This window comes from Canis aureus, chromosome 11 (assembly GCF_053574225.1).
Source record: "Canis aureus isolate CA01 chromosome 11, VMU_Caureus_v.1.0, whole genome shotgun sequence".
Taxonomy (NCBI): domain Eukaryota; kingdom Metazoa; phylum Chordata; class Mammalia; order Carnivora; family Canidae; genus Canis; species Canis aureus.
In genome coordinates, this window is record NC_135621.1 from 43778160 (window position 1) to 43849640 (window position 71481).

Consider the following 71481-nt stretch of genomic DNA (forward strand, 5'->3'; position numbering starts at 1 on the left):
GAGGGAGAAGCAGGCTCCATGCAGGGAGCCTGATGCGGGACTAGATCCCTGGACCCCGGAATCACAACCTGAGCCAAAGGCAGACACTGAGCCACCCAGGTATCCCGAGTTATCTTTAAAAGGAGACTCAACAGCAGAAGTGATAGTTGCAAGGATGTGTACAATGTGTACAAACATTAGACAAGAAGAGAACTGGATGAAAATCCCAGCACGGCCACTGACCATGGGGGTGGCCTGGGCAGACTTCGCCTTCTCAGCCTCTATTCCCTGTGGAGTCAAGAGGATTTGATCAGGTAACATTTGTGAAAGACCCTTTCAGGATGGCTGGAATTTACTAAGGACTCAGAAAAAAGCCCGATTTGCCTTGTAATGGAAGCATGCCTCGGGAAGGGAGCCCCGGTTGGGGATCTTCAACCAGAAAAGATAAAAACCAAGCAAGTGTGTAAAAATAAGACCACCCACCCCAAGACCCTTGAGAAACCAACCAGTGCCCTGTCCCACCTCCAGACAGCCAGCAGTTGGTGGAAAGCACCGCAAGGGCAAGATCTAACAGCAGTGACTGCCGGTAGAAAAAGGACAGCAGCCATCCATGGAAACTTTGAGGCCTTTCTCTTTCCCCCTGCTAGTCCCAACCAACACAGAGGTGTGCATTCAGGAGAAACCAAGAGGGTATAAGATGACAGACCCTACCATATGCACAAGCATACAACACACACACACACACACACACACACACACAGCAATGGGTAAACGGAAGACATAGGTTACGAGATTAGATTTTTTAAGTAAACAGTACTAAGTCTTGGCAATCAGAACTAGACTGTTGCAATAACACGACATTACTGAAAAGTTATGGAAATGGACCAATGAGTCATTAGGGGGATCCCCACCCAGAGGAAAAAGGGTGCGTCAACACACAACTGGCTGTAGTTATCGAAAAAATTTATAAACCATGTCATGTCTTTGCCCCCAAAGAGGTGAGATGCCTGACTAAATTAGTTACACAATTGGTGAAAGATGTCTTTTTTCCAACATACCTATGTGAGTGAGGTCACAAGAAATCGTGATGAGGCTACTTGCAAGGTGAGGAAGGCAGCAGCCTCATCCAAATGGCCAGTCTCCTGGACCTCACTTGTGGCATGGGACACCAGTGCTTCCTGCTGGAATCCCTCCTCGAACCTGGACGTGAACTCAGCACACCAGCTCCTCACCTTCCAAGCACCCAGCTGGTCGCCTCAGACCCCTGGCCTCTTCAGCTGTGGGCATTCCCCCAAATTTTTCTTGTACTTTCAGCTTTACTTTCTCTCAGAAAACTCATCCACAGTCGTTGCTTTACCTGCTAACACCCCTTGGAAACCTCCTTACCATGTGCATCGTTCCTACTGCTTTGTAGGCGGATGTTTACAGATTGCCTGTGAAGATTTAGGCCCTCCACTCAAACTCAATGCTGATACCGGAGTGTGCTTTCTCCTCCTAGGGGCAGATTCTTCAGATGTTTGATCTCAAATCCCAGATGTAGGATCATGGAGAAAAAGAAAGAGGGTCCCAAACTTCTCAATGATTTCTAAATATGTATATATCGGAACCTAGTCGAAACAGCTGCATTTTGGCCTAAATTTAAAGATGGTACGTCACCTTTTCAGTGACTACAGGAAACAGAAAGTAGTGGCTATGTTCCAGTTATCTACTGCTGAGGAACAAATTACTTCAAAACTCAGAAACTTAAAATAACAAGAATATTACTTCATCTTACACTTTTGTAGGTCAAAACTATGGGCGGCGGGGTGATTCATCTGTTCCGTGTGGCATCAACAGAGGTTGGTGGCACTCGGTTGGAAGAGGCCTGGTCTGGTGGGTCTCTGATGCATCTGGCACCTTGACAGGGACCACTGGGAGGCCAGGCTCAGCTGACACTCTCGAGCAGAGGGCTTACCTGGGGCCTCTCCAGCATGGCAGCCTCAGAGAAGAGGGACATCTAATATGGCAGCTCAGGACACCAAAAGCAATGTCCCAGCCAAGACGCCCAGCTGTGAGCTATGAAGATTCCTGTGAGCAAACTTTGAACGGCCCAGAGAGTTGCTTCTGCCTCATTCTATGGGCCATGCCAGTCACTAATACCAGACTGAATTTAGAAGGAAGAGACTTAAATGCCACTTCTGATGAGAGACTTTGCAAAGAATTTTCTGCCATCTTTTTTTTTTTTTTTTGCCAACTATCTTTCATCTACCACAGACCCTGTTGTTATCCCTTTCACTATTTTATACTTGAGTTAGGCCAACTAGTTTGCTCTGTGGCTTGCACAGTGCCATCCCTCACTAGCTCCCAGTGAGGTGACTCCCTTTATGCAGGTGCTGTGGCAGCAGCAGGCTTGGCATCACTTTTAGGTCTGGCATAATCAGTGACTGTCAGAAAAACATCACACCAACGTTCATGCTAACATCCATTTTAGCATAATATGGCAGTAAGTGTCTGAGTTTTTCATGGTTCAAATTCCTACTCTGTAATTTACTGGCAGTAAAAAAAAAATGGGCAAAGGCTAAAATTTTCTGATCCTCATCTTTTAAATGAATATAATACCTGTAGCAGGTGTTTCAGGGGCCCCTCACTCCTGATCTGTGTCCATTCCTTCAAGTAAAATGTTACAGGGGCGTTCTATATGCCTTTCAAGGAGACCCTGGGGACAAGAGCCCCAGTGGCCTCAGCAGGTCATCTCCATAAATCACCCTTTGCATGTTTTTTCCTCACTTCCTGCCTTCCTCTCCTGTCTCCTTCCCTCCTGCTTCCTGGAATCAAGTTCCCCATCAACTATCTGCATCCAAGTCTTCCTCTCAGAATTCATCTTCAGGAGAGCCAAAACTAAGGGAATTCTCACCTTGTAGAGCTGTTCTAGCAACACTTAAGCTCAGAATGTGAGAATTGCCTGTCACAGAGCTGGCAAATAGTGGTCCCAGTCCTTGCTTATTCTCTCCTCTCTTGGATGTCAGGACCACTCACCTTTCCCCAAACCCGGCCAGCCCTTTCCAGATCCACTCAATGCTCAGCCTTCCCTCCGTCCACTTGGTGAGACCCCCTCACCCCTACGCATCCAGCTCTGACCTCCCTGAGCCAGTGGCCCCTTCCAGCAGCACACCCCTCTCCTTCCTGCACCTTCCACAGTCTTGCACTTTATCACACTCATTACGTTATCTCTGTCAGTCTTCTTCATGAGATGAGCTCTCACAGGCAACAGACAAGTCTGTTTCTGCAAGTCTTCTTCTGCTAGGGAAGGAAAACTTAATATTTGTTGGATGAAGGAATAAATCAATGGCTGAACTGAATGTTCTTTCTCCTGTGACACATGCAGTGTCCTTACCCTTTTCCTACCAGCCTTCCACCAACCCGCACACACAACCACCCTACAAGCCATTCTCCTGCTACATTCCATCATGCCTGGGTCTCCCCTGTGTGAGCTCCCAGGGATCACTGCACTGCATGTAGAGGCTGACATCTGGCCTTATGCTAGATCCACCCTCTGGCAAATCAAGGACAACGGGCTGCCCCTCCAAAATAATATTCTCACTGGGGAAAGGAGCTGCCCCAAAGGAAGGGAGGTTGGGTATGGGATCCGGGTGTCGGCATACCTGCTGGGGGCTGACAGCAGAGGGACATGCTGCATTGCCACACCAGCCCTCTTCCAGTCCGACCCACAGAAACATGTTGTCAGGTTCTTAGGAGCCCTGGAAACCGGAGCCATAATCAGTGGGAAAAGAAAACCTGCTCACAGGCTGTCCTATATAGTAGAAAACGGAGTGCACGAGGCTGGGATATGGCTTTTCCAGAATGCCATGGGACAGTTTTGTTCTAGAAGATGAGGCAAAAGCCCACCAGGAGCTCAGGAAAGTTTCCCCGTGAAGGTAAAGACAGAACAGAAGTTCCCCTTCTCCTTCTTCCTGCCTTGAATGTAGGTGCTACTTCTGGCACTGCAGCAGCCATCCGGGACCTTGAGAAGAGGACAGAAATTCAAGAGTCACTGATCCTGACATCTTCAAGCTGTCAAACTTCTATGCTTCCAGTAATATGAGGAAAAAATAAACACCAGTTTTTGTTCAAACCACTTTCTCTTGGTTTTTCTGTTACCTGCAGCCAAATCCATCCCAACAGATACAGATCTAAGACTAGACAAGACTCTTAGGTGCGTCGGTGGCACTCTCACCGGTGGCAGCCACAAGCCGGGGTGGCCCGGAGAAGCAGATACAGTCTATGAAATGCTATGCCCACACTTATTCCATGAGCTTCTGGAAAGCAAGGAAATGCTGCTGAATCCATCGATGTGTCTCCTCCTAGAGCACAGCATCTCACTCATGCTAGTTACTTAAGGGATTTTTTTTTTAAAGATTTTATTTATTTATTCATAGATACAGAGAGAGAGAGAGGCAGAGACACAGGCAGAGGGAGAAGCAGGCATCATACAGAGAGCCTGACGTGGGACTTGATCCAGGGTCTCCAGGATCACGCCCTGGGTTGCAGGCGGCGCTAAACCGCTGCGCCACCGGGGCTGCCCTACTTAAGAGATTTTTGTTTGTCTACTTAATTTGCTCCTAAGCAGGAGAAAACAGAGGATCTGCCTTGAGCTACTGCAGAACAATTGTAATTGAAGAAATACTGGAGTCAGTATGGTCAGTGAGCATGGGGAGGTCAAGAGGCTCATGGTCCCCCCATTTCCCCCCAATCACCCCACTCCACCACCACATGCTCTGGATTGAAGGGTTGGTGGAACAGAGGAAGGGGAACTGGAGGGCAACCTCTTCATAAGCTTTCTCCCCTGGAAGATTGTAATTCAAATGCATCACAGTAATTTATTTTAAAGATGGTGGGAGTTGATGGAGGTGGGGGGGGGGTGGATGGGCAATGCTGTGCTAAAACAAGAAGCTCTGCTCCTGAGATATCACCAGATTCCTTTCCCTCCAAGAGGTTTCTGAAATCAACCTGGGCTTATCACTTTGAAGATAAGTCTGAATTTCCTCAGGATGAACACCGCTGAGTAAAAGCTGACTCAAAAAGACACAGCAGACTCAAGTGTTTACCAAGAAAAGTGTACTCAGCATTTGACAGAATTCTCAAAGGACTTCATCCTAAAATATTTTTATTATAGTCTGAAATAATTCAATCACAGGCTTCTCTTAGTCAGAGTTCAGCAAGCACCCTGTGCCCAGACGCTCAGACATTTAAACAGGAAACTCTAATTCCAAAGAACAAAAAACATTCTGAACCGTGCCAGAGTCGGAAAGTGACCTTCCCTGCTCCCAGCACACTGTCAGCCTCCCCTACTTCACTGTTGGAAGATAACATTAAACCTAAATCTCCAAGCGGAGGTGGGAGGGTTCTCTTCACAGTGGGATAAAGGAGCTCTTGCTCAAGGCTAAAGAGGCAGCAGAGCCAGGCAGCACCAGATCTTCGAGAAGGGAAACTCTGATCTCTGACTGTAGGAGGGAGTGATTCCTGGAACAGGACTCCAATCTCCTCCTTTGGTTACAGAGAAAATCCTCCTTGTTCACCTGAGAACATCCCACCTCCCATGAATGCCAAGCAGCCAGCACACTTTGTTCATTCATTCATCTGCTATCTTTGACATTGGGGAAGCTGTAGACCTCTGCTTTCCAAATAATATTTGTAAGGATGGATTCCTTTGAGGCAACCAGGTACACACCTGGGTAGATCAATGGCCCCTTGGGAGAAAGCCAGTATAGACCCTCCAGGCGTAGTGGTGAGCTTTCTGGATGGACGTGGAGGTGGGGGCCAGGGACTCCATTTTCCTTGTCTGTATGTGCTCAGAACCTTAACACTGTCCTTTGTACATTCATTCACCAAGTATCTATGGGGTGCTTCATGTGTGCTAAGTCAGGTCATCCGTGCTAAGCACAAGTCACCAGACAAAGCCATAGTGTATAGGGTAGAGACCCTACCTCAAGGAGCCTATAATCTACTAGAAAAGATAGACAAGGACACAGGCAACTTCAATGACCTAGAAGAGCAAGTTCAGAGATAAGAATGTGGCTTCCAGAGCTAGATAATAGGGTTCAAACCCTGCCTCTACTCCTTTGTGACTTAGGAAAGTTATTGAAGGTGCTCAAGCCTCAGTTTCCCCATATGTTGAGTATGAGTATTATTTGGGACAACAAATGAGATACTGTCTGAAAAATTAATGTAGATAAAGCCTGGCCTGTCTGCTTAATAAATGACAACTATTCCAACTGCGATAGCTTCCCCCTGGGGACACAGAGAGGTGTCCTTGCCAGGTTTGAGGGGTGGGGAAAGGTGTCCCAGGAAGGACCCAAACAGTAAGGAATCAGCCACTTGAACACAAGGGGACAGAATCTTCCAGATCCGGGAAACAGCACGTGCCACGTCCCCAGAAACAGAGAGAACAGACCTGAGCAGAAATGCGAGTGGTTCGGTATGGCCAGCCCTGGGCAGGGAGATGGGAGGGCCTGGCAGGAGGTGAGGCGTCCATCCATTCACTCAGCTAATTCGCTGGGCACCAGAAGCTGCAAACACAGTAGTGAACACGTACAAACCACAGCCCTTGCGGCGCTTACATTCTAGTAAAGGAAGACAGAAGCTGACAAAATAAATGAGATAAGCAGGGGGACTGGGAAAGGCCTCTCAGTTTAGACTCCAGCATGTGGCCAGTAGGCAGCCATTATGAAGTTTGAAGCAGACCAGAGACATCATTGCATTCGGACTTCAGAAAAATGATTCTAGGGGCAAGGGGTGGGGTAGGGAGAGCTCAGTCAGTGAAGAGTCTAGTCTGCCTTTGGTGCAGGTCATGATCTCAGGGTCCTGGGATCCAGCCCCACGTGGGACTCCCTGGTCAGTGGGGAGTCTGCTTCTTGCTCTGCCCCTCCCCCTGCTTATGTTCGCTCTCTCTCTCAAATAAATAAATAAAATCTGAGAAAGAAGAAAGAAAGAAAAAAGAAAGAGAAAGAAGAAAGAAAGAAAGAAAGAAAGAAAGAAAGAAAGAAAGAAAGAAAGAAAGAAAGAAAGAAAGAAAAGAAAGAAAGAAAGAGAGAGAGAGAGAAAGAGAGAGAGAGAGATGGAGGGAGGGAGGGAGGGAGGAAGGAAGGAAGGAAGGAAGGAAGGAAGGAAGGAAGGAAGGAAGGAAAGAAGTGACTCTGGCTGCCATGTGGGAGTTGGGGGGCAGCCGGAGGCCAGCCTGGAGGCAGGAGGTCACCTCCCACCTTGAGACTCTGAAGCAGATCAAAGTGATGCCCAAGATGAGACGGTGGCCCGGGTGAGAGGCCCAGGTGCGCCGCGCAGCCCGGGCTCCCTCACCCCACCCACACCCCTTGGGCGCCCCCTAGCGGCGGGCTCCCCCCCCACCCAGCGGCAGGTGCGAGTCACGCCACCCCCCCCCCTCAAGCAGGCCTTCTCAGAGCCTTTATCGCGTCTACCGCGTGCTTTCCGCTCTGTGACCCTGTGCGGACTGCTTTGGGGAGGCAAAGAGAAAGTCAGACCCTGACCCTGCTCTCCAATTACTCACAGTCTCCTAGGGAAGAAAAGAGAAAAATGTGATTAAGGGCACAGGAAGCCGAAAGCGCTAAAAGCTCTGATGAAGGCCCACGTGGGATCCAGGACTGGGAGGGATGATGAGTCCGTGTTTGGAAGGGCTTGTGCTGTAGGCGGCCTTGGAACAGAGCCCTGCAGTGAGAGGAGGGTTTGGAGAGGAAGAAGATGCGTGGGCAAAGCCAGCTGCAGGAGAGCCAATGGGAAGTGGGCAGGCTCTTCCCCGGGGCCTGTCCTCTCGGCGCAGAAGCCGGCGGTCCATCCATCCGTCCGTCCATCGGTCCGTCCATCCATCCATCCATCCATCCAACAAGCGCTGATTGATCACCTGTGAGTACCAGGCTGTAAGGACCTCCTCGCTTCTGAATGTCCCCTGAACAGTTGCTGGACACTTTTTTTTCTTTTTTTCTTTTCTTTTCTTTTTTTTTTTTTTTTTTTTGGTACCAGGGTGAAGCCTCCTCATACGGGAAACCAGGGCTCGCACAGCCACTTAGAAAGGCTCTGTGGGGCTCCCTGGGTCTGGCCTTCATGAAGAGGACCCGGCGGCACTCCAACTTTTGCTCACAGCCCAGCAACTCTGCTTGTTCTCTCTTCCAGGGAAGGAATTCTCGATAATGAAGAGTTGGACGGGAACAACCAAAGTCGTGGTACAGTTGCCAGAAATAACCAAGAACTGCTTATTTTTTTAGGAGGCAGTACCAGGTGCCCACTCCTGACGTCTCCCTCCACTCGGGCCCTGTCCCACTGCGGTCCCCTCAATGCCACCCCGAAGCAGGAGGTGTGAGGGGCCCTCCGTGGGTTTCGGAGAGGAGCCCAGCATGCGGTGCTCCGGCACATGCCCCTGTTCCGCCTCATGGGGCCTGGGCTTCCCGAAACTTCTGCAGGGCTCCTCCTGGGAGTGAGTGTCGGATCCCCTCCTGCCCGAACATTCAGAACCAGGAAGCGCCTTTGCCGCACATGTGTGACATCCCTCCAGTGCCACCTCTGTCTAGGACAGCCAGCAGATCCCTGCTGTGTTCTCAAACAATGTCTACGTCTCCAGGGGGATCCCCTCTCCCAGGCTCTGGGTCTTTCTCCATGCGTTTCTTCCACTCTGTTCCCCACTCAGAACTTCTTATGGGGTCTTTCGCGGCAAGTCTTGCATTTCAGGCCCTGCCTGGTGACAGAGGAGGCACATGCAGTTCTGGGCCAGGGATCCAATGGCTGAGAAAAGATGCACAGGTGGAATTTTCTTGATGAAATCACCATGGTGCTGCCACTAAGGCCTATGGGAGTAGTTGGCCCAACAGAGTCAACATTTTTGGGTGGAGGATCCTAGACAAACCACAGTGGATCTCAGGCTGTGATCATGCCTCAACATCACCCCCCAGCCTCTCATCAGGGAGCTCCAGCATTTCCAGCATGTTCCCAGGGAGGCCAGTGCTGCTGGTCTGGGGTCCACACTCTGAGAACCAACGGCCCGCACCGGCACCCTGCGAAATCTGCTCCAGAGGCCAGGCGGTGTGAGTGGAGTCGGGGCTGTGTTAATGTTGTATTAACTCCTGGGGCAAAGACATCTGGGTGACTCAGCAGTTGAGTGTCTGCCTTTGGCTCAGGTCGTGATCCCGGGGTCCTGGAATCCAGTCCCACATCGGGCTCCCCACAGGGAGCCTGCTTCTCCCTCTGCCTATGTCTCTGCCTCTCTCTGTGTCTCATGAATAAATATAAAAAATCTTTAAAAAAAAAAAAAGCCACCTGGGGCTCTTCAAAAGGGACACATGAGAGGCCAACACGATGTCCAAGGCCCTGGAGCCATGACCTTCCCTGCAGAAGACAGACCCCTCCCGGTGGCAGGCCCCTCTCCCTGGACGGAGAAGCCTTCCTGCTGGCACCCAGCAAGGTGCGATTGTGGTGGAGGAAACTCAAGACTGTGATTTCAACATTTTTGAGGTCTGGTTTCTTTACCCTCAAATTTACAAGGCCAAAAACATTTAATCTTTGAACTCTAATGTCTCCTTAGGAACCTGATAGTGGAAAAAAAAAAAAAAAAACTCAAATCAAACTGGGGCTACAGAATACTATTTTACAACCTTTCCCTGCTCAGGCATGCCAGGCGGACGGCTTGGCTCTGCTTAACAAAGGACATTTGATAGTCTCGCAAAAAAGTAAAAATAAAAATAAAATCGGGAGCCTATCTATTTTGTTGGCTCTTTACTTTTGCCCATTTATTTCCTTGCAGAACCTCTGGTGAGCTGCCAGACGAAGCTGGGCATAACCATGTGTCTGCCACCCAGGCTTTGCAGACCCTTCCAGAACTGGTGGGCCCTCCCGGAGCACGCTTTTCAAATGCAAAAACAGTCTGCACACCAACCACCTCCTTTTATCAGTCTCTCACACTCGGGGCCTGGCACCATCCACCTGCCCGACGCTAGGCACCAGTGAATGAAATTAGTCTATGAAATTAGTCAAACTAGCCAATCTGAAGCCTGCTCCCCCCTATGCCCCGTCTTGTCCATTCCTTCCACAGAAACAGTAAAGGCCATGGTTTCCCCTCACTCCCTCTGCCTCCTCACCCACCCTGGTGCTTCCCCGCGTGGCCCTTCTTCCAGGATCTGTAACAAACCATCTCTTCAATGACGGTCAGTTCCCCATCTGTTGGCCTCCCCATACCTGAATCATAATAAAACCAATATTTTAGGGGCACCTGGGTGGTGCAGTCGGTTAAGCATCCGACTCTTGGTTTGGGCTCAGGTCCTGCTCTCAGGGCCATGGGATCAAGCCCCATGTTGAGCTCTGTGTTCAGAGGGTGGTCTACCGAAGATGCTCTCCCTCTCCCTCTGCCCCTCTGCACCTAAAATAAATAAATGATGATGATGATGATGATGATGATGATGATGATGATGATGAAACCTACATTTTTAAAACAGTAATTTGGGACAAGAAATTTAATCCATTAGAAATTTAACTCCTAATTATTTCTGAGCCTTCTGAGGGTTAAATCTACATTACTCACCATCAGACCCAGAAAGATCTGAGAAGTTCACTTCTATTTCCTGGACAAGCCGCCTCCGAAAGGTCAAGTGGAACTGTGTGAGTGGGCTGTTCATCCCCACCCTGTGGGACACAGGCCAGCCGGAGTCCCATAGGACAAGAGAGCTAAAACCTGGGGCATACCGCAGGGGCAAGGGACACTTGGGTCCCATTCCTGGTGCTTCCTTCCTTGTGGAGGACCCCCCTCCCCGCCACTTGGTTGCTCATCCCCCCACGGATTCCAGATGTATCTTTGGCAAGTTTGGAGAGGAACCAAACACATCAATCTCAGCTCCTTTCGATGGCCAGGTTGCCCCCAGGAAAGCAAAGATTTGCTCTGCTCCTTCTTCCTGTGTTCTTGCAAGGGACTCAGCCCAGCCCGGGGCCAGCTGTTCTACAGCTGTGCTGAGTCCTGGGAGTCGGTATTAGGAAACCCTTCGTTGCTGCACATCTATTACATCATCCACCTGATGATGTAATATTGAAACCCAGCCTCCATGTCCTCACCTCCAAAATGTGGCTTACAGGGTTTGCCTTGCTGACTTCTTTGAGGATTATATTGAGTAAGAACCCATAAAGTCTTGTACATTGTAAATTTTCCTCTTCTTCATTTTTGCTTTTTTGCTCCCTCATCTAGAACTTCCTCTGCCTCGGTCCTTGCAGCTGGCAGAGCAGCTCCTGGCCCCACACAGCCCAACTCAGGGGCCTCCCTCAGGGGCCTAGACACTGCGCACGGGCCGTTTCTGAGGAACCAGTGGGCAGCACCTCTGGGAGTTGGCTGGCAGGAGACTTTGTTTTGCTTTGCTTCATTTGAACAAGAAGGAGGAAGTGGTTTCTGTAGGCACACCAGGGAGGAGGAGGGTGGCCTCCAGGGCTGAGCCCTGTGGGAGACGGGCTGCGGGGCCCCCACCACCGCTGTGGTTGGCTGGCCGGCCACGTGAGCCACAAAGGGCGGGGGAGCCTCTGTGATTGTGCAGGGAGGCTCCTGGCACCACGGCGAACAGAGGCTGCTGCCCAGAGTGACAGTTGGACCCCCTGGGACACTGCCCTCTGTGGGCTGACAGCACTCTGTGGGAGGCCAGGCACAGCAATGAGGAGATGACCTCGTGAGATGACCTGGTCCGCAGATGCCCACAGCTGGGACCAAGAACAGGAAAACTACCACAAAAACACGAGGTCCATGTATGTGTCCAAGTGAGCTATTGGCAGGAGTCTTGGAAATAATCAGTGCATATCTGGGAGTAGGGACAGGACCCGGGAGACTCCTGTCCCACCAGAGTCCTGCTGGTAGGATCCCATCTGTTCACACAGGCCAGCAAATCCTGGAAAAACCTAAGTAACACAGGATTTCTCTATCCAGCCAGCACCCACACTCCTTAAGTGGCTGCCAGGTGGTGAGGCACCATGCCAGGTGCCGGGGATGTGTCAGTAAGAGGAATGCTCCTGTCCCTGGGAGGTCTTACAGGTAGATATATGACCCTACCCACTCCGTAAAGCCTCTCTGGATCCCCCCAACACATGAAATATTTGAGACATGCAATTTTAGTGCATTGATTATGGTTGGTGCCTGTTACTGGTGTCCCCTGTCATCCTCAGTTCTTGGGGAAGTGGTATTTGATTACATAGGGCTTGTTTTCCTACAGGCAGCGCCTAGAAGTGTGGGACAGGCAAATGCTCCCCCTGATTCTGTAGGGGGAGGTGAAAAAGTTCCATTTCAGAAAGTTCGACCAACAGAATGAACATGACATAGGTGAAAACATCAAGAAAACACCTTGTTTTTTTGTTTGTTTGTTTCATTTGGACTCAGATGTGCAGAATTAAGCAGAATCCTTACTTCAAGACACGTGCTCTGCATTAGTCCGTGAGTGGTCTGTTTCTTAATCTGTTTGGTAGTATCAGCAGTGATAATCCGTCACTCAATATGAGATCTAGAACTTGATGAACCTAACTTCTTTCTAACCCGTCCCAGCCCTGGTCCCCCACCCGTCACCTGAGGTGTTCACTATCCCCTGAACCTTGGGTTGCTCATTCTCTTGCTTTCTTAAAACACAGACAATTGTAAACCTTTAAAGTCATAGATGTGCTCTTTACGTACTGATACATACATATCCAAATATAGTTAAAATACAGTTTTATCACATATGTGCTCTCAAATATAAATATGTATAAAGAGGTAGGTATGCATGCATGCAGAGGGAGAGAGCGAGATTTTAGTTTCAGTTGTTTTTCACTTTCACTAAAAAGGGATCATGTTATAAATAAATGTTTCTGGGACTTATTTTTTTACTCAGTAATATATTTCTAAGGTTCATTCATTCTGTTGCATGGAACTATATGATATTCATTCTCACCACTGTAGAAGATGCCACTGTGATATTATACATCAGCTTATGGGCTCATTCTCTTATCTAATGGGTATTTGGTTATTTCTATATTGCTAGTTTTTTCCCTCTGTATTATGGGAATTTCTAGACATACACAAAAAGAGGGAGAATTGTATGAAGAGCCATTACGCACTCATCACGAGCCTTAACAATTGTCAATACACAGCCAATCACATTTCATCCGTATTCCCCCCCAAATACAGGACAATTCTGAAGCAAATCTCAGCTATCACCTGTAACTATTTCTGTAAGTCTGTTAGAAATTCAACAACTCTTCTTTCAAAATGTAACACAATCCCAATATGGCACTTGCAGCGCCTTTTGCTTTGTTTCATTTGAACACTTATGTCATCATAAATCTGGTTTCTGAAATTCCCTGGTTGTCTCCTATTCTTTCTAAGCGCGAGACCCCACCCCACCCCACTTGTGAACTGTGGACAGAGGAAGTGCGTAAGCCGTGCGGTCAAGGTGGAGTCTCAACAGTTGTTGGCAGTCCCCTTCTGGCTGCAGTCAGCTTCTGTTCTGGGTTATTGCTGAAGCTGCCAGAACCTGGAGGTGGGGAATTCCGGAGAGCACTGGAGGAGGAGTCCCAGGGAAGGAAGAGAGACAAAGAGCTGTGCGACGCCCAAACCTGAAGATCCAGAAAGAGCACCAGCACCCTGGGCAGCCCATTGCCTCCATCTCAAACCTTGTTTCCACCTCGTTCACGGTGAAAGTTCCCAATTCGATGCCAAGAGGCCTCCATCTGCTCTTTCTCATTTCCTTCTCCTTCCTTACGTGTTTACAAAACAGGCAAGGAAGGAAGGGGAGATAACAGTCAGGGCAACACAAAAGTCAGGCCCAAAAACCTCCTGTAAATGTCCTTGGTCTAAACCAGCGGTCAGCGAACTTTCTCTGTCTGGTGCCAGATAACCAACAGTTTGAACCTGGTTGTCACAACGACTCTGCCTTCAAAGAGCAAAAGCAGCCACTGGCAGTACATCAACAACATGACTGGCCTCCAACAGGACTTCATTTACAGAAACAAAGCGCGGGCTGCATTCGGCCAGAGGCTGCAGGTTGTTGACCTTCAGTCTACACAGTACCACTGCTTTTATTCCTGTATATTCCTCCTATGTTGTTGATGATTAAATACAGCACCCTAGGAGAGTTCCTGTCGGTATCCCCATTTTCAGATGAGAAGACGGACCTATGGCAGAACCTAAGGCCTTGACTGGAAGCAGAAGCACCATGTGGTGAGCGTGCATTGGACCCAAGAAATCTGTCTTCAGAATCCTTGGGTTTTTTCTCCTTTTTCTAAATGCACATGAACTTTAATATAAATTGCATAAACAATATGCCATTTTTCCTTAACATCACAAATATTTTAGTCTTGCATTCTTGCTAATTATAACTTATCGCTGACACATAATAGCTCATCATCAGGGTAATAAGTTTCACTGAAATTTTTCAAACATCCATTTATATTCTCTTGTTGAATTAGTCTAAGGTTGATTCCCAAGAGCAGCATTCCCAGGGATCTCTAGGGCCCTGCAGCAGCGTGCTGGGGGGTGGAGAGGGGAGCGCTGGCCTGTGGCATTTGCCAGTTCCTATGGTGTCAGTACTCCCACGACAGTGGATTTCAAGCTACCGACATGACATCCTGAACAGAGCTCAGAAGAGATGCCACACTTGGCTCTTGCAAGGAGCAGGCTGTACCCAGCAGCCCCTGGCTTGCTACAAATCGCCTTTCTACTTCCCAGTACGAAGATATAAATGGAATTACAGGATGTGGGAGTTACTATTTGGAAATGACCTTGATGTCGCCTTTTAAAACTTGATAGTGTGTGACTGCGTTGGTACCTCAATACTGCTTTAATTCACATCTCTATTACCAAAACAGATCGTTTTTCCATGGTTCTGTTATGTGTGTTTCTTCCACAAATTCCCTATTTGGGTTTCCCCATGCATGAGGGTTATGATGCCTTTGATGTCTTTCCTTAAACCCTGAATTACTCTATACGTTGTCATTATTAATTCCTTGGACTCGCCTAACATAATTTCCTTTACGTTTTGCCTTCATTCTTTTGTTACGCAGCAATTGTAACACAATCGAGCCTGTCCACTTATACTCTGGCGATTCTTTTATTGGTTGTGAACGCAAGAAAATTCATTCTACTGTCATCTATTCTACAAACATTCATTACATGTTCAGTGTATAGCAGGCATGATTCCAGGTACTAGGGATATAGCTAGCCGTGACCAAAATAACATCTCTGCCCTCATGCAATTCCCGTGGGGAAAACTGAAAATAAACAAGTAAATATGTAATGGAAGCTGTGGTGGTGATAAGATCTATAATAACACAAAGCAGAGGGAGAAACAGAGAGGGATGGAAAGAGGTGCTATTCAGACGTGCCTCTGGGAAGGTTACTTAAACAAAGACTTGAATTCAAGTGAAAGAGTGAGTCATGCAAATTTTTCTGCAATCTGATTTTTTAAATTGAATTTATTAAGTTAACTGGGATTTGGGGGGAGGGGGACGGGTATACGCCATAAAAGAGGCTCCGGTTAATTTTTTTCCAATGTGTATGCAATTATCCCAATACCTTTCCATCCTCCTTATTTTCAGGAGCTTTGTTAGAAAGTTGAGTCTATTTCTCAGTTCACTAAAATGTCCTAACATGTATTTTTCTCATAGTCTATTCTATATTAACTGCTATTTGGGGGCTCATCCTTTTGAAAAAATTCACCAATTCTTGCTGATGCTCCTTCTTCGACATTTCTAAATCACTCCTTCCCGTCTCAAAATGAAATTCCATCTTCCCAAAAAAGGCAACCTACGTCTTAACTATCTCTGTATCTGGAACACCTTCCACGGAGCACAGCCAAAATTGATTTTTATTACATTTGTGTTAAATGAAGAACAAATGAATTATAAAACTTATTTCGATGTTTTTGACTCCTGCTCAGGCCTAGGGGCACCTCACTCTTCTCAACAGGTCACACAAGTGGCCGCAAGCCACTCTGCCACCCACAAGGCACACTTGCTCCTGTCCTTCAGTTTCAGAATAAACGTCACATTCACACTTCAGTCCTTTACCATAAACACAGCAGCTCGTTAAACCAACTGACGGAGACCAGAGTCCTCGCCAAGGCCAAGTCACTTCCATTAAACAGGGTATCACTTGTATTTGAATTCTTTTATTTCATTTTCCTTGGGTACGAGTGGGAAATCTTAGTGGCCGGTCTTGAACATGGTCCAACTGTATGCCTTTCCGCTTCTGTGTTTACACCGTCTATGCATCCATATTATTCCCACCAAAACCAAGATGACCAGGGAGAGGGGGGCCAGCACCATCCCCCAGGAGAACGAGGCAGCTGTAGGAAGAACAGAGCCACATCATGCACGGAAGGAACATTCTCCCGCTGCCAAACGGGACGGTGCAGTGCAGGTTAACAGAGCAGACAGGAACTGGAGTTTGTTTTCTCTAATAATTGTACACTTTTCAGAAAACACGTCCCTCATGTCAGATGATGGATATTTGAGAAGGGCATCTGCGGCATCAGGGAAACAAGCAAGGTAGGACAAAAATCCCCGGGAGAGAAAGAGCACGGCAGGGGGCGAGGCTGTTCTACCCCCGAACAGTGTGCAATAAGGTGTTAGTTACCCGTTTAGGTCTCAACTAGCCAACCGGGACGTGCCCAACGCCCAGCGTGCCCTCTTCCAACGAGCGTGCATGTCAGGAGGATTACATAAAGTGACACAGGACGAGATGACAAACTGAATAAAGGAGCTTTAGGTGTCAAGATGATTGCTTGGACCCAGTGACTTTATATTCTACCACTTGGCATCTTAGTGTCACAAAAGTGCAGAAAGAATACGAATGAAGACGCAACAATCACACACCAGAACATGAGTGTTCTTGGACTCGTTGATAACGAGGCCAGAGTTCACGTTTTAAAGCTTCTATTTCTCATCATCTGTCTGGGCCTCTTGGAATCAACCCAATCTCAGTGTATTTCCCCAGATGCTTCTTCTACCTTAAAATCCCCCAAGGTTTAGAAATGCATCAAACTTGGCGCACCTGGGTGGCTCAGTTGGTTAAGCAGCTGCCTTTGGCTCAGGTCATGATCCCAGGGTCTTGGGATTGAGTCCCGCATCGGGCTCCCTGCTCAGCAGGGAACCTGCCTCTCCCTCTCCCTCTCCCTTGAACCCTTCCCCGTGCTCTCTCTCTCTCTCAAATGAATACATAAAAAAATCTTTAAAAAAAAAAAAAAAGGAAGAAAGAAAAAGAAATGTATCGAGCTTTAATTTTCTGCGCAGCCATCCAGATGCACCTCTCAAAGCTGGTGACAGGCTTTCAGCTGTGCCCTCTGCCATGAATCACGGTCAACCCAGCAATGGATGTGCAGGGAGATGGCTCATGTCATTGAAATGTTTGAAGGTTCTCAGCTTTGGGCCCGGACAAACCACAGGTTCCTTTGAGTCAAAATCTGAACCCTGGGAGTGGATTCTGGTTTTTCTGAGATGCTTCCTTTCCAAGTCTGCACAGCTACTGACTCTTTCATGGAAATGATCCCTTTCATTGTATATAAATCCTAGCACAATGGTTCACAAACCTGAATGTGAGAGGAGCCTGTGTGTCGTCTCTGGCCTTACCCTGGGAGAATCTGGGTAGACCTGGGGTGAGCCCAGAGCTCTGTGTTTTCAACTAGTGGCTCAAGTGGGTGATGCTGGCGGTGCTCAGACCACAACTGGAGAAAAGTGGTCTGTGTTGTCATGCTTGCCCCGAGGCTTAAACAAATCCTCAGTGTATCAATTACAAGTACGTCTGCAGTTGCCTTCCCAGCAAACATAGGGAATGTGGAGCAATTTGATTGCTACAGGCTGCCCAGAAGGCATAATTGAGACTGCAGCTGGAGATCACTTTTTGGCTGGTGCCTCGGTTTCCTCTCTGGCTGTCAACAGTCTCTGCGTTACCTGCGTTTCCCTTCCCGCTTGGTACTTAACACTGGGAAGAAGTCAATGTGGTCAAACTGATAGCACGAGTTTCTCTTTTCTCCTTTTTAAAATGTCCTTAAATGGGCACTGGGCTGATCTGATTAGTCAATCAAGGACTTTGCCTTAAAGCTGCCCTGAGCCCTGTGAATGTCCCAGTCCCCAGCTCTTGGAGAAGGGAGTTCCTCAATTTGGGGATAAAGAGTGCCTCACCATCCTGGAAGTGTCATGAAAAAACAGCTGATCCTGCTGAGCCAAGGGCAGAACCACACAAAGACACAGGGGTTTTTTGTTTATCTTTTTTCCAAAAGTCAACTTGCTGTTTAAATTTTTATTTGAACATAATCTCCCAAAGCTGGCCCCCAACCTACAAAAAATAAATCATAAAAAATGAGAGATCTGCTTTGGGGGCTCCACTAACAGGAAACAGGGGTCTTCCTACGTAATCACCTAGAGAGCTAGCAGCTTTGTCTAGCACCCACAGAACACTGACTGTGCTGGTTTCCCCTTTAATGGTCTCAAAACACATACCTTCCTTGACTGTGGCATGGAGCATCTGAAAACTCAGTGTGTTTCGGACAAAGCATTTAAAATCCGTGTTCAAATCCTCTCTTATGACTGGATCAAAAATCAGTGGCACTTCGATGTAGTTCTCATTGTTTTCTGAGTATTCCCTGAGTGAGAAAACACGTACTTAAACACGACATATCAAATGCAAGCCCAGAGACATCCAAACATTCTCAATGGGAAGGGCCCGCTGTGCTTAAATAGGTCTCAGGATTCATAAAGTCAGGAAAACTTGCCGTGATATTTGCTCCCTATTTGGGAGACTTTCTAAGCCTGTGCCTGAACATGGGGGTGACACTGAAGATGTGGGCCCCTGTAACAGGACATTTGTCACAAGGAGCCAGTTTCGTTTGGATAATGGAAAAATTCTTTTTTTTTTTTTTAATGGCCATTGATGAACAGAGAGGCAGTGGTGGGAAAAGAATGTCTGCCTTGAGGAAACTTGACTGTAAGGCCAATAAATTATTTGCATACTGAGGAGGAGGGAGTTTCCAGGAATCCTGGCCTCCACCATGTTTCCGCCTCTCATCTCCCTTGCCAGCTGTCATTCTGGAAACAAGTTCAGAGTGAAGGACCGCAGACAAGGCCGGGCCAGGGAATGGCTCTAGCCAGCATTACTGCTATTTGTAATGTGATCATAATCCGAAGATGCTTCACTGCCATCCAGGAGCATGAATAAAAATGTCACTGATGTGGATCTGCTAGAACTATTTTTTTAATCCTTGAGGGAAAACTAGACCCCTTTAAGCGAGTGGATGGTATGAGTAAGCTGACATGGGACATGTTAGTGATGCCAAGCTTTTCCCAACAAGGACTTTGCAGGCAGGCAGTTGTGCTAACCACATATAATTCTGATCCACTAGACTGCACCCAGAAACTTGCACAAAAATCAGCAAGCGGAAGTTCAGGCTAATTCATAGTACTGGAACTGTAATCTTTAAAATACTCGATAATTTGCAACATTGAATGGTCTCCCTTGCTCAAACACAAATGGTTCACATTTGCAAGATCTGATTACTCTACATTCGGAGTGAGAAAACATTTTCCAGAGATGAATGCTTATGAGAACAGAATTCTTCCTTTCTTTTAATATTAACCTTCCTCAGTGCCCTTGGCCGGCCTCAGATACTGTGGCTATTTTTCAGACTCCTTTGAAGGGTTTGCAAAAATGTCTGATGCTCAGGTTGCAGGGAGCGAAGTGGAAATGTATTAACTCCAAAGTATTTTTTTTAACTGCAAAAATCAGGAAACAAATGTTTAATGAAACAGCTAGAAAATGCAACATCAATGCCAAGTAGTAGATTACCACTCAGCTCCTAAAGGAAATTTGATCCTCAAGAACAACTGGTAATACTTAGCAAAACTCAATTTTTAAAATTCTAAAAATCTGGGGTGCATAGTTGGCTCAGTTGGTTAAGTGTGTGACCTGATTTCAGCTGGGCTCATGATCTCAGGGTTGTGGGATGGAGCCCCACGCTTGGCTCTACACTCAGCGTGGAGTCTGCCTGAGATTCTCTCTCTCTCCATCTCCCTCTGCCCCTCTCCCCATTTGTACACACTTTCTCTCTCTCTCTCTCTCTCTCTCTAAAATGAATAAATAAATCTTTAAAAAAAAATTTAAAATTCTAGAAATCCAAGAGTTTAGAATCAAAAAAATTATTTTAACTATAGTGCCTGTGTCACATGAGTAGGTTTGGTATGACACGGTCTCTAAAAGGAAGAGTGAAGCCCTCAGAAGTCCCATAAGATGCTTCTCAGCAGACAAAGATCTTCACCCACTTACTGGCGCTGCCCCTGGGCCACACGGCCACCCTGGTAGGCGTTCTCAATTTTGGTGTTGTTGGCCATCCACCAGAGCATGGTGGTCGACTGTGTCCCAGCTCCCAGAAACACCTTACATGGGATTGTCAGTCTTGACCCTGTGTACAGCAAGACACCACACATCAAATGTCAGAACCCAGCCAGGGAACAGGGGTCACACAAATTCATGTGTCCACCAGCAAAACTTCCCCATTTTCTCAAACACCTCTCACCAGACAATTCTTTCCTTAGGAGGGAACCTAGTTCCCTCAAACGATTCAATTCAGATAGAACACTAGTATTTATCAAGTGTCTCCAGTTCCCTCTTGTCTTCTCAAGAGGTGAAAACCCCAGGGGGGGCAAATGGCTTCCTCAAAGCCACTCAGCTCCTATAAGGCCTTCTGTTCATAGATGCCTTCTCCCACACTGTATTCTAGGTACCTCAAAAAGTCAGATTAACATTTGGATTCTTTCTCTCTGCCCATTGCTGGTCTCAGCCCTCATGTTCCCCCCAGGAACTCCCCAATCCCACATCCTGTTCATTTGGGATTAACTCTTTCAAAAGTCACTGTATTGGGGCACCTGGGTGGCCCAGTGGTTGAGCATATGCCTTTGGCTCAGGTCATGATCCTGGAGTCCTGGGATGGGGTCCCATATCAGGCTCCCCTTGCAGAGCCTGCTTCTCCCTCTGCCTGTGTCTCTGCCTCTCTCTGTGTCTCTCATGAATAAATAAATAAAATCTTTTTTAAAAAGTCACTGTCTTTTATATGAATGGTGCCTTCTACAGTTGTTTGGTGTGATGGTACTGGGCCCTCCTTCTCACTCACTCTAAGTTATATATATATAGATTTTAATTGCCAAAGGGGAGGAAAGAAAAAAAATGAACAAATCCTTCCCGTTTGTTTCTTCCTCATGGGTGATAAGCCTCCCTGTGGTGTTTTAATGTACGTAGCTTCACTTCAGACTTGAAATGCTAGCTCTTCTCCCTCCTTCACCACCTCTTACAACCTTCAAGATTTCTTGGCCAAAAGTGATCCATTAAATCTGGCCCCATGTGATTTTGCCACGCACATGAGTCCATTCAAAACAATGGAGTAGAGAACCCAGCTGACTGGGATTCCAAGTGCTAGAACCCAGTCAGCACCGACCACGTCTCCACTCCCCCAGGTTTCCAGGTGGTTGTTCCAAGGGCTTAGGCAGCCATCAGGAGCTGCAACTCATAGGCCAGGCAGCAGTCCCAGGGTTTGCACAAAAGTTCCCCTTTTCGGGGATCCCTGGGTGGCTCAGCGGTTTAGTGCCTGCCTTTGGCCCAGAGCACAATCCTGGAGTCCCGGGATCGAGTCCCGCATCAGGCTCCCAGCATGGAGCCTGCTTCTCCCTCTGCCTGTCCCTCTGCCTGCATCTCTGCCTCTCTCTCTCATAAATAAATAAATAAATAAGTAAATAAATAAATAAGTAAATAAATAAATAAATAAATAAAATCTTAAAAAAAAAAAAAGCTCCCCTTCTCTATGGTCACTAACTAAAATTTAAAATATAAGCCCAACACCGAACAGAAGAGAGAGCTGGATAGGTGGATGGGAAGGAATGAGGGAGGGAGGGTAGGAGGGGTGGAGGGAAGGTGGAAGGATAAGGCCTTCAAAACCATTATATGAAAACAAACACCAAAATGGTACAGGCTTCATGAACACACGGGCCTATCGGGACCCCAGCCTGACTTGCGTGTGGCTTCTGACCTTCAGTGAGCCACAGGGATGCCCTGAGCAGCTTTTCCTTCTGGGAAATGGGAGAAATGGGGCCTCCTGCAGGGTTGATGTTGGCACTAAGTGGCATCCTGTAAGACATAGTGACAGGCAACTGGGAAGGAAGCGCTGGTAGGGACAAGCCAGGCCAAAGGCATAACGGGGTGAAAAATGGAAAACCCTGTCGGTCACTCTCTTTATCCAACCTGACCAGCTGACCAGCTATCTTGGCAACAAGAACTGTCTCGTGGGGCCAGCAGTGGCAGAGTCGGCCTCACTTTACAGATGGACTCTCAAGGAAATGCTATGCATCAGCTGAGTTTTTGTAAAGTGAATTTTTAAAATATACTGCAGATGCTGGCTACACGAGAAGATCATGCTGCTAACCCTCTCACACAGTTGATAACTACCACCAGAACGTTCAGATTTTTACATTTCGATTTTTGTAGGGGGCTTTCACGTAACAAAGGATACCTATTTCCACACAATGCCATGTCTAACATCTGACAGAAGGAAATGTTCCCTCGAATCTGTTATTTCTGCCTCTCACACCGGGGTTCCAGGGTCCACCCAGGCATGCTGCACACCAAATGGGCAGGTGTAGTCAGCGGGCACAAGGGGCTGGGACCCCGGGCTTTGGGGTCTCACAGGGTGGCAGTTCTTGTAGGCCTTACCCAGTGAAGCCAATATGGTCTGGTGGGGGGAGATAATCACAGGAATTGTCTCCTCTTCTTTTTCTGAGAAAGATATGAAGGAAGAGATCCAATGAGGAAAGCTTTTGTTTCAAGCTGAGATTCAAGTTCCATTGTTTAGCTAATTAACAAAGTTATCCTCCCCAGGCCGGCCAGCCATTGTAAGATTCGACCTTTGTCTGGCAAAGGAAACAGGCTCTCCACAAAATTGAGCATCTTTGGCCAATGCCTTTCCCAGAAGAGATATTACTGGAAGAGGCCACAGCTAAATACACATTCCACTAACAGATGTTCTTTGCTCTGTGAAAAATAATTAACCATTCCCTTCCCTGGCTTCCTGGATGAATTCTTAATAGTAATGTTCTCAATGCACAAGATAGGCTTTACCCCAACATCTATTTGCCCTAAAATCTCTCCTTCCTTTCCATTCCTGCTTCCCCAAGTCCGTGCCACCAAATACTGCAGAGTCACTTCAAAAACAAACAGAGACACAGGAATGTGGGAACCACCTGTTTATCCTGCTAATCCCACACTCAGTGATAAAGAGCATAACCCAGCATTGGCTACTGTGTCTTGTTAACTGAGGACATAAACCCTTCGGGAGGCAGACAGAGGTAGACCTCTGAATAGGAACCCAGCTCCCCCAACAGGCAGGCCTCCCAACAGCTTGAAGAAAGTAGGCACCTGAACTGGAGCAAAAAGCATGGCTAGGAGTGGGCCAAGGGCTGGCCATCTCCACACCTGCGCGCTCCATCCTTACGTCTTCCCTGCAGAGCATTTTGAAATCCTAACCTGAGTAAGCATTAGGCAGCAGAGGAACAGATGGCTTCTGGACCAAGACCAGGAGCCTCCCTACAATGGCCCTCACCCCCCAACACTCGCAACCACATGGCTGCCACCAAGGTTGGGACAACAGAGGCAAGGAAACAGCCTAAGAGGCTAAATACCTCTGTGTTTCTCAAACCTGAGGGTGCAATCAGTATCACGGGGCACAGCAGGTAGGGGGGCGATTGCTGTGCTCCCCACACCGTACCCCTGTTTCTAACCCAGTAGGTCTCGGCTGGAGACAGATTTTGCAAGTCTACTGAGCACCCCGGTGCTGGGCCACTCTGGGAGGAGCCCTGAGAAACAGTGTGATCACAAGCCCCTGTAACATGTGGTTTGGTCGCCCCCTGGCGGTCCTGTGCAGTATCACATGAACAGGATAATTCTGAGCTCCTTCAAAGCCACAGGAAGGCTCGATGATTCTCCTGGGGTGGGGGACAAGGAGTTGCTACGAATGAATCCTCACAAGACTGTGTAATCTAGAGATTTCCGTTCATGAGAGACACGATTTTCCCTGTGGTAAAATTGAATATCCGGATTTCTGGAAAAAAAAAGTTAATCTTCTCCCTTCATAGACCAACTATTTAACCTTAACGTATTTCCAAAGCCTTCTGAAATGCCCTAAAGGACTCCAATTGTGTATTCAGTATATAAAATAAGGAAAAGCAGTGGACTCCCTAGGGCAGATTCCAGGACTCAAATACTTTGATGTTCCTTGCACTAAGCTTGATGTCCAGCTTGTAGGCGGTAAGTGCTAAACCATTTTAATTACTCATCAACACTGTTCACGTTATTTTCCAGTAGAACTCATGAGAGCACTCACTATTTGAAATTCTGGTTTCAAGGGCCACGTGCCTTAGGGAAATCCAAGAAAGGGGAATTTCCACTGAATCTGCCAATGCATAGTCTTCTGACTGAAAAATCCAATAAAATCCTAGTGTCCTAGAATTATACACAAAGTTATGGCAACCATGTTCTGATGGCTGGCTCTGGAGGTGCAACCTTCCAAAGGGGGCTTTTCAGAGGGACCTTCAGAGTGAACCATTGTTTGGCCCCCTCTGCTGGTGTGTTTTAGCCACACGTGGAACTCTACCAACTACCCAGTGATGCACCTTTCATCATAAAAACACCCCACTTTCTATCTTTCAGAGCTTCACAACATGTCTTATTAGCCTGCTGCTTTAAGAGAATTGATAGGTCTGTTTTTCTTTCATACCAAAGACATTCAAGGAATTCCATGTGAACCCTAATTTGTTCTTTGCATGTGTATTATTGACAGGGTGGAGAGGTAGGTACCTCAGCAGCAAGTACTCACTGTTGACACGTAGTTCAATATTCCTGGACACGTTGTACAGCATGCCTTCGTGGGTGAATGTCACGGCACAGCTGTAATAACCCGCATCCTCCACAGATACATTATGTATGAGTAAGCGAGAGGTTCCCTTCACATTTAGAAACTTCTCGTTGTCTTGATCCAAAAGGACAGAATCCTTAAAGGAAAATATTTTTCAAAGTTATGCTATATACTAATTTATATCTCAAAAGCTATATAATAACATCTGTATTGTCAATGTTTTTTGTTTTTGTTTTTGTTTTTTTTTGTTTTTTTTTTTGTATTGTCAATGTTGACTATGCGAGCCAAGAATTGCCCTGGTATTTACTTGGCAAACATACTTTGGACATAACACTAACTGTAATTTTTTTTTAAGATTTTATTTATTTATTCATGAGAGACACAAAGAGAGAAGCAGAGACACAAGCAGAGAGAGAAACAGGCTCCATGCAGGGAGCCCGATGTGGGACTCGATCCCAGGATCCCAGGTTCACACCCTGAGCCAAAGGCAGAAGCTCAACAGCTGAGCCACCCAGGCATCCCACTAACTGTATTTTTTAATAGAGGGAATTTAACATGTAAAATGAAATTGTAGGATTTGTTTAACCACAATGTTTACAGCACATCTGTGTGAGAACAACAGGGAAAAAAAGAAACTATCTCTTAGTTGATAAAGTAGGCCATTAACACCCTGGGCAACATGGAGGGAAGAGTAGTAGTATGTAGTCAGGATGACCTGAAAACTAACATTCAGAAGAAATGAAGAAATGATGTTGCAGTAATGACTTTAAAAATCATTTCAATTTTAGGAGCCAGTAAATGATGGAAAAAAATTTGTAAGAAAAAAATAAGTGTGAGAAACCAGGGCACAGTTTCCATATGGACAAAAAATTCTGTGGGCTCTGCACTACAGAACCCTGAAGAGCAGGCCTCCAATAACAGAAAACATTGAATGGGACTCAGGAAAACATCCCACTGAGCACAAAGTGTTCTTTCAAAACCACGATGATCAAAAGCTTGTGGTAGTCAAACATAACCTCGAGTCATCTCAAAATCTTGCTCTGAATACGAGCACACACATAACTAGAATAGTCTGTCAGCTAGTGGCTCATAAAGTATTATTTTACAATATATTTAATTTAAAAGAGAGAGTTGATTGTTCCTAATATGAGTCCCCAAACATGAAAAAAGCCAAATGGGGTTCAGCACCCCAGTTCTCCCAAGGCCCCAAGTCCCCAAGGCTCCCCCACATGGCAGTCGTATGTGCAACCTGGCCTCCCGTGCTGGAGTTCTGGCTTCACCATCTACCAAATGTGTGACCTTGGGCAAGTGCCTTACATTTCTGTCTCTCCATTTTCTAATCTGTAAAATGGAGATATTAACAATCCCTATTTTGTTAGATTATTTGCCAGGGAATCTAGAACAGAATTATACATAGTACATGATCAGTTATGATTAACGTTGATACGGTGTATATATAGCTCATAGCCATATCAGTCAACTGGTTGACCTTTTCTTGATTAAAGAATTAATTTCTATCAAAATTTAAACAAATAGCTGTACTTTTCAGTATCAATCTATGGTCTGTCTATATCAGGAGTCAGTACATTTTTCCTATAAAGCACCAGAAAATAAGTACTTCAGGCCTACAGTCCATATGGCCTCTGTCCTCCGGTAAGTTTGAAGAGCTACTCAACTCAGCCCTTGCAGTATGAGACCACAGAAACAGCGTGGCCACATCCCAGTAAAACTATATTTTTGGACACAGAAATTTGAATTTTATATCTTTTTCACATATCATTAAATCCTAGTCTTTTTTAAAGATTTATTTATTTTAGAGAGAGGGAGAGAGAACACGTGCATACTCAGGGGCAGGGGCAGAGGGAGATAACTTTGAAGCAGACTAGCCCCATGTGGGCTTAACCCTGAGATCATGACTTGGGCCAAAACCAAGAGTCAGACACTCAACCAACTGAGCCACCCTGATGCCCCTCTTTCAATTTTTTTTAATCATTTAAAAAAGTGAAAACTATCCTGAGCCGTCAGGCAGGTGGCAGGTCAATTTGGCCACTGGTTATAGCTAAAGTTTGCCCATACCTGGTCTACACAAATGATGTACAATAGTATTTATTCAACCAGATAAGAAAACAAACTGTTTACATTTACTCCTTTAATCCAAAAACTCTATTATCATGTGCTTTAAAAAAGCTTCATTAATATGTGTACACAGTTGTTAATGAAATCAATAGTCCTCTCTACATTTCTACAAATGACAGCGTAAAAACCTATTTTCTTCAGCTGTCACTTACTCTGCATTCATTTTGCATTCTGGCTTCTCAAAGTTCTACTCTGAAGACCCTTACTCAAACCACACAAAGATGAACAGAACACATTAATCACACCCCCTTTTAAAATAACTAGTTGGAAAAAAAACCCAAAAGTATAAAAGTGAATGTGTTGTCTTGAGAATAGGTATTTTATATCTTTCCTGTGGTTAATAAGACACATTTTAATCAAAGTGTCAATTTTTTTTTAATCAAAGTGTCAATTTTTAAAGATGTACCTTATACCACTGAATCTTCATGTCCATTTTGTTATGGGTAAATTCACTCAGATCAGGACAAACTAAGAACCCAGAGGTTGACAAGGTTAAAATTTGCGGGTACGATATGAAAGGCAGGGAAGCTTCTGTCTTCTCGAAAACCCTGAGCTCCACGGACATTTCATCACAGTAAGAGGCATTTCTGAAGTCAAGGGGAAAAAGCATAATAAGTAAAGGCAAAATAACGGTAAAGCTAAATGAAATTGAGACTAATTTCCCAAATCCCATTAAATTCTGTGTTCTGCATTTTCTTGATTAGTATTGCAATGCTTCTCTTCCTGAACTTTTTGAATCCTTAAGAGACAAAAAAGGTATCACATTATAACTACTCTAAAGAAATGATGACACGGTCTGCATTTTTCCCCAAGGACTCCCTGCAAGCCTGATTTCAATGCCATCGAGGGCCACTAAGAGATCCCCAAGTACCCTTCAAATGGGCCTGAACACTTCCAGGTTCTAGGAAGTCCCTGAGCCCAGCTCCAACATGCTTCAGCTTCCTGGCACAGGATACCATATCCGAAAGGAGGGTTGTTTCCTAAGAGCCACTGTTTACATGGGAAGAAAATTCCCTTTACTTCTCTTGAAAATCATCTATCAACTGAAGTCAAATCTCAGAAAACCGTCAAGAACTTTGTGGAAGATATCTAAAGTATTGTTGCAATACTGCACGGGGGAAATGAACTTGGCAAGTTTGTTTTTAATTTGGGTGTTTTTTTTGGCTGGCCTAAGTCTAATCTCAATATTATAACTGCAGCAAGACCTTAGAACTGGGGAAAGGGCAGAGGCAAACATGGATAGAAACGTGGCGAAAAATAGAGAAAAACATAAAAATATAGTGATCTCAGCTAAGTTCCTGGCTACATAAGAAACAGGACATCTACAGAGACCCTGAGAATGTGCTGTATAAGGAGGGGAGTGAAGGGAAGGGAACCTGCACAGCAAAAGGTAGAAGTCTATATCTAAGGAAGGAACAAAATATGAAAAATGGATATGACAAAAGGAACTGATAAAAGCTTGCCCTTGAAATTAAAAAGAATTAATTCAAAGATAAAATCCAATATCTATATTATATTTCTTGTCTGGTTAAAAAAAGGAAAAAGATGAACATTTTATGCACAAAGAAATGCAGAAAATTAACCATCACCTTGAAAAATACATAATCTCACTGTAAGTCAAAGAGCTTCACATGAGGACTGTCTAAAGGACAGTACACACTTGAAAATCATCATCCCAGCAGCTGGAAGAAGTGCATGCCAGGCCCTGTGTTGGATGCTCTACATGTGTTATTTTATTCATTCTCCAACCCTAAGCAGTAGGAATCATCATTTTTCGATGAGGAAAATTAGGCATACAGAAATTAAGTCATTTCCTAAGGCTGTAGAGCTACTAAGAGGTCAAACCAAGGTTAGAAGGCCAGTAAAGCTCCGGGAAAACCCGTAAATTAGGGCAATATCTCCGGAAACCAAACTTACTACACATATCGAGAGTTACAAACCTATTCACGTTTTCGATCTGGTAATTCCCCATGGGCAAGACAGTCCATGAAAATAACTCAAAAGAATGATGAGGGGGGTATAATTTAATCACCACTCACATTCTCCAAATAGTGTGGCATCCCCACAGCAAAGGATGGTGATCATTAGTGCTGTTCACCAAGTATGTCCAGTTTCCCTATCCTGAGCATACAATTGAATTACACATCGTAGCCCCACTGTGGGTGGGTGCAATTATATGACTCTTTCTAGTCAATGAGATGTATGTGTGTCACTTCCACACCAAAGTTTTAAAAGCCATCCAAGATACTCTAGAGCAAGTCTCCTTCCAGTATGGCACCAACAACATTTGAGATAATGGCGGCTCCTTCAGTTTTGGACCCTGATTGGCCGCCAACACATCATGGGCTTGTAGTCTTGCTGCATGTATGATAAATAAGCCTTTGTGGTTTTAAGTCACTGAGATTTGGGAGCTGTTTGATTTAGTTGCATAACTTGCCCACCCTGGTTGACAGAAAGAAAGGCTAAGTGGTTTCTAGATCAAAAGATTATACAAAAATCACAAGAACAGGGCTGTTTCCTGGCCTATGACTGTAAATGACAAAGAGTATTATGGCAACGACTTGGCAAGTCTCATTCCACTGGAACTCCAATTTTAGACCTGGAATAGAGTTCTAGAGATCAGCCAGGTAGACTCTGTCACATGCTAAGAAAGTTTGACCCACACTGGGATTTCTGCTGCCCTCTCAATCTCAGATTTCTTCATTTCTATAAGAATAGAAAACAAATGGATGCCTGGGTGGCTCAGTCAGTTGAGTCTAACTCTTCATTTCGCTCAGGTCATGATCTCAGTGTCATGAGATGGAGCCCTTCCTTGGGCTTCATGCTCAGCAGCAAGTATGTTCAAGATTCTTTCTCTCCTTCTGCCCCTCCCCTCTAAAATAAATAAATCTTTTTTAAAAAAGAAAATAAGGGTATTAGGTACAATTTTTTTTATTTTTTTAAGATTATTTATTTGAGAGAGCGAGAGAGAATGAACAGAAAAGGGCAGAAGGAGAGAGAATCTCAAGCAGACTCCACATTGAGCATGGAGTCCAACAGGGGCTCAATCTCACAACCCTGAGATCACAACCTGAGCAGAAATCCAGAGTAGAACACTTAGCCAACTGTGCCACCCAGGGGCACCTGTATAGTTATTTAAATCAAATATAAAAACAAACTTTAAATGAACAGGACTCAGCTCATATCTCCTTGATTTTTGCATATTATCACTTCAGTACTCAATACATCTTGCCTTTGGGAAAGAAAAGGCATTCCTATGTATATATGCACCATCTTCTATGGTGCTCCCCATAACTAGATGCTTCACATGCTGCAATTTCACAAGACTCTCCCAACAAATCCCTCTACAGAGGAGAAAGCTGAAACCCATAAATACCAAATCACAAGACAAAGGTTCTACCAGCTAGAAAATGAGAGGGCTAGGATTCATGCTCACACAATTCTAATTCCCAATTCCATTCTTTTTCTACCACACTATGAAGTTTCCTGGTAGCACTCTGCAGGAAAACACATTGGCATTTTCTACACTAGAAAGAAAGAAAAACCATCCATTTATAGCTATTGTAAAATCAGACATCCACATTTCCCTGATACAGAAATAAGAGACTTGTCTATTTCCTAGGCAGGGTTCACTGACAATCAGAGTTCATTGATTGAACACACACACACACACACACACACACCCCATCTGGGACTGGGGCTGATGTTGTTTGAAATTCTCCCATTCTCCAGTAATTCCTTTGTGCTATAAATGTGCTTTCTTTGATTCTCTTCCTAAGTGAAAATAATCACAGGTACAGTGTCTCCTAAATCAAACAGATGGAGAGAGATCCTAAAGCTGGCTGATAAAAGGAGTGGGAAGGACACAGGGGAGAAGACTGTTCCCAACCAATATGCCCTGGTCCTTTCGGGAGAACTTAGCAAGGAAATGTTTAAGAGCACCAAAACTAACCACCCTTACAACTTCCTTCTGCATGAAGCAGTAAGCTTTTCCAAGACCATTCAATGAGGAATGGTCTTTTCAATCAAAGGTGTCAGGAAAAGTGGATAGCCACTTGCAAGAGAATGAAGTTGGGACCATTACCCTCTATATGTATATACCCATATATATATACATATACATATATATATATATATATGTATATGTATATATATTAACTTTAACTCAAAATGGATTAAAGACCTAAACATAAAAGCTAAAACTCGAAAGACTATTAGATTAAAACATGAGGCAAAATATCTAATGATGTATTAGATATAGCAATGATTCTTTGGATAGGACATCAAAGCACAGGCCACCAAAGAAAAAATAAATAAGTGAACTTTATCAAAATTAAAAACCTTTGCACATCAAAGGACATTATCAAAAGAGTAAAATGGCAACCTGTGGCATGGGAGAAAATAGTTGTAAATCATATCTGGAAAGCAATCAGTATATAAAGAATTCCTACAATTCAGAAATAATTCGATTAAAGAATGGGTAAGGAAGTCACACACACACACACACACACACACACACACTGGAATATGACTCAGCCATAAAAAAGAGTGAGATCTTTTACAATGACATGAATGGATAAATCTAGAGGGTATTATACTAAGTGAAACAAGTCAATTTAGAGAAAAACAAAAACCATATGATTTCACTCACAGTTGGAATTTAAGAAATAAAACAGAGAACAAACAAAGAAAAAAAGAGACAAAGAAACAAAAAGATTCTTAAACACAAAGAACAAACTGGTGGTTGCCAGAGGGGAGGTGGGAGAAATAGAGGAAGGGGATTAAGATTGTACTCAGGGATGAGAACTGAGATGTATATAGAACTATCGAATCATTATACTATGTACCTGAAACTAACATAACACTGCATGTTAATTATCCTACAATTTTTAAAAGAAATTAAAAAGATTAAGACAAAAAAATAAAAATTAAAAATTAAAAATAGACAAAGGACTTGAATAGACATTTAGCCATAAAAAGGCATGGAAAGATGCTCAGCATAACTAATCATTAGGGAAATGCAAATCAAAACCATAATAATATATCACTTCATGCTCATTAGCGTGGCTATTATCCCTCTCCATGAAAAACCCAGAAAATAGTAAGTGTTGGTGAAGATACGGAGAAACTGGAACCCATGTACATTGCTGATGAGGATGTAAAATGGAACAGCCACTGTGCCAAACGTTATGATGGTTCCTCAAAAAATTGAACAGAGAATTACCTTATGATCCACCAATCTCTCCTGGGTTTATACCAAAAAGAATTAAGAGCAGAGACTCAGATAGATCCTTGTACACCTATGTTCAGAGCAGCATTACTCACAACAGCCAAAAGGCAGAGATTGTCCATTGACAAATAAATGGATAACCAAAATGCGGTCTGTTTATGCAATGGAATATTATTCAGCCTTAAAAAAGAAAGAAACGCTTTTTTAAAGATTTTATTTATTCATGAGAGACACAGAGAGAGAGGCAAAGACACAGGCAGAAGGAGAAGCAGGCTCCCTGTGGGGACCCCAATGCAGGACTCAATCCCAGGACCTTAGGATCATGACCCAAGCCGAAGGCAGGCGCTCAGTCAACCATTGAGCCACCCAGGCACCCCAAGGAAGGAAATTCTGATACACACCACAATATGCATGACCCTTAAAGACACTGTGCTCAGCCAGTCCCAAAAGGACAAATACTGTCTGACTCCACTCCAATGAGGTATTTAGAGCAGTCAAATTTGCAGAGACAGAAAGCAGATGGGGGCTGCCAGGACCTGGCGGGTGGGGGGATGAGGGGTTTGTGGTTTAATGGGCACAGAGCTATGGTGTGAGAGTATGAAGAGTTCTGGAGATGGACGGTGGTAACAGTTGCACAGCAACGTGAATGGCTTAACGCACTAAATTGCACATTTTCAGAAAAAGGGATAAAATGGTATCTTATATTATGCATATGTTACCACAATTTTTTTTTCGAAAAAAGCAACAGGACAAAGAGGAAGGGGGTCACACCCCACATCAGGAGCTGTGGGTTCGCGTCTCCACACCCACTGCCTAGGAGCCCTTGTAAGTGAGATTGGCCCCCTCACACGCACAATAAGCGGTTGGATGAACTCATTCCTAAAGCCTCATTCAGTTGTTCTACATTGATATCTTCTGTCCACGTGGACACAGACATGAACAAAATGCATCAAGTCCCTGTCATCCTGGAGTTGACATTCTAATGGTTTAGACAAATGTTAACTAGGTAAACACACGGTGTGTCAGGTGAACAAAATTACCAGCAGGGGAAAGAGAGAGCGTGTCAAGAGTCCTGTTTCAGGTAAGGTGGCCAGGGAAGTCCTCTCCAAAGAGGTGACATTTGAGCAAAGGCTTAAATGAAGAGAGAGAAAGAGCCCCAGAGGCATCTGGGGAAGGCTCTCCGGTAGGACGTATTCAGGTAAGGTGAAGAGCACAAAAGGTAGATCCTCACCTCTACACTGGACTTTGAAATCCAGGGCATCACTAAAGAACTGTGTAGAAGCCCCTTCTGGAAGGAGATCCTCTCCCTACCCTAGTCCCCAGGGTGGCGGGGGCTTACCTGGCAGTGCAGATGTAGGTGCCAGAGTCCTCCTGCAAGGCTGGCAAGATCCAGAGAGCACCATCCTGGACCCACATTCTCGTCTCTTCTTTCCCTGGGACCATTCTAGCAGAATCGTTTTTACGCCACGCCAGGCTGGTGTGGGGGCTGACGGATGTCCACAACCAGGGCTGAACCTGGGGGCACCTCAGGACCACAGGCTCCCCTTCCACCCTGAAGTCAGTTTTGAAATACTTGCCACGAAACTGGCAGTTTTCTGCAGCCCCTAAAGGACAGGGAGACCACAGTCAAGGCTTTGAGGCCTAAACCTCTTCGATGGGCGCATCTGAAGAAGCCACGTGCCCCTAACAAGTGGCCTATATCCTGGGGACCCCATTAACCCCTCCTGTTATCATGATTTCAAAACTCTCAAAAACAACTTTAGGGCTTCTATCAATTCCAATTTAAATTTTGTGGGAAAAGTTAAATCCGGTTCACGTGGTGACAAAAAAAAATGATTCAAAAGTTTGGTTGTATTTTTTTACTTGTTGACCATTAACATTAAAAGTAGATCTCGGGCAGCCCAAGTGGCTCAGGAGTTTAGCGCCGCCTTCAGCCCAGGGCGTGATCCTGGAGACCCGGGTTCGAGTCCCACATCGGGCTCCCTGCGTGGAGCCTGCTTCTCCCTCTGCCTGTGTCTCTGCCTCTCTCTGTGTCTCTCATGAATAAATAAATAAAATCTTTTTAAAAAAATAAATAAATAAATAAAAGTAGATTTTGACTGAGTTCAAATAGAAAAAGAGCTTAGTTGTGACAGTACATGTGGTTAAAATCCAGAAGCACCGCTTCCTTGGCCCACTCTTGGGCAGGAATGATTGATGCCCAGAACAAGCACCGTGCAATGGAGGAGATGGGCAGGAGGAAGGCTCTGTCCCACCTCGTTTTTCAAAAACAGCAAACTTCACGGATAAATGACTGCTCTCCCCAGAGACGCTGCAGGCAAGCCCTCTTCAGCTGAAGGACTCAGTTCTTACCTGGGTGTTCCTCAGGCTGAATGGTGAAGGCTGAAACACCCATTATCAACATGTACAAGATAAACATTGTTTCTGGCAACTTCCGGAGGACACGGGAGATGGAGATCTCAGATCCAGCACTCTGTAGCCTATAGGAGGAGACAGAGGGGTCAGCAGGAGCCACACACAGCCAGAGAGTGAACTCCTTGAAGATGGTCCAGCAGCAGGTTCTGGAGGCTTCTCCTGGTGTTAGAAACCTATTTGCCCAGATTTTTTGGACAAGAAAATGCAGAAGTTTTGGAGTTTCTCCAAGAATAGCTATATTCACTGAGCACACCTAATACCAAATCCCCAGAGCACTTACAAGGTGTCTTGGAATAGATTTTCCATATCCTCAGTGTCTCTCTCTCCCGAAGTGTGTCTTAATGTTCCCTGCCCCACAGGAGAATGCCTCAGCCACGGCCACTGCTCAGGTTCTGTCCTCCTTCAGGTCTTTACTCAAGCATCACTGTGGTGAGGTCTTCCCCTGACCTTCCTGTGTAAAACTGCACCACCCTTCTGCCTCCATGCTCCACATTTTCCTTTCCTGCTGTATTGCTCTCTGTGGCATACATCATCCACGGTGTCTCCTCCCTCTGGAATGTCAGCTCATGGGCTCAAAGATCCTACTTTATTTTATTTACAAGCTATAGCCCTAACTTCTATTTGTTGAATGAATGAGTGAATTAATCACTAGAAGTCAAAAGGTCCTCATATTTTACTTGTTGGTGAACTTTTTCCTATTGTCTTTATGGATCAGCTCTTACTTTACATACCACTCCGACATACACGGATGGGTTAGATATACCACCAACTACCCGGTCTAGAGTATCCTGGGGGAAAAGTGAAATAAGGTCCAAATAGTGAATAAATTACACAAGCTCATGAAACACTCCTCCCCATATGCCTCCCCGAGACCGGAGCACCAGACACTTCTGTACCTCCCTGCAATTCTCACACTGTATCGTTATTACCTGTTGTGTTAGCTCACCATTGCCACAACAGTACTGCCAACAATCCACCTCAAAACTGAAATGCGTGAAACAATCGCCAGGCAATCACACCAATGGTGTAAAAGGATTCTGGCTCACAAGTCTGTGGATCAGATGGGGTTGGCTAACCTAGATCGCCCTGGGTTAGGCTTGGCTCCACCCTTTGGGTGGGATCTAAGTCAGCTCCATGTGTCCCTCATCCTCCTTGGACCTACGACTTCCTAGGAGATGATCTTCTGTGATGGCAAAAACACAAGCAATGTGGGCAAGGGCACTCAAGGCCTTGCTCAGAACTAGCTGACGCTTGTCTGCCCCACATTCCATTGGCCTTAACTAGTCACGTGGCCAAAGGTGCCACCAGTGTGGCCTACCACACCTGTTTCTTGTCTGGCTCCCCATGGGTGGGGACAGCCTTGAGAACAGAGGCTTGGTCTTATTCATAGCCCTCAAGGCCTGCAAGATACCCAGTCCCAGAAAGTACCAGGGAATATTTATGATCAGAAACCTAGCAGAGAGTTTAAAGAGATGAGTGAATGCAGATTTAAAAAAAAAAAAAAAATTGCTTACCACCACTCCTCCCCCATTTCCTTAAAGCTTAACTTGTTCCCTGTTCTAGAACATATATCATTCTGAATGTCTCACAGTAAACCCAGATGGCCCTTAAGTGGCCAGGGCAGGGCTGGCAAACCAAGGAAATAACCGTTGCACGCGAGAAACCCTCTCTCATCAGAAGGCGTGCACTCAGAGTTGCAGTCTGAACTCCTCCTCTAGTGATGAGGAGCCAGGACCTGAGATTTTCCCCTTAGCGGGGTATCTGCCCAGGGCTGTTTCCCCTAAACTCTTCCCACTCCTGCATCATCCTAACCTTTACATGTTTCTGAAACACAAACATTTCCTGTCATTTTAACCACTAACCCCAGCCTCAGGTTAATCAGGCCACCTGGTTAGCATAAAGGTCACATCAACATTGGCGAAGCCGCTTTGGGCTCCACACACACATTAGCTTCTCGCCTCCCCAAGCGTACCAGTCCCAGCCAGACTCACTGGTTCTCTAGAAAGGATATGAAAGAAGTTGGAATCAATCACACATGTGTAACCAATACCACATATCCAAATACGTGAATGAAGTTAAAGCTAGTGACACAAGGATGGGTGTAATAGTGACAGCTACTGAGCTGAATCCTGAGCATCTATTCTCTCATTTTACCCCTGTGATGGGAATATCATGCCACTTTGGCAGATCATATAATAGATGAGGGAGGTTATGTAGCTTGACTAAAATCTTACAGCTAGGAAGCAGGAATTGAAGTTCAAACCCAAGACTACTGATTCCGTAGCCCTTACTCTTCAAAAATCGAGTCTCCATGACGGATGCTGTTAAGTGTCCTCTAATATCTGTCCTCCCAGCTTCGCCAATTATAGGACCCGACTCAGGGAGACCCATCACTGGCCCACACAAAGACTATATTTCCCATCCTCCCTTGCTACCAGAAGCTGCCACGTGACAGAATTTAGGCCAATAAAATGTAAGTGGAAATGTGGGGTCCTCCTGGGAAGTCGACTTCAAAGTCTCCTCCAATGGCTTCCGAGTCTCCCCAGGTCTTCCTTCCTGCTGGCTCAGTAGGGGTGTGGTGGTGGGTTGTAGCCACCATGTTGGGCCACAAGGCGCAGACCAGTTGCTGACAGGGCTGGGACAGCAGGACAGGAGCATGAGACCCTGGTGGCTCCACTTCGTGGAGCTGCTCTCCCACCCTAAACTATCTTTTCCTTTTCTTTTCTTTTCTTTTTTTTTCTTTTCTTTTCTTTTCTTTTCTTTTCTTTTCTTTTCTTTTCTTTTTTCTTTCTTCTTCTTTTTTTTTTAACATGTTTAGGCTTCCTGCCATGCACAGCCAAACCTAATCCCAATATGCAAACTTTCCAAAGTTTATAAAAAGGACCCTAAGGGAAGGAGCGACCAGATAGGGCTGTCACTAGTCCTCTTTCTGTTACTCGACAGTTTCAAACAGTTTCTGCAGATTGACATTAAAAGTCATTTCAAGGACAGCCCAGGTGGCTCAGCAGTTTAGCGCCACCTTGGGCCCAGGGCCTGATCCTGGAGACACGGGATCGAGTCCCCCACATTGGGCTCCCTGCGTGGAGCCTGCTTCTCCCTCTGCCTGTGTCTCTGCCTCTCTCTCTCTCTCTCCTGTGTCTCATGAATAAATAAATAAAATCCTAAAAAAAAAAAAAAAGTCACTTCAACTTAAAGGCAGGAGGAACTGAGTAGCCTCCTTTAGGATGACCGCACTCCTCTACCCCCAAGACAGGTGCAGACTTAGCCTTGAATTCTGTGGTTTGTAACCAAGCTTAGCATTACTTTTATAGCACAGAGTCAGGCTGTGTCCATCCAGGAGCAGTTGTGAGCTGAGGATTCACAGAGCTATGGAGCAGGAAGGGTCCTAGAGAAATCTAGTCCACTCACTTTCTCTTTCAGGTGTTGAAAGCGCCTGGGAACCCTCTTCTCAAAATCACACATGTGGTCAGGGTGAGAAGTAGAGATGTTTCAACAAGGACCCCATTCCAGTGGAACGAAATCCTACAATCTTGTCTTCCTCAAGCAAAGGCTATTCCCCAGCTGCCCCACTTGTCCCCCCTCCAACCCCACCCTTTGGGGACCTCTTCAGCCAAGGGAATTGTGTTGGTTTCCTTCTGAGGACTTGGGCAAAACAACTGCTTTACTGTGACCTCTTCAGGAAGTGGCTTCAGGCAATTAAATCACAAACACATAGTAGTGATCATTTTCAATAATCAAAACCTCAGGAAAAGGCTGGAATCAAAATCGCTGGAGTGTGGGAAACAGTAAGTCTCTGGCAGGCCCAAAGGAAAAAGAATTCGTTCTGCAGAGGTTTGCAGCAAAACATTCCTCTCCTGCCCTACTTTCTTTCAATGTGTCTTTAAATGACAGACAATTTGACATTTCTGCTTCAATCTAAGTTGACCTTCTTACTGGCAGAAAGAAATTTTAAAGGCTGCTGGTTCCAAGAATTTGACTGATAATTTTTTTGGGGGAAAGGGGTCACACAACCATACTATACCCAATGTCCAAAAACAGAAGAAAGAGATGAAAAACATGGCCAGACAAAAGAAAATGACCAACAATGTGTGAAGAGTTCAAGGAAGGAAAAAGAATACAGTAAGTGGAAAGAACTAGTGGCACCACACTGAGTCCAGCTCCACAGGGTCAGCCTCCTGGTCGCGGACGGTACACACGGCCTACGAGTATGTAGCTGTTTGCTTCACCTTTTCATTTAATTTTGAAAAGTTTCAATGGACTAAAAAGGTGAAAGAATGGTATTACACCAGCATGTATTTCACTTACATTCATCAATTATTAATATTTGGCTTTATTTCCTTTCTCTCTGTCTCTCTCCATGTATATAATATGTGCACACAGACATATATATACATATACATATTTTTCCCCTGAACACAGAAAAGTTGCAGACATCCTCAAACTTCACCCCAAAAGCTTTTTTTCAGTATTTTTTAAGTTTAAATTCAATTTTCCAGGGATACCTGCTGTGGCGCAGCACTTGAGCATTTGCCTTTGGCTCAAGGCGTGATCCCAGTATCCAGGATCAAGTCCCACATTGGGCTCCCTGCATGGAGCCTACTTCTCTTCCTCTGCCTATATCTCTGCTTCTCTGTGTGTGTTTCTCTCATAAATAAATAAATAAAATCTTAAAAATAAATAAATAAATAAATAAATTCAATTTACCAACATATAGTATAACCCCTGTGCTCATCCCCTCAAGTGCCCTCCTCAGTGCCTGTCACCCAGTCATCACCCCTAAAGACTTTAGAATGCATGTAGGAATACATTTTTTAGCAGACTAAGAAGAAATTACAAGTAAATGATAGCTCCAGAGATAAATCTTCAGGCATTTGAAATGATTCATCTCACTCTATAGTACATTTTAATATATCTCTGAATTCAGTGAGAAGATTAAACTTATCTTTAAGTTGTTCCCAGACGTTTTTAGGCAACTGTCCATCTATGAGTCAGGAGGTACAGTCATCCAAAAAAGCAAAACAAAGGTGACAGATCTTGAATATTAATGAAGCCAAATAGTTATCAGGCCCAACGCATACCATTTAGTCACTCCAGTTTGTAAAATAAATTCCCAAAAACCGACACATGTTGTGGCAGGCATGTGGTACAAAATCTTTTGTCACCCATGGGAAAACAAATATTTGCATCAAAGTTAAGCTTGGAAATTTTTTAAAATTCAAGGCAGAAGTAAAATAAGAAGTATTTTTTAACTAAATCTCTGGAAAACACAGAATGTGAAGAGTTTGGGGAATAAGGAAAAATAAATAAATAGATAGATAGATAGATAGATAGATAGATAGATAGATAGATGATAGAGAAGTCTAAATTTCTCTGCCTCTAGTTTCAGAGGCAGAGAAATATACCTGGTTTGAGGCATTTTTTTTTTTGAAAGCATACTGGCTCAAAGCAAATGGGTTGGCCACAGATTATTTTTGGTTCCACAGAAAAGAGAGAAGCTAGTTTCCCCACCACACACATACACACCCCAGAATTGAGGGAATTCAGTGCAGCAGGGTGGGACTATCTCTGGTCTGCATGGCCAAGTCAAAATGAGAACACCTCAATGGCTTTGGCCTTGGTGGGGCCTAGAGAGACAGAATTGTTTCCTGGAAGCCATACCCCTGGAAGACCCATCTTTGGGCCACAATGAACTGAATCTCAAAGGGAAAACCTAGAGAAGCTAAGACTTGACTCCACTAAGGGCTACAATGCTATTTCACTCTCTGCCAACAGGTATCTCCCTAAAAGCACCCTTTTGCTGTCAAACCTTTTGGCCAACTTCTGCCCCAGTAAATCAACCCAACTCATCTCCTCACTCATTTGAATCCTCTGTTCGTGTTTTGCATTCCCAGTAAGGGTGAACCATTCAGAGCCCCCAACAGGCTGGACCATCAACCAAAGACATTTCATTCACCTTCTTCCTGAATCAGGCCCTCTCACAGGCTAGCTCCTGACAAGACCACTCCTCTAGCTCAGAATAATTGCCATTCTCCTGCAAAATGACTGATATGGCAGCTCCATCCATGACGCCCTCAGCACCCACAGTATGAATCCACTAGGCTTCAAATTCTCTCACCCTGCTATTTTTAGAAGAGGAATTTTTTGCTCTAGGCAATTCTAGAAGGTAAAACTGATGAGTCTGGCAGACTGCATCATCCCCATTATAAACAGGAAGCAATGGAAATAGATTCAGATTTGTTAAGTAATTTACCCAAGGCCACAGAGCTAATGCAATGATGGAGTGGAATGCAAACATGAGTCAACACAATCTTCAGCCTTGGTACTCATTCTCTGCTTTGTAGAAGCACCAGAACCTGGAGCTAGAGGGGGCTCCAGAAGCCATTATGCTTAGCAGCCCACCCTAACAGTCTTCCCAGACCCAACATCCTCCATAGGTAGCCAAGTTTACCCCATTAGATGGACACTTCCAGTCTTGGGAAGTACACTTGATCAGATACCTCTGACAGTTCAAAAGGCAAATTTGCCTTCCCCTAAGCTCCATTCATTGGTCAGATTCCACCCTAGGAGGCAGCTCAGAAGTCTATCTGCATCTCAAAGTAGTCCTGAAAGTTAGGGAGTCTATACAGGAGAACACTGTGGACAACACATGGTCTTGAGAGTCTGATAGAACAAGTGTGAGTCCTGCCTTCCTGGTATGCCAGCTGGATGGTTTGGTGCCAGGGGGTAGATCATACTGCTTCTGAGAGGCTCAGCTTACTAATCTGCGAAATGCCTGTAGCCTGGCATGTTGCACAGAAGGGGCAGATGGCGGGATCCCTGGATGGCTCAGCGGTTTAGTGCCTGCCTTCCACCCAGGGCATGATACTGGAGTCCCTGGATCGAGTCCCACATCAGGCTCCCTGTGTGGAACCTGCTTCTCTCTCTGCCTGTGTCTCTATCTCTCTCTCTCTCTCTCTCTCTCTCTCTCGGTGTGTGTGTCTCTCATGAATAAATAAATAAAATCTTAAAAAAAAAAAAAAGAAGGGGCAGATGGCATGTGATATGTAGAGAGGTCAGCACAGAGCTGGCAAAGAGAAAGCACTCAACAAGTGGTGGCTCTCATCAGCATTTTGCAGAAGCAGACCCCAAAACTCAGGAGTTGATTAACTTTCTCAAGAGCACAGAATTGACACAACTGAGTGAGGAGTCAGAGCTTCCACCTTCTACATTCTTCCTAGCTCCTGCTACAGGTCCATCCCACAGCCTGAGAACGTTTGGTATCATAATCAATAACTCACCTAATACCAATTACTATATTAGAAAGGTGTTCAACTTTACCTAATGGAATCAATAAGCCTGATGCCTAAATCCATATTATAGAAGGGTATGTATCGTGTAAACATACGATCATAAAAACACGAGTACATGCATTCAAGGCCTACCATGGAATTCTGATCCTTTCATTCAGACTGACATCTTAGTGGTAGAGTCTTTAAGCACAGAGAGCAGGAGATTGAAGCTGGATTCCTGGAAGCTGGATTCACTCTACCATTAACTAGCTATGTGATCTTAGGCAAGCCACGAAGCGATTTACCCAATCTGGGTCAGTTTCTTCATCTCTAAAATAAATGCAAAGACTGAGCTGCTTGCTGAGAGCTCCCAGGTTCCTCCCAACAACTGGAAAACCTGAGGGTTTTAAATCAGTCTGGATCCACACTTAGGCTTCAGCCCTGGGCACAGCTTCAATTTCTAAAGCACCAAGTGAGGGCCTTCATCAGATAACAACCAAATCTCATCAACTCGCTTGCATGAGTCCCAAAGCCAGCAAATAACAATGCCAAGACTCAAGACTTCTGAGTTCCCCTAGTAGCTGAGCACTCTGTGCTGGCATGGGACACAAAGCGCATCTTTTAAGCTGACTGTGGCTTTCAACCTCTTGTAATCAGTGTATGTAGTAAATACCTCAGATATTTGAATTCTCAGTCATCCAGAAAACTTGTCCATCTGAAATATAATGTGGACAGAAGAAACAAGGACAAAAAGATCTGAGGATGCCTGGGTGACTCAGTGGTTGAGTGTCTACCTTCAGCTCAGGGTGTGATCCCAAGGTCCTGGGATCGAGTCCTGTATCGGGCTCCCCATGGGGAGCCTGCTTCTCACTCTGCCTGTGTCTCTGCCTCTCTCTGTGTGTCTCTCATGAAAGAAAAAAATAAATAAAATAAATTCCCAAAGTCTTCTACAATCAAAAAAAAAAAAAAAAAAAAGGACAAAAAGAGCTTAACAGTTGAAAGAGAGCCAATAAGATCCTGGCACAAACACATGTATATTTTACTCAGAGAAAAAACTTTGCAGCTCTCTTGCAGCATCTCTTTCTCCATGTATATGAGTGTTGTAGCTTCTTAGAGTGGCAATTATACTTTCTAAGGATGGCCACAACCTTATAACCCAACTTATGTGGTCTTCTATGATGTGACTGTGCTGCTATGTCATCAAAATGTGGAGGCCAACTCACCTCCCTTGAATGTGGGCCAGCTTTTGATTGTGAATGCTTCCACCTGGCATCCTTGGAATGCTTGCTCTGGGAAAAGCCAACCACCATGTAAGCTGTCCAACCACCCGGAGACCACCTCTCAAGGGAGGCCACATGTAGGGAGTCCGATTCACAATTCCAGCTATAGCTGGCCTCACAGGCATCCCCTTAAAGGCATCAGCCATGTAAGTAAAGCCATCTTGGACTCCCCAGAAGAGTCCATTTACTAGCTGAATATCATTGTTTGAACTCAAACCATGTGGAGCAGAAGAATCACCTAGCTGAGCCCCTCCCAAATTCATGCCCTACAGGATATGCGAGTTATAATAAAATGTTTGTTATCAGCTGCTAAATTCTGGGGCACTTTGTTATGCAGCAACATGTGACCAGAAGGCTTAATCAAAAGCAAATTAGAGATAGCAAACTAGAAAGACGTACTGGGCTAGCAGAAGAGAACACGTAGGAAGGGAGAGCCAGTTGATGGCAGCTGATGGCCCATTAACACAGGAGACAGAAGGGCATTAAGATAGATGTGGGGGGGGGGGAGAAAAGAAACACATCAAGACAGTGCAAGAACCAAGGAGTACAGCAATCAGGAGCCATTAAGAACAGACATCAATGGTCCCCTCCACCTCCCCATGCCCAACTGAGGGTATGGGGTGTTACAGCACAAAACAGTTGATGTTCACAATGATTTCCCTGAATCACAAAGAACAATCTAAATTTTGTTCAGGAAAAAAATAAAAAATAAATTTTGTTCAGAATCCTCTTTTCTAGGATGGGACAGTGCATAACATATGCAATGGGAATAACATTTTAATTTACTTTCCAGTGTATTTCTCTTCTTGCTGTCTCCACTTCTGCCACTATGGCCCAAAGAAAAGGGAAGCACAAAGTCCCCCTCAGAAAGGAGGGAAGGAAGTGCGTGCGATGTGTTCCTTCCTGGTAGGAAGGGGAAGTAAAAGAAAGGGCTCCAGGGGTTCCAGGGTAAAAGGAAAGAAACCACAAGAGGAAGTAGGCATATTGGCCCGCTCTCAAACCTGAGTTCAAAACCCAAGTGCAAAGAGACAGAAGACCTGCTAGCCTGAGTTTCTCACTGATGGGCAAGAAATGCAGGTATTTCCCAAGGTTCCAGTGGAGAATGGGAGGTAAACTGAGATCTGGGCTAATCTGGTGCTGCTATGATGAAGGACAAGCTGACCTGGGGCTGGATATTCAGTCCATAAGGAGCAGGGTGGCCAAATATGCAAACATGTCTGTACCAGGGGTAAATCTCACTTACTTAAGCCCTGCACTCTCTGTCCTCTGCTACCATGCCTTTCCTGGGGCTCCTCTGAGATACTGCAGCTTCTGTTCCAAATGGTTGGTGCTCGTCCCCTGCTGGTCATCAAATATTTTGAGTATCACCTGCACAAATGGCCAGTCTAAGCCAAGGGAGAAATGTGGCCAAAGGCAAGACACAGAGGACCTGTGGAACTACTGAGGGGCACAGTGGACCCAAGTTGGCTATTGTGGTGGCTCTGACCCAGCTGCAAGATCAGACCATGGGTCCTCCCAGCTGCAGACCTCAGCAGTAGATTCAGCAGGACACCTCAGGACCAGCCAGGTCCAAGGACATCTCCATAGGAATTCAGTGAAGGCCCCAGGCCATCAGAGGTTGACTGCCACCCTCCCCATCATGCCCTGGGGACATGGCTTCCCTGTTTTCAGGCTCCTTCCTAGCTAGAAGAAAGCAATGAGGTGAGAAACTCTGAAAGTCTAACCCCAAAAATATTGAATAAATATAAGAGAGGTAGATGTGAGCTAGCGAGATGGGGATGACATGGTATTAGTAGGTTTAATTACCCTTCCCTGGGCACCACTCAGTCATTGAGCATCTGCCTTTGGCTCAGGTCATGATCCCAGGTTCTGGGGATCAAGTCCCACATCAGGCTCCCTGCAGGGAGTCTGCTTCTGCCTATGTATCTGCCTCCTTCTTCTGTGTGTCTCTCATGAATAAATAAATAAAATCTTTTTTTTTTTTTTTAAGAAAATTCCCCTTTCCTAATGAAAGGGGACCTCAAACACCAAAGGAAATTCTTTTAGAAATGTTACGAAAGGTACATTTTTTGGGGATCAGTTTGCAGTGAGTAGAAATTTTCACCATGCTACATATAGTTTAGGAATATCTCCTTCCAAAATTAAGTGGTCAAAAACGGGGGGATTTTCTCTTAATGGATTGAAAGATCATCTTCTACTCTCTGGAAAATGTGCCCACCCAGAATGGCCTGTCCTCTAAGCATCACAGAAGGTGGCGGCTTCTCCAGCCCTGTGTCCAGCATGCCCACGAGAGTGGATAAAAGTCAAGCAAAAACAAGCAATTGAAAACCCAAGCAATTTTTCTTCTACTGTGTGGGGAAAACCCTTGCCACATAAAGCTCACCATTTAGCCTGAAGACAGCCCAGACTTACTGGTTTTTCCACAGACCCAAAAAGTCCCAAGATGCCCTCCCACAGGGGAAGGCATCCCCTGTGACTGGGAGTGAATGTTCCATTCACACACATACCCCCTCTGGCTGCTCTCAGCGTTACGATGCCCCATCACCCTGCCCCAGCGCCAAGAAGAGATCGGTGAAGCTGAACAATCTGAAACCCTACTTCCTCCCCTGCCACTCCAACTCAACTGCGCAACATGCTGTGGTGGAAAGACTCACACTCACCAATATCTGATGCTCTTCTACTTTTGGGGTACACACAGAATTCCCCTTCTCTGTACCTGTTTGGTTTGACATAGCTGCAGGACTGGTTATAGCCATGAAAAGGAAGCAGGAAGGACTTGGGTCACTTCCAAGCCTGAGCATTTCATTTCTGGTACCCTATCCTCCAGCACCCCTTTCTCTGAGCCATGGTTTATTGACTGTGGCCACAGAGGATGATCGGGTCATCCTGATAGGAAGCTGAGGTCCACTTCCATCCATGGATCCACCTAGTTGGTCTGTTTCTTCTGCCGCTGAGTACCAGAAATACCTATTTCCCACCCTAGCACCCATGTCAAAACAATCCAATGGATGATCTCCATGAGTTCTCTTTTGAAAATGTCCTGAAGTGGCTATGACGAGCCATCATAGTCTGACACAGCTGACCAATGACAATGATACAGCATGAGCAAAAAGAAACTCATGTTGTATCAAGTTTCTGAGATGTTTTAGGTTATCTAGGCCTTGGACACTATGCCCAGCAATCAAACGGAAGAATTAGGACATCGTATTCATTTTTCTATTGCTGTGTAGAAATCCCACAAACTCAGTGACTTTAGAATAACACACACTCATTAGTCATACTGCCATGGGTCGGATGTCTGGTCTCAGCCTGGATGAAGTCTCTTCTGAGGGTGTAACAGACTACCAGAGCTCAGGGTCCTGTTCCAAATGTCTGTTCATAGAAGTCAGTTCCTTATGACTGTACAAACGGGGGTCCCCACTTTCTTGCTGGCTGTCAGCCAAGGCTACTTTCAGCAGCTTGAAACCATCCACCATTTCCTGCTCCACAGTCAGCTCCACAACCTGACCGTTTATTTTTTCAAGGCCAATAGAGCAACATCAGATGTTGCTTCATGTCTCTCCGACCTCCTGACTCTGACCTCTAGACCTTTTTATTTAAAGTGGCCACCTGGTTGTGTCAGGCACATTCACGAAAATTCCTTTTGATTAACTTCAAGTCAGCTGGTCAGGGTCCTAAATTATGCCTGCAAAATTCCTTTACCTTTGTGGTATAAGATAAACGATGAAGACATTGGGGCTTACAGGAGGTAAATAACTCCTCTAAGGAAATATCCAAAAGAGTGGGAGGGCCGGGATTTGCCCCTCATCCCATTTGCTCACCGGGTATGTGATCATATCATCAGAAGCTGTCAAAGCCAGTCCACAAATCCCAAACTGGGGTCTGGGCCAATTCAGCTTGTGAGTATGCATTATTCAGCCAGAATGTTGGTGTTACTCTTCGCTGAATGTCTTTCCCCAGAGACAAGCTCATTCCAGTTGGCTACTGGCCTTATCACTCACAGCCTCACAGATTTGAATGGCCCCCGAATACACGCAAGTTTGAAATCCTTAATGAAATTACATAGTCTTAAATTTCCCCTTGATGTTTCATAAAAAATTCAGGTGGTATGAATACTTTCCAGAGATCCTTTACAAGAGCAAAAAACCTCTGCTCCCTACCCTGTCCCTGTCACCTGTCCCCCTGTCCCTGTCTCTGTCACCTGTGAGTGAAACTAACATCCAGAAGCTAAAGTTCCATCTCTAAGCCACATAGCAAGTCCAGTTTTAGATTGGACTATTATGACCTACAATCAAACGCCACAATCATCCACCTCCTTGTGTTTAGGTAATTATTTATGTTTAAGATGAAACAGAGATTCTCACCAAAGTATATTTCAGAAACGTTTCCAGGGAGTTTAATACAGATTCCCAGATTTCTGTTCATGCTACTGGTAAATAAAATGCCCGTTTTATCCAAAATTCATCAGATAAATTACAGATTCAGAACACAGGGTTTGAAAGGAGAAAAAAGGAGTCCCCGAATAGTTAATAAAAGGTGGGACAGTAAGGAGTGTAAGAGATGGAGTAGGGCAGTGGATCTCAGCCTTGGTTATACATCAGCACTGGTTGGAAGGCTTTAAAACCAATGTTCAGAGGGACGATTGGGTGGCTCAGTGGTTGAGCATCTGCCTTTGGCTCAGGTCGTGATCCCGGGGTTCCGGGATCGAGTCCCAAAATCAGGCTTCCCACAGGGAGCCTGCTTCTCCCTCTGCCTATGTCCATACCTCTCTCTCTCTCTTTGTCTCTCATGAATAAATAAATACAAATATAAAAACTAATGCCCAGGTCCCAGCCCCCAACGTTGATGATGTAACTGGTCCCAGGTACAGCGATTTTTTTAAGAGCTCCCCTGGGTGATTTTAACACTCGTCCACAGCTGGGAACTACTGGAGCAGGGACTCTTGAGATGCTAGAGGATCAACAACCCCATCACTGTTTCTCTTATGGCCTCACTGGGTTTGGCCCATACACTGGCCACAGAACCTTCCATATTCCCTTCATCTCCGTGCAGCCCTTTGCCACCCTCTTCCCTCCTATGTTAAGTAATGTTTCTTCGGGAGTGGAGAACAAAACTGATAGGAGACTGAGGTCAAGTTCCAGATACTGAGATACTTATTGTTCCTGCTCTACCTATTTGTCCACCTGGCTCAACCGCTGAGCCACCCAGGCACCCCTGTCCACCTGTTAAACAGAATTCTCCTATTTATGGCCTCCAGCCTCACACACTCATTTCAACCCAGTAGGTCTCTGTGAGTTGGGTCTTGAGAATGGCCTCGAAAGGTTCTTGTCCTGAAACAACTCTCTGGTCAGTTTGCCGCTGGCTGTAAAACTTCTTGTTATCACCTAAGGAAGCGGTTCTCAAAGTGTGGTCCCCAGACCAACAGCGTCAGCATGACCTGGGAATGTCTTAGAGGTGCAGGTCCTCAGACACCCTGCATGCAAGTACTGAATCAGAAATCTCAGTGGATCCAGCAGTCCGTGCTTACTAAGCCCCAGGGGTGCTCGTGCTCCCTCAAGTTTGAGAAGCCCTGGCCAAAGGCACTGTCGTGACCACGTGCCCCCAACCGGACAGCAGGTGACGGTAACAGGAAAAAAAAAAAAGAAAAAGACAACTCAAAGCCACATGACCCACGCTTGTCAGTCATGTTTTCATGTGACACTGACTCTGCTGGCCTGGGGGAGGGGAGGGGGGATGGGGTCTGAGGGTCTCTTGATCGCACAGGGGTTCGCACAGGGTTGTCTGAAGCTGGGGTGTGAGGCCCGTGGGGAGCTGGGAGGTTGAGGGGACACCTGCTGGTAGGGCTTGGGAAGTGCTCCCGGGCAGCCAGCGGTCCTCACAGCAGCTCCCACCCAATCCAAGCTTCCTGCTTCCCTTTCAGGGGAACCAAAGAAGCCAAAACCTGGAGAATGTGGTGGAACTGGACAAAACTACTGAGCCGTGAGACAAGGGGCTCCCTGTGCTGCGCAGTGGGAATATGGCACTGAGTGCTGGGAAGGAGCCCCCAGCCCTCTTGGGACAGCAGAGCTCAGGGAGACAGGCCAGGGCAAGGGGGGGTTTGGGGGGAAGCCAGCCGCTGTCGGGGGGGCTCCCAAAGTCAAGTCCCTCAACTGCCTGTTTGCAGAAGAGGAAACCCAGACAGAGACCAGCCTTGACCTGGATCACACCACATCAGTGGCAGGGCTGGGGGCCACGAGGTAGGGGACTCCTGAGGGAGCCGGGGTCCCATGAGGAGCAAAGGCCTCCAAGGGGGATGGGATTCGAGAGAGAGAAAGCCGAAGAGTGAGGGCGCCGTTTGGGCCGCACCCACAGCGAGCCAGGCTACACTCCAAGTGCCTACAGGATTCATCCGCACTGACTCTCCCCACCACCTTGTGGTCCTCCTCGGCAGAGTTCACTATCTACAGATGGGGACACTGAGGCACCGAGAGGTTAAAAATAAACTGTGCGATTTATTTCATTATGATTGAGGACAGAAAGCAACTTTATTTTAAAAATTGTAGCCAGTTTTATTATTTCACAAGAACGAAGCAAGGGATAAAGGTAAGTTTACTACTTTCTGGCTATCGATAACTGGCCACCTGCTGGCCACTGGGTAGATGATCTCATCCAAATGGCACCCCTTCCTTATCCACCAGAATATAGAACAGAATTTTTTAAAGACAGTTATAACCCGGGGGGGGGGCCTGGGTGGCTCAGTGGTTGAGCGTCTGCCTTTGATGCAGGTCATGATTCCGGGGTCCTGGGATCGAGTCCCACAACAGGCTCCTTACACGAAGCCTCTTCTCCCTCTGCCTGTGTCTCTGCCTCTCTCTCTCCCTCTCTATGTCTCTCATGAATAAATAAATAAAATCTTTAAAAAAGAATGAAAGTTATGATGTGGACACACGTGGGACTTCATACAGCTAGTAGGAGCAAAGGCAGCCTTGACCACAGACCCTTTAGCCCACGGCTCACACGTCACCACCATCTGTTTGCTACTCGGCTGAGACAACCCGGAGCGCTGGCGCCCAGTCAGCTCTGAAAGCTCAAGTGTTAGAAAAGCTACACCTACTTGTAAAAAGAAAACACGCCATCCTCGAAAACCCCCTGATCTTCCAAAGAAGAAAGCCTCTAAATTCGGTGGAAGCCTCACAAGCACAGCCTCTCCTGAGGTGACCTGTCTGTAGCAACGGATCTCCTTATTGGATTCCACAGCTTTTTTGTCTGCAGCTTCGAATCACAGAAGATCCTCAGAAACCCTCTGATCCAGCCCTTTTGTGACAGAGAAACTGAAGCCCGAGAAGGTCAGGGTCACCTTCATACAAACGAAGGTCGCAGAAGTGAGGAATGTCACCCAGAGAAGGACCCAAGGTCCAGAGACATCAGGAAAGCCACCTGAAGTTCCATCCTGAAATGGAATCCAAGTGCCTGACCCCCCAGATTTCTCCCTCTCTCTCCCCCTCATTCTCTCATTCTCTCTCTCTCATTCCCTCTTCTCATTCTCTCTCTTCTTATTCTCTTTCCCTCTCTCCCTCTCTTCAATTCCCTTTCCCTCCCTCTCATTCCCTCTCTTCTCATTCCCTCTCTCTCCCTCTTTCTTTCCCTCTCTCATTCCCTCTCTCATTCCCTCTCTCATTCCCTCTCTCTTTCCCTCTCTCTCATTCCCTCTTTCTCTTTCCCTCTCTCCAATTCCCTCTTTCCCTCTCTCTTTCCCTCTCTTCAATTCCCTTTCTCTCCCTCTCTCATTCCCTCTCTTCTCATTCCCTCTCTCCCTCTCTCTTTCCCTCTCTCATTCCCTCTCTCATTCCCTCTCTCTCCCTCTCTCTTTCCCTCTCTCTTTCCCTCTCTCATTCCCTCTCTCTCTTTCCCTCTCTCCAATTCCCTCATTCCCTCTCTCTCATTCCCTCTCTCCAATTCCCTCTCTCCAATTCCCTTTCCCTCTCTCTCATTTCCTCTCCTTCCCTCTTTCCCCCTCTCTTTCCCTCTCTCTCATTCCCTCTCTCTCATTCCCTCTCCAATTCCCTCTTTCCCTCTCTCTCATTTCCTCTCTCATTCCCTCTCTCAGTCCCTCTCTCTCATTCTCTCTCTCTCTCTCTCTGTCTCTCAAAAGCCTCTTACCTGCAGCCCTGCATTCTTTGACCTTGTTGCTTCTTGCCTGGGGAAGTCTGCCAGGCCTGACTTTACCTTCAGTGGAAACTCTGAGGTCCAGGCAGGGATTTATACCCCGTCCTCCTGGGATTTCCTAATAGGGCTTGTGTCACTCAGTCTGACTGAGTGGCTGTGGACACACCTTCTCCCTCCTCGCAGGGGAGCTCCCTCGCCTGCGCTCCCTGCGTGATCACTCGGATGGGGAAGTGGCCGAGGAAACTGTGCGTAAGTTTCCCTGACTCGCTAAAACTTGCGTACTTCCAGCTGAGAGGCTGTTTTGAAGCGATGTGTGTTTTGCTGACCATGGTCCCACCAAAGGAGGTCCTCGGGTCCTCAGCCTGGGGATAGTTGGTGTTTGCCCCCATGGAGCATCCCTCCCGGGATAGAAGAGAAGTGAAGCTTCCATGATCTTTCATGGCTAAGTGAAGGAAGGGGATGACTTTCCAAGTCTTTTTTTTTTTTGAAGATTTTATTGATTTATTCATGAGAGACACAGAGAGAGAGGCACAGACACAGGCAGAGGGAGAAGCAGGTCCCTGCGGGGAACTCAATGCAAGACTCTATCCCAGGACCCCGGGATCACCACCTGAGCCAAAGACACAAGTTCAACCACAGAGCCACCCAGGTGCCCCACTTTCCAAGTCTTTGTTACAAGTTGTGGAATTAAAAAAAAATTAAAAAAAAAACAAACAAGTTGTGGAATTTGCCAAACTGCATAGTTTGTCCTCTGGAAATGGAAATTCAGTCCTAAGTCACACCTGCACGAAATAAATGTCTCCTAATCCCCTTGACAGGCCTAAAGGTTATGTTGATGGCTCCTCTGTCCCCCTCACCAGTGGCCAGGCTGCCAGGTGTCAGGGAGGAGGGAGCCGAGGGCGGGGAGCCTGACCTGCATCTGCCTCAGGAGCTTGCGCAGGGCCCACCGGGACCCCCTGCAAGTCCTCAGATGCAGGACCAAGGTCAGCCCTGCCTGCCCCCTACCGGACTCACCACCCCTGCTGTCCGCCTGGGTCCAGTGCCCTCCTTGATATGAACAGGAAGCCATGTGGGAGAGGGTAAGAACTTGGCCAGGACCATCCCATGGGGTCAGAGCATGAACCCTCTGAGTCCCCGCGTCCTCTTATTGGGCCGAGTTGCATAGTGTAGGCAGGGGTGTAATACGGATCCCCGTTGGTGGATGGAAAAGAACACTTATCCAAATGTCCTTTAAAATCCATCTTATTAACCTTAATGACACTTTCCGTCTAATTTACACAGATGTAGGGCTCTTACAGATGAAAAGGCAGATAGACAAATGTTGATAGACAGGTCTTGGGACTTTCATACCCCGAACAAATAGTTCGAAGTTAAAAGGGCCCATTGCCCCTAGCTTTATCCTTTGGCTAACAAGCAAGAAAACTCCCAGGGAATGACAGCTCTGATTGAGTAAATGAAATGGTGGACCTAGACAAAACCTAGAAGTGGTTGTAAATTGAGGTCCAGACACTTAGGGGGACCACAGGTGAGTAAGCTGTATTAATTTATGTAACTTCATGATGGAAGCTGTAATACCCCCAAGATGGAGTTTGTTGGCCAAAGGGTAAATGCTACACCGTATCCATGTTTATTCTTTCTCCGAGGACCAGTCAAAGGGGGAGTATTTGGTTTTGTTCCCAAAATTCTGACATGGTTAACTTGAAGTTGGAGCTATAAATTTTGGGCCAAGCCAAGTAATTTCAAGGGTGTGAATTCACTCTTACAGAGAAATTTCCCCAAATGCCTCACCATCCCAGAATGAAGGGTATGCAAATAATTGACTCCTGTCCTCACCCTCTCTGTGGTCAACCAAACACGCCAGTCCCCAATAACCTTGCCTTGGTTGGGATCATACTCGCTAAATAGCACAGGGAAGCCCACAGCTTAATATAGCCAAAGAGAAGAAGTGAAACCATGTGGTTGGCTGTTGGCCATATTGAAGTATAACTGCTGATCTTGTGATCCATAAAGAGGAATTTACATAACCTCACTTCTTCAATGGGAAAATGTGATCATGGAGCCACAAGAATTGTTTGAATGGCCCTTTCAAGAACTAATGCCTCAGACCCAACAGTCACCAAAAGCATCCACGGAACGATGGTGACCCTCCCTGCCTTCCTCCATTTCCGATCCATGGTCTACACTGTCCTCTCCTCGCTTATCACCAGAGCATTTGGGTCAATTTCTCCACCAACTAATGGGAAATGGACAAGCACAGAATGTTCTATAGTATCTCGAAATCCTTTGAGGTTTGAGGTGAAAGTAACCCAGGATGTTTATTGCAAGGATTGAAGCAATGAGTCTTCATTTTTTGAACCCAGGCCTTTCCCAAGTCTATTTTGAGTCAGAAATCAACAGCATGCTCTGAAAACCTCTGTGGCAAGGTTCCAACCCCCCTTCCTCCCCTGTGATGTGGAAGCCAGAGGATAGGGAACCATGAGAAGGAAGCTTGGAGGAGCAAAGAACCTGCAGTGGCCACTATATCATGGATTATAACAGAGACTGTTTGTCGCTGGTTTGACAGGATAGCCTCTGTCAAATTACCCACCAAAATTCATTCATTCTTAGGTGGGAGACCTGAATTTGGGTTCAACAAAATATGGTTATCGAGGGACGCCCTGGTGGCTCAGTGGTTGAGCATCTGCCTTTGGCTCAGGGGTCCCAGAGTTCCAGGATCAAGTCCTGCATCGGGCTCCCCACAGGGAATCTGCTTCTCCCTCTGCCTATGTTTCTGTCTTTCTCTGTGTGTCTCTCATGAATAAATAAATAAAAATCTTAAAAAATATATATATGGTTATCAAACCCATAGGATCAATTTAGCAATCAGAATCCATAAAATTGAAAATCCCAAGGTTTGTTCTGGTCACCTGGCCAATAACAGAAACAAAACTCTTGTGTCTTATTCATAGAGGTAGGAGAAAAGTCCCTATACATAATTAACAAATTCACAAACTAAACATGAAAATACCACAAACCAGCTTCAGGTTCATCTGTGAAAACAGCAAGGGTAATTGGGATTCTGTATCAGTTTCCTGTTGCTGCTGTAAAAAATTACCTCAAATAGTGGCTTCACACAACACCTATTAATTCTCTTAGAGTCCTGGAAGTCAGGTGTCTGACATGGGTCTCTGTGGCCTGAAATCAAGATGTTGGCGATGCTGAGCCTCTTCTAGAGGCTCCTAGGGAAAGTGCACCTCTAGAGGTTGTCCTCATTCGTTCACTATGGCCTCCAGTACACCCCCTGTCTCCCTTGCTCCCATCATCATGTGACCTTCTTCTTCTTTTGAGGTCCTTGCTCACTCTTATGAAGACCTTGGTGGTTATATTTGGGGTCCACCCAAATAAGCCAGGATAATCGCCTCACCTGAAAATTCTGAACCCCATCTATAAAACCCTTTTTGCCACAGAAGGTAACATAACCATAGGTTCCAGGAGTTGGGACATGCACATGTTTAGGAGACCACTGCTCAGCCACGCACAAGCTCAAAGATCGCTTCCAGTTTTCAAAGTCTGCGCTTTATGGTTGTGAACAAAAGCCTAGAAAAGTGCTCTACGTAACTGTGGATTGAACACGACAGTCTCCTCTACACCGAGGGGCTGAGCTGGTCTAGCAAGCGCAGAGTAGCACAGAGCTTTCGAGATCCACAGGAGAGACTGTATTTTGCTGTTCAATTCAGGGGAAATCCGATCTTCATTATGAAAAGTCTTTGACTTGCCAGCCTTTCCTTTTGCTTCCTTCTCCCCACCTTGCTTTCTAAGAAAGCGAGACCCTGGAAAGGGACGAGAATGTGCCCACTCTCCCTACTAGCTGCTTGCAGGACCCAGGGCACGGGGGGGAGGGGAGCAGGACACCAGTCCCATTTCAGGCTAACTCTCTTTGTCAACGATGCCCAGGCCCAATGCAGAGCCCTCCACCCCCTGTTCCTCCAACCACACGACCAAGCTTTGCCCTGCGGTGGGGCTCCGGAGGCACCAGCAGGCCCCCCGTGCTCTGACTGGAGGCCTGCTGCCTCCCCTGCACGTCGTGGACACTCCTGCTTCCCTGCCTTGCACGTCCACCTCCTGAGCCTGAGACATGCCAGTGCCGGGGATGTGTCCTGCCCGGGAGAGAAACTTAGAAGCCCTCCATCCGGGCCACTGTCAGGCTACTTACAGAAGGGAGCACATGCTCTGCTCTACGGAAGGGGTGAACCAAAATGTATTTTCCTTACAACCAGAAAGAGGGGGCCGATCTCCTTAGCTATCTGACCTCTGTAATGGGCCATGCGATGCTCATCCACCGGCCCGCGTCAGCTCCAGTCCACCCACCGGGAGGAGGCAGGACTCGGCCTGCCGGTGGTCCACGTTGCTTTCTGATCAGGTCTAGACCGCAAGAGAAGACCCCGGACCGTGACCTCATAGACACGGTCAGGTCGGTCCTCGGCGCAGAGCAGCCTGCGGCACCTGGCCACAGACATGCTGCCCACGTGGGCGGCTGGCGTGTGCTCATCCCCCCTTTGCCAAGGCCGGACTGCAGACGAGGCCGAGGAGGCACAGCCAACAGGGGTCGTCGGGACAGAGCTGGGTGCCTTTGCCCCCACTGGCCTTAGCGGGAGGGGAGAGTGGAAAGCCCATCAGAGAGCAGCTTCTGCACCCCTACGGGTACAGACCCCCAGAGCCCTCCCCCATCTCGGGGCCACCCCAGCACAGCCTAGGCCTTCTCTTTCCCGCCTCTAGGCCTCCCGCTGCCCACCCACCCCCTACTCCGTACCTCACTGTCTCCCCCCACCCCTGTGAGTACAAGAGTTAGCAAGTTGACCTGACACTCATGATAAAGGCAGTTTAAAACATGGTCTCTATGCCAGGACTTTGGGGTGCGTGTGTGTGTGTGTGTGTGTGTGTGTTGGGTTTGGGGGGCGGGGGTTCTCTTTAATGAAGTGCTACCCTTTCTCCTAGCTTCCCCAGGGCCAGGCCAGCCGGGCTTAACCAATAATCACCACTTCTAGCGCCTGGCAGGGCTCCAGCAGGCAAGGGGAGAGACCCGGCCACAAATTTGCAAAACTTCAAAAGAAACTGTCGGTGTGTTAAAAATTAAGGGTCCAAAAAAAAAAAAAATTAAGGGTCCATGCCCAAGCTGAGAAACAGGCATCGGCATATATGACATGTTTACATTTTAACAGTCAGTGCGAGCGGACTCACACAAACCTCAAAGGCAACATATGGACCCTCGTTTGAAGATAAACTTCAAAGTCACCACCCCCGGGCTTATGTGATTGGAGGGGGTCACAGGCCTTTCTGGCCACCATCACTCACACCCACCCCCACCCCCCCCACGCTGCCGTAATAGCTCCCGGTTTCCAGCCAGCTCTTTTTATCCAATAATCTCTCCGTAATCTATAGAAAGTGCTGTTTTGTTCAGCTGACAGCTGAGCCCTACACTTCTGGAAAGCAGGGAGGGGGCTGACTGGCCCTGCAGGGCTCCAGATGCACCCACTACCTTCTCATCTGTGCATCATGCTCCGCAACACACAGCCTCACGGGAACCCCACCTGCTGGGGAACAGGCCAGCCCTTTGCCAGGCACGCAAGCGTCATGCAGAGCCCTGACCCATCTGTCCCCTTCAGCACACTCATCGCCCCCGGGGCACGTAGTCACCTGGGCTCAGCACGTTGAGCAGCTGGAACAAGGACCTCCCTGAAGTTAATCCACGTTCCTCAGACTCCTGTCACAGGCTGGCACCCCCGCTTCCCCAGGAAATGACATTCGGAGAGGTTACACATGGTCCCACTTGGCCCGGCACTGCCAAAGCCGCTGGCTCTGTCCCCTCGGGCCTGGGGGCCGTGACCTCCACGCATGGCGGTAGCCCAGGGGGACAGGGACAGGGATGGGGACAGGGACAGGGACAGGGTGGTGACGGCCGTCCCCTCACCTGGCCTAGGAGAGGCTGGCCCAGTTTAGCGGCTAGAGGCAGTTACATGCCAAGGTGTATTTTATGGACTAGATGGTGTTTTTAGAGTGACTTCATTTTTTTTTAAATTTTTTATGATTTTCTTGTTTCAATTCAATTAATTAACATAGAGCATATTATCAGTTTCAGAGTAGAGGTCGGTGATTCGCCAGTCTTACGCATCGCCCAGCGCTCATCACATCCTGTGCCCTCCTTCCTGCTGGGCACCCAGCTCCCCCATCCCCCACACCCCTCCAGCGACCCTGGGTTCGAGTCCTAGGATTAAGAGTTTTAGAGTGACTCTAAAATGAATCCGCAGGGAGCTCATCGCTGTCTGCCCAGCTCAGGGCCCACAATTCTCCTGTATCGACCAGGACTTTTCTTAACCGTGGCTGTGCTCCGAGGCTCTGACACCCAGGCCTTGCTGACCCCTCAAGGGCTAGCCAATCCCGAGAGGGAGCACCCGATCAGCCCCATCACGCCCCACTCCCCCACACATCCCATCCAGAGCCCATAACCTGACCACCTCTGAAGGTGTCCACTTCCGTGCGCTTGGTCCCCATTGGGGGGCGGGTCCATTTCCTCCCTCAGATCAAACACCTTTTGAAGCATTCCGATCTCCTTTGGGTGAGAAGAGTAGATTTATTTTTTTTTAATTTTTATTTATTTATGATAGTCACAGAGAGAGAGCGAGAGAGGCAGAGACACAGGCAGAGGGAGAAGCAGGCTCCATGTACCGGGAGCCCGACGTGGGATTCGATCCCGGGTCTCCAGGATCGCGCCCTGGGCCAAAGGCAGGCACCAAACCGCTGCGCCACCCGGGGATCCCAGAGAAGAGTAGATTTAAAAAAAAACAACAACAACAACTGTTTTCTTCACCCTGTCAAGAATAGTCCAGTCAGCAAAGGGCAGGCCAGAGCAGAGGGAAAGCGAGCGCCCCAGCTGGAGGAAGGAAGACCCAGCCAGCAGGTGCAGGAAGCAGAAAACCCTGCGTCAGGGAGAATCAGGGGCAGCCATGCCCCTGGCACCGAGGCCAGAAGTCCTCAAAATCGTGGCCCAGGCCAACAGCAGCAGCACGTCCTGGGAGCTTGGCAGAAAACGCACATTCTGAGTCCTCACCTCGGACTAGGAATCAGAACCTAGGGAGGCACAGAACAACTGATGCCTGACAGCAACCCCCCACCCCAGACAATGTCTTCTCTTTTCTTTCAATTTTTAATTGAGGTATAGTTGACATGCGATATTATATTAGTTTTCAGGTGCACAACAGTGTTTGGGCATTTACGTACCATACGAAACATTCATATGGTAAATATAGCCGCCACCCATCACCGTAGTTATTACAATATTATCGACTATGTTTCCTACACTGTTCTCTTCATCCTTGTGACTTACTTATTTTATCGTTTTATGCCTCTTAATCCGTTTCATCTATTTTGTCCCTTCCCCCAGCCCTTCCCCTCTAGCAACCACCAGTTTGTTCTCTGTATTTGTGAGTGTGTTTCTGTTTTGTCTGTTTTGGGTTTTGTTTTGTTTTGTTTAAGATTTTATCCATTTGAGAAAGAGACAGAGATAGCAACAGAATGAGGGAAAGCATGCACCGGGGAGGAGAGGGAGATACTGGCTTCCTGATGAGTAGGGAGCCCACCGTGGGGTTCTGTCCCAGGACCCTGGGATCATGATGTGAGCTGAAGGCGGACACTTAACCATCTGAGCCACTCAGATGCCCCTGTCTGTTTTTTTTATTTTAGTTTTCAAGTAGAAGTGAAATCCTAAGGCACTTGTCTTCCTCTGTCTGATTTATTTCACTTAGCTATATGCCCTAAATTCATCTGTGATGATGAGATGGTAAGATTTTATTCTTTTTTATGGCTTAGTGATATTCCATATACCATATCTTTTTTTTTTAAGATTTACTATTTGAGAGAGAGAGATCATGTGAGTAGGGGTGAGGGGGTATAGGGAGAGGGAGAGAATCTCAAGCAGACACCCCTCTGACCATGGAGTCTGACATGGGGCATGATCTCATGACCGCAAGATCACAACCCGAGCCGAAATCCAGAGTCAGATGCTTAACTGACTGAACCACCCAGTTGCCCCCGTACCACATCTTTATCCATTCATCTATCAATGGACACTTGGGTGGCTTCCATGCCTTAGCTACTGTAGTGCTGCAATAAACGTAGGGGTGCACATATCTTTTCGAATGAGCATTTTTGTTTTCTTCGGGTAAATACCTAGAAGCAGAATTCCTGGGTCATACGGTATTTCTAACTTTTTGAGGAATCTCCATACTGTTTTCCACAGTGGCTGAACCAGTTTATGTTCTCATCGACAGAACATGAGGGTTCCCCTTTCTTGACATCCTTGCCAATACTTATTTCTTGTCTTTTTGATACTAACCATTCTGAAAGGTATGAGGTGATACCTCATTTGGTTTTGATTTGCATTCTGTTGATGATGAGTGATGTTAAGTACCTTTTCATGTGTTTGTTGGCCATTTGGATGTTTGAAACTGACAAAATTTCGAGAAGCGCTATTCCAGTGGTTCTCAACTCTGGCTGCACAGGGGAAGTTTTAACAAATACTGGTGCCCAGACCCACCTTCATACCAATTAGACCTTGAAAGGGGTGGAGCTGGGCTAGTCGATACTTTTTAAACTCCCCCCAGTTATTCTACTGTGTTGCCTGCCAGGGCTGAGGGCCACTGCCTGAAGAGTTGAACTGCTCACACTCTCCAGGGCTGTGTCTATGCCTCCTACAGGAAGAAAAAGTAATTAAGTGGGAGAAATTCCTAGGCTGACTCACAGAGGACAGTTAATAAGAAAGACAAAGGTGAAACTGGGCTGGCTCAGAATAGCTGAACTTCCAGGTTCCACCCTGGAATCAAGTCAGCAAGGGAGATCAGACTCCAATCCACACTAACCAAGCTCAGAAAATAGACCAATGTCTGGGGCAGCATCCCCATTCATTCATTCATTTCACTAATCCAATTTTGAGCACCTGCTCCAAGTCCAACTTCGTTCTCGGCCCTGGTAACTCACACTCTAGTGGAGGAAATGATGATAATAAAGACATAAATAAATGAATATCAATTTATAACAAGCAAGAAACTGGTCAGCCAATAACCAATACTAGGGTCATTCAGATGTCATTTCAGGGGCATCTGGGCAGCTGGGTGGTTGAGCGTCTGCCTTTGGCTCAGGTTGTGATCCGAGGATCCTGGGATCGAGTCCCACATCGGGCTGCCTGAAGGGAGCCTGCTTCTCCCTCTGCCTATGTCTCTGCCTCTCTCTGTGTGTCTCTCATGAATAAATAAATAACATCTTTAAAAAAAAAATTCAGATGTCATTTGTCACTGGGTTTGGTCTCCGCAACTGGAATCATCTGTTCTCACCCATCAAGTATGTGGTGCATCACCTCCTTACCTTTGGGGTGTTGATAAGCCTTGATCTGATAACACTAATCCAGTAAAAGTAGGGGCATCAATAATGCTGACCGTTTGGGAATAAGTCCAGTGTGAAATTGACTCTGATTCCATCTGTATTGAAAAGGGTTGCTAAGTAAAAAAAAAAAAAACAAAATTATAGTGAGTATACATTACATTCTTGGGGAAAATAGTCACATAGCATAAAGTGATGATGCATTGATAACAAATCATAATTATTTATTCTAGATGTCTCTATTCAGAACACTCTGTTAGCCTGGATCCATTTACCCAGTGTACTTGACAGATTTCCAACTGCTTTTTAAAATATATATATAGGCTCAGCGGTTGAGAGCCTGCCTTCAGCTCAGGGCATGATCGTAGGGTCCCAGAATCAAGTCCCGCACCGGGCTCCCTGCATGGAGCCGGCTTCTCCCTCTGCCTGTGTCTCTGCCTCTGTGTGTGTGTGTGTGTGTGTGTGTGTGTGTCTCATGAATAAATAAATAAAATCTCTAAAGATAAAATAAAATTATATATATAGATAGATAGATAGATTCCCCAGTAACTCAAACTAATCTGTTTCTGAGTCAAATAAGGTAGTAAATGGTCTCTTACTTGAAATCATGGTTCACACCTTTTCTTCCACCTTCTGCAGGCAGAAGTAAAAGCCCCTACCCTAATGCTACAAGGAAGTACCCTGTCACCTCCATCAATGTCTCAGGAAGATGAGTGACCCCACAGTCATCCTGGCCACTCTCCAAGTGACTAAGGTGATCAAGAAGGCAATGTTAGGATCGTACACGAGCAGACATGCCCACCCGACTTGCCCTCTTGGGCCTGTACCCAAAGGAAGTTTATCCCCAGACTTCATCATAGCCCTGTTTGAAGGGTGGGGAGGAAGCTGCCAGCTTCTCTAGGATTCAGTCAATCTAACTATTAATCGTTTGAGGATTTAGAACCCCAAGGGCTCCCCAGCTCCAAGCTCTGGCTCCTTTGGATCCTGAAAGACAGAAGGAGCCAGCTGGGCCCGCTCTAACAAGCCCCAAGGAGCAATACAAGTTTGGGGGCCATTTTAGGCTAAATACTAGTGGAACTAAGGAAAATATTATAGGGCCTTGTTTTGTCAGACTATCATGTGTTTTGTTCTCGTACATGGAGATGCACAGATTGTCAGAGTAAGAAGAGAGTTGGGGCCACCTCTCCGGGGCACCCTCTCCCTCTGCAGATGAGGAAGGGATTTGTGATAGGACTTCACCCAAGCTGAAGACTGAGGGCTAAAGCCATCCTCCACCCACCTCCCCGATGAGTACTCAAGTGCTGCTCTGAGCCTTGCTGGCTTAGACAATTCTTTGAAAAAGTAGATGGAGAAAACATTTTCCAGACTAGGCTCTGTGCTCTCTGGATGCAGTTGGCCTCCTTCCTTCTGTGGCACGGGGCCAGGCCGCCCAGCGTAATGCTGGTCTCTGGAGGCCTAGCCCAGAGCCGTCTCTGGTTCCAGGTAGACTTAGGTTCGACAGCCAGCCTCAAACCCTCAGCAAGCATGGTAACCTCCAGAGCCTGTACTTCTGCAACCATAAAAAGAGGGGATCCCTGGGTGGCTCAGCGGTTTAGCGTCTGCCTTTGGCCCAGGGTGCGATCCTGGAGTCCCAGGATCGAGTCCCACATCGGGCTCCCGGCATGGAGCCTACTTCTCCCTCAGCCTGTGTCTCTGCCTCTCTCTCTCTCTCTGTGTGTGTCTCTCATGAATAAATAAATAAAATCTTTGAAAAAAAAAAGAGGGTCCTGGTAACAGCTGCTCCGACACACAGAGCAGTGACTAAGTGCCTGCCTCTGTCCCAAGCACTTTATTCACATATCCACTTATGTCATCATCCCAACAGCCCGAGGAGGTAAGCATTATGACGTATTGGCAGCCCTATTTTACAAATAAAGAAACCAAGGCATGCAGACATTAGTAACTTATCAAAGGTTATGGGTTATGTTATGGGTTATGTTACAGGTTGAATTGTGTTTCCCTCCAACAACAAAAGAACCATGTTGGGATTCTAACTCCCAGGACATTGGAATGTTACCTTAGTTGAAAATCAGGTCTTTACAGAGGTAATCAAATTAAAATAAGGTTGTTGGGCAGGCCCGATCCATTAGGATTGGTGTCCTTATAAAAAGGAGAAATTTGAACACAGAGACAGACACACACAAGAAGACAGCAGTGTGGTGCATGTACAAGCCAAGTCACCCCAACGATTGCTGGCAACACCAGAAGCTGGAAGAGACGAGGAAGGATCCTACCCTAGAGCAGTCAGAGGGAGTGTGGGCCTGCTGACACCCTGGTCTGGGATTTCTAGCACCCAGAATTGGGACAATAAGTAGCTGTTATTCTAAACTCCCCAGTTGGTGGCAACTGATGCTCACAGGGGGTTAGCGCTGGAGCTGAGATGCCAACTCAGCCTCTCTGGGCCCAGAGCACATGCTCCCATCACACCCCAGGGGGCGGCGGTGAGGGGGACAGCTAGCTGCCACCTCAGTGTCAGGACAGGACGTGGCTCACCCATGCTGGTGGTGGAGGAGGTTAGCTAAGAGCCCCACAAAGACGAAATAGGCAACATTTACCAGCTGGCCATCCACGTTCTCACAAGATAAAAGGATATGATGGAGATGGCAAACATCTCCAGGACTGAAAGTGTCCCCAGCTCCCTAGCATGTAGCAACAGGACGGCTCAATCCAGAATGTCACGTACCCTGCAGAGATGAGAAGGGTGTTTACCACTTTCTTCTTAGAACTGATATTTCACTCTGTGATAGTTGAACCTATCACATTCCATCAAGAAGTTAATTGCTTTGCTACTCCTGCCAAGTGTTTGATTCCAGAGGCAAAAATGCCTTCCCAGGTGGGGCAGGTGACAGTCCCTCTCCAAATCCACCGCCCTCGAGCCTGGCCACACCTTGGGGTCAACACTAGGTCTCAGACCCGGCATGGCAGGAGATCAACTCGGGGGGCCCCGACAGAGGCACAGCCCTCACCCTGCCCAAGGGGACAGTCAGCACCACTGATCTTGAACTGTCACCCCAAAAACAAAGGCACGGTTGAGCAAGAGTGGGAGTGTCATCAGTCACTAGTTCAGTGGAGCCTAATAAACATATATTAAGTGCCTGCTGAGTTCAAGGAGTTGATGTGCACAGGTGAGCCTGTCTACTAGTTAGTGGCCTTGGGCACGAATCTTAACCTCTCTATGCCTCTGCGTTGGCCTCTGTACACTGGACACAACAACTGTGTCTGTCTAGGGTTGTTTTCCAGCACAAGAGAAGTGCTCGGCACCAAGGAAAGCACCCAGCGACTGCTACAAAACTAACACCAACTCATTAATGCACTGGACGTGAAGACCTGGTCCGAAGCACAAGGCCACAAGGTACCAAGAAAGTCTGCGGGGTGAAATCCGCCTAGAAATGGCTTCCTGTTTATCCAGAGGCCGGGTAAGGGCCTGCCCCGCTCCCAGCCTTGGCTGCCAGGGCTCTTGGCACCACTCATGAGCACAGCCCCACCTTGGGCGCGGGGAGCAGCCTACTGCAGTCAGAAGGAATTTAGGGAACCCAGGATCCTGGCTCAGTGTCGAGTCAGCCTTGCCAGGCCTCTGACCTTATTCCTGCCAGTCCCCTCTCTCCAGTCAGGCCAAGACCTGCAGGAGCTGCGTGCACAGGCATCTAGGGCCAGAGCCCAGGGGTGGGGAAGAGAGGTCAGAGGCCAGGAAACTGGTCCAGGTGCTTGGAAGGCAGTGACATCAATGGAAGGCCAAGTGGGTGAGTGAGGTGGGAAGCATGGGTGGGGAAAGGAGGGGAGTCCTGTGAGATGGGCCCATTCCCCTCACAGAGGTATTCCTGGATCCCAGCTAGAGAGAACCTTGTGGCGGCCTGGCCTTGGGGGTCAGGCCCCTCAGATCCCTGGTTCTGATGGCTGAGCTCTTCTTTCTCCAGATCAGCTCTGGGTCACATGGAGGGAGACAAGGGAGCTGATGTTTATGAAGCCCATCTGTGCTCCAGGAACAGGGTTCAGTATACAACACACATCATTCCATCTCACGTCTCAGCACCCCACGCACTGCGTGGCACCCGCTCACTATACCACGGATCGAGAACCAGCAGGGCAGCGAGCCCGCCTCAGGGAGCAGGTAAGGAAGAGAGCCGGAGCTCCAACCGTCGGGTGTCCGAACACTAAACCCTGTTCCCTGATCCCAAATCCTGGGGATGGCGCACAGACATGCAGCCAGCCGTGCCCCTGCAGCCCCGTGCCCCGCTCCCTGGGGTGGACTGGGGTGGAGGCCACTTGCCTGGCCTCTGTCTCCTGACTGTTTCTAGAACCGACTGCTCCTGGTTGCCCGGGGACTGCAGGTGCACCCCTGAGTGGAAACTGTCCCCAGTCCGGTCACTTCTGCATTCCTCGGAGCCCCGGTCCTCACAGGGATAAACTTAATAACTAGGCCGACAGGGCTGAGATGTCTAAGCACCAGGGCTTCTACGAATTCCTAGGCTGCATGTGACAGGTGGGAAATGGGCCGTCGGTCCACTCCGGGTGGCACACACACCACAGGACTGGGGGTCTTGGTCTGTGCAGAGTCGGGGATTCAGAGCAGCCCCTCTGAGTTCCCAGGGAAGGTCTTGGCTGCCTGAGGCCCCCCAGAGGCCCTCAGTTACCCACCCAGGGACCAGGGTCCCAGTCTGCTAGGGAGAGAGGCCCATGGCGATCTCTTCAGTGGGCAAGATCAGGACATGACCTTGTGGCTACAGGAGCCTGCTGGCCTCAGTTGTCCTGTCTGTTAACCCAGACCCAGACCTTCATTCCAGGCCCTCATCCTGTAGACACTCGACCCTCCCAGGCCAACACTAGGCCCCCTGCTGCCCACGCAGGGTTGTCTTCCTCACTCCCTCTCCCGAGTGGTCGCCTCTTCAGACAAAGCCCCCCCCACACCCCCAAGTTAACCACTCACAGTGGACTTACTCTCCCAAATGCTTCCCAATTGGCTTTTGTCCCTGAAATCTAAAAGTCATTAACACTGGAGCAAGAGAGCCAGAACTCACACATCCATGCCACTTAACAAGCCAAGGGAGACCTTGCTGTGTTTGCTTTTTCAGACCCTCCCGTCACCCTGAGAACCAGACAGGAAGCAATTATCTCAACAGCCTTCCCTTGGAAAATAATTGGGCCAGCATGGAGAACTTTGATCCCCTGCCCATGCCCCCAGGGGAGGAGGGCTGAGTGTGCTACAGGTGCCTGAGGACCAATTTGGCCAACCTTGGCCTGCCCCCAAATATCCAACCAGGCCTTCCTTGTCAGAGCTTTTCATCCCTCAATGTTGACCCCCCCCAACCTTTCCAAGATGCCAAGAGACGAAAAGGAGGAGTTACCCCAAAGTGGTGGGGCAGTGGGGTGGCATCCATGGCACAACCAGCTCCCCAGCTTGTCTGACATCCACCCCCAGGAGGACATTCCAGTCTCTCCCTGGCCTCCTGGTGGGTCCGGCTCCCTGGGCTGGCAGGAGGATAGGCCCCAGGCATCTAATCTCCTGTGGGCCTGGGATTCTTCCTCCAGCTGTTCTCCACCCAGGCCACACCTGATTATCACCTGGGAGCTTTAAAAAATCTGATGCACTTCAGACCTGTGAAATCAGAAGGTCCGTGGTTGGGGCCTGGGCATCAGATTTCTAAAGTTGCCCCAGGGAATTGCAATGTCCAGCTGAGTTGAAGAATCACAGCCCTAAGCTTTGAGCAGCACTCACTTTGGTATCAGGCTGTGTTCGGTTTGCAAATGCAAGATGGCATCCAGGTCTCCTCCGTGCCAAGTTAAAAGGGGGCACTTGGCTTTATTAAACACTCAGTGAGAGTGCTGAAGGAACTTCCCCCGTTTGCAAAGTGACCTGATAAAGAACATCAGCTGGCGAAGTCTGAAGCTAGCAATCCCACTCCATAGCCTTGCCACCATGTCATGAGGAAAACAAGTCTATGGCCCCCACGTTGTGAGGAAGACAAGTCAATGACCAACGTTTGCCTAATACATGTAGACATTTTTTAACTAAAAATGTTTACTGGCACTAAAGGACAAAAAAAATAAAATAAAATGTTGATATATCTTATTGGGTAGGCTCAAAAAGTTACAGCTTTCCCTTCGTACAGGTACTCCAACCCACGGCCTGGCATGAAATAGTCCTTCAAGTCAAAAGCCAAGCCAGCCTTAGGCCATGAGAATCCACCAGGGACCTGGACAGGATACAGGATGACAAGACATGATCCCTAAGGGGGCTTCTCATGTCCTGTTTAAGCAAGAATGGAAAAAGTTCTCTGCAATATCTTAGTCACACATCTCAAATACCTTTAATGTCAGCGATGAGAATCGGTTTCTAAATTGCACCATGCACATTAGCTGGTCACTGTTCTCACAAAAAAACAAAAAAGAAGAAGGAAGGAAGGAAGGAAGGAAGGAAGGAAGGAAGGAAGGAAGGAAGGAAGGAAGGAAGGAGAAGAAGAAGAAGAAGAAGAAGAAGAAGAAGAAGAAGAAGAAGAAGAAGAAAAAGAAAGAAGAGAAAGAAAGAAAGAAAGAAAGAAAGAAAGAAAGAAAGAAAGAAGAAAGAAAGGAAGAAAGAAAGAAAGAAAGAAAGAAAGAAAGAAAGAAAGAAAGGAAGGAAGGAAGGAGAAAGTAGAAAGAAAGAAAGAAAGAAAGAAAGAAAGAAAGAAAGAAAGAAGAAAGAAAGAAAGAGAAAGAAAGAAAGAAAGAAAGAAAGAAAGAAAGAAAGAAAGAAAGAAAGAAAGAAAGAAAGAAGAAAGAAAGAAGGGCAGCCTGGGTGGCTCAGCAGTTTAGCACCGCCTTCAGCCGAGGGTGTGATCCTGGAGATCCAGGATCAAGTCCCACGTCCCAAGTCCCTGCATGGAGCCTGCTTCTCCCTCTGCCTGTGTCTCTGCCTCTTTCTCTCTGTGTGTCTCTCATGAATAAATAAAATCTTTCAAAAAATGTTTTAAAAAAAAGAAAGAAAAAAGAAAAGCAAAGCCCACTCACACCACCAGTTGTTGACTGAAACAGAGATAACAGGAAACCTCCTCTGGTGGACGTGTTGACCTTTGGCTTGAGCTCTCTTGACCCGCACGCTGGCAGCACCGGAACCACACATGAAGGCCCATGTCGATGCTCACGTGGTTTCCAGGTCAGTTGTCTGAGAGGCTGGAAGGAGCTCAGCCTCACCCGCGCCTCCCCGCCGAAGGTGCACCACCTGAACCCAGGCACGGGCGAACTCCAGACAGAAAGCACGGGACCCTCTACAGAACTCGGACCCCTACTCTTCAAAAGGGACAATATCATATCAGGAAGACTAACCTGCTCCAGGTTACAGGAGACTAAAGAGAAGGCAACCAGAAGCCACGAACGACCTTGTATTCTCTTTTTCTCTCAAGGGCATTATTATGAAAAGTCAAGAAATCTACTCGAGGGACGCTGGGTGGCTCAGCGATTTAGCGTCTGCCTTCGGCCCAGGGCATGATCCTGGAGTCCCGGGATCGAGTCCCACATTGGGCTCCCTGACAGGAGCCTGCTTCTCCCTCTGCCTGTGTCTCTGCTTCTCTCTGTGTGTCTCTCATGAATAAAGAAATAAAATCTTTTTTAAAATAATAAATAAAAATAAAAAATAAAGGGACATGCCTACAACCTATTCTTCATTGGTTCAGAAAAAAGCAATACCCACGTGCATGCACACACGCACATAGGAGACAGCAGAGAACAAAGTAAATATGATAATATATTAACATTTGAGGAATCTGGGTGAACAACATGAAAATTCTTTTTGCTACTTTGGCCACTTTTGTCTAAATGTAAAATATACCGAAGTGATTTTTTAGGTTAACAAAGCCGGCCCTGTACCACTATCCACACGTGGCTGGTTTTCTCATCTGCTCACAGGCCTGGGTCTCCCCCGACCAGGCCCAGACCTCTTGATCACACCCAAGGCTACCTGCTGAGGGCAGCCACATATGCCTGTTGCCAAGCTTCAGGGACCCCTTGACTCCGCAGCTGGCTTTCAGGGGAACCCTGCTCTGAAATTCCCAGGAGCCTAACGCCACAGTCAGGGCCCCCAGTCTTGTGAAACTTCCTCCCATCTCCCTGCCCTGGAGCCTACGTGGGAGCCACTAAAAATGTCCCCCAAACTTTGTTCTCCAACTGCCCCCCCAATCTCATTCCAGGAATTCGGGGAATTGGGAGGAGGGCAGGGTCAGGAGCCCTCTGAACTGGCCCTACCTACTTTGGGTTAGGTTCTTCATGGTTCAGATCCAGGCTTGTGTGGAAACACACGAAGACCACTCACAGGAGGACCAGCAAAGGCTATTTATTCAGAGCTGGCTATGGCAAGGGAGTGAGCCACCATCGCTGCGTTTAGGGAGAGCTTTATAATGGAGAAAAGGGGGGTCCTGGATGGAGGCCGTGGGCCCAGTCACCAGGAGCCACCCAACCTCTGTGATTGGTGAGGGTGCAGAGTTGGCTTTCTCTGGCTGTTACAGGGCTTACTGCTCGGCTTCCTGGACTGGGTGCCAGACACGTACCCCGACCTCCCTCCCAGGCTGCCCTGGAGACGGCGGGCTGGCTTCCTGGGCTGGCTACTGCACGCTGTGGGCCAGACTTCTGATTTTACAGATTTTCTGGCCATTTCCATGTGTCTGTTCAGTCTCCCAATTACCAAGACCAGAGACCTACCAGGATCCAGTGATCTCGAGTCCCAACCGTCAGCCCAGAAATGCGAGGTTTTTAAGCAGCAAGAACGACCAGTTCTCTGATAGGTGCCCCCAGGTGTGGTGCGGTCTGGGTCTGGGTCTCGGGCCAAAGTCACAAGGGCGCACTGAGAGCCCTGGGGTCTCTCCTCAGCACCCGCGCATCTGGGCCTCCCAGAACTGCCCGCACTGCAGGGCTCACCTGAGCCGCCTAGCAGAAACTCCAGCCCTCCTCTCTGAGGGTGGTGTGTGGTCCCCAAAAGCTGCCTCCGTTGCTGGTAGCTCACTGTTGATAGCAGCAGCAGCAGCAGCAGCAGCACAGGGGGCGACCCCTGCCCCTCTGGTCGCAGGAGTCAGGCCCAGGCCTGGGCGGGAGGGGATCACACCGCATCCGCACCCTCACTCCTTCTCTGGGAAGGGTTTCCGGTATGCAGAACTGGATTGTTTTTATTTAGGGAAGCTTTGGTGGTGTGACTGTTGTAGCTGCCACTTTGAGGCAGAGTCTGAAATAGGATCCTTAACATCACCTTCCATACCCTTGCCTTTCTGAGTTTGCGCAAACCTGTCTTCTCCAAAACCTGCCTTCTCTCTGGTAAAAAGAAAGCCACAGGCCCAAGGTGGGGTCACTTGCCCAAGACAGCAAACCAAGACTTAATTGTAGTTTCAACCTTCTCAAGAAGCCAAAGCTTACGCCAATCAATCTGGAAATTTCTGGTCAGCACCACAGAGGCAATCTGGGCCTCTGGGTCACAGTCACAGGCCTCTCGAGCTCTCAAAGGAGGATGAGATGACCCACTTAGTAAGACCTCCTGCCATTCCTCCTAGGGGAAGGTGACCCTGTCTGAAACAATCCTCTTTCGCTAATAACTTCTTGTCCCACCGTCCTTCCTATAATAACCTTCTATTTTGTATTCCTTGCTGCTCCCCTATACTTGCTAGACGGGGTGCTGCCCAATACATGAATCATTTAATAAAGCCAATTCGACCTTCAAATGTACTTGGTTTCAGTGTGTTATTGAACACTCCAGTCAAGTGGTTAGCTCAGTTGGTTAGAGGGTGGCGCTAATAACACTCCAATCAACCGGAGCTGTGCAGTGAGTTTGTGGTGCAGATGCAAGCAGCACAAATGCTCTCCGAAAGCCCAGACCTACCTCCAAGATCAAGCAGCCATGACATCTGCTTCTTCGGGATGTGGTTTGAAATGTGCTTCGGGAGCCAATGGCCAAGAAAGAATCTGTGAGACCTTTTCTGTGCAGAAAGGTGTTTTTAGGGCAGCCCAGGTGGCTCAGGGGTTTAGCGCCACCTTCAGCCCAGGGCCTGATCCTGGAGACCCAGGATCGAGTCCCGCGTCAGGCTTTCTGCATGGAGCCTGCTTCTCCCTCTGCCTGTGTCTCTGCCTCTCTCTCTCTCTGTGTGTGTCTCTCATGAATAAATAAATAAAATCTTAAAAAAAAAAAAAAAAAAAGAAAGGCGTTTTTATAATAGCATGGGGACAGGACCCGTGGGCAGAAAAAGATGCACTTGCATTGTAAGGGATGATTGATTATATACTTTCAAGTTGGGGAAAGGTATAGACAAGGAAAGTTTTCAAAAGGACTTTCATATATTAAAGAAGACTTACAGGATCCTGGAGTCCTTGGCTATTTTCAAGCTACCAGTTGGTTTTCCCTCTAGCAAAGCATTAAGATTGGGAGTTCCTAGAGGAAGTATTTGTCATGGGGCTGCCAGTCAAAAGGAGATTTAATTTTATCTACATTTCTTTTGTCTTTGTTCTCCAAAGCAATCAGTCTCAGGTGCAAGAAACTACATTTCTTAATTTTCCACACCAAATCAAATCTGGCTCTGACCACCCCCAATCCCTTCCCAAGCACACACACACACACTCTTTAGTCAGAGCTGGTGAGAAAGTCAATCTCAGGCTAGTCCAGGGTCAAACAAGAATCCACAGGAAGGAACTTACTACCATTACCTTCTCTCTTTGTC

At 46.9% G+C, this 71481-nt stretch overlaps 1 protein-coding gene and 1 long non-coding RNA gene across 4 annotated transcripts; one reads left to right on the forward strand and one right to left on the reverse strand.

The window, feature by feature from the left end:
• Positions 1–7568: 7568 nt before the first annotated feature.
• On the forward strand, positions 7569–9619 carry LOC144323957 (uncharacterized). Its single transcript, XR_013389338.1, has 2 exons — positions 7569–7872; positions 8140–9619. It is a non-coding gene; the product is annotated as an uncharacterized LOC144323957 (long non-coding RNA).
• Positions 9620–15405: 5786 nt separating this feature from the next.
• Positions 15406–51522, reverse strand: IL1R2 (interleukin 1 receptor type 2). 3 transcript variants are annotated; one of them, XM_077914949.1, is made up of 9 exons: positions 51365–51522; positions 34615–34742; positions 33602–33866; positions 27439–27619; positions 24858–25032; positions 22700–22762; positions 20267–20402; positions 18448–18590; positions 15406–16295 (listed from the first exon to the last, which is right to left on the reverse strand). In XM_077914949.1, exons 1-9 carry the CDS (start codon positions 51376–51378, stop codon positions 16153–16155), a joined length of 1248 nt encoding a protein of 415 aa, XP_077771075.1. In that variant the 5' UTR covers positions 51379–51522; the 3' UTR covers positions 15406–16152. The 3 variants fall into 3 exon arrangements, with proteins under 3 accessions (XP_077771075.1, XP_077771074.1, XP_077771076.1); XM_077914948.1 differs by lacking the exon at positions 51365–51522 and adding an exon at positions 34958–35120; XM_077914950.1 differs by lacking the exons at positions 20267–20402; positions 51365–51522 and adding an exon at positions 34958–35147 and having other exon boundaries at positions 24839–25032.
• Between the last annotated feature and the right edge of the window lie 19959 nt (positions 51523–71481).

Excerpts from the sequence above, each read along its gene's own strand:
- IL1R2 (XM_077914948.1), bottom strand. The coding sequence starts at position 34,983 with ATGGAAAATCTATTCCAAGACACCTT. Across the intron at positions 33,867-34,614 it reads TCAGCCTGAGGAACACCCAG|GGGCTGCAGAAAACTGCCAG; the intron begins GTAAGAACTGAG and ends CCTGTCCTTTAG. Across the intron at positions 22,763-24,857 it reads TATTGAACTACGTGTCAACA|AAAAAGAAGAGGAGACAATT; the intron begins GTGAGTACTTGC and ends TATCTTTCTCAG.